A 71,807-nucleotide genomic window follows, 5' to 3' on the forward strand; every position below is an offset into this window, starting at 1 on the left:
CACGTCTTGTGAAAGCAGAGATCGTGTACCCTTTTACGGGATTCTCATCAATACAGACGTGGGTAACCCAACCGTGCCATTTATCACGGCGCTCGGGAGGCAAGCGAGTTTTATTAGGTAGGTGGGGATGCATAACCGCATCCACCTATATAAGGGGATAAGGATCCACGCTTTTTACCTACGCCTTCTTCCTCCCTTGCCTATCCATCTCTCGCGCACCCGAGCTCCAGCGCCCAAGCCCGCACATCCCACCTCAACCTTCTCCAGCAATGTCCGGAGCAGGAGGCAAATGGATGGTCTCCTCCATTACGGAGGGTAAAGTAAAAAAGCTAAGGAAGGCCGGATAACTGTCCAAGGACATCGCACACCGGCTTCCCGAAGAGGGGCAGCTTATCCCCACCCCAAGGCCCCATGAGAGGGTCGTGTTTCTCCACCACTTCCTCCGCGGACTAGGTTTCACACTCCACCCATTTGTCCGGGGGCTCATGTTCTACTACGGCCTGGACTTCCACGATCTGGCTCCAAACTTCATCCTCAACATCTCGGCGTTTATCGTTGTGTGCGAGGCCTTTCTCCGCGTTCGCCCCCATTTCGGCCTCTGGCTCAAGACCTTAAACGTCAAGCCCAAGGTGGTGTGCGGAAGCCAGGCGGAGTGCGGAGGCGCTATGGCGGGCAAGATGGCCAACGTCCTATGGTTCGAGGTCTCTTTCATGGAGACCCTAAAGGGATGGCAAGCCGAGTGGTTTTATATCACCAAGCCACGCGATCCGGAATGGACCACAACCCCTGAGTTCCGATCCGGACCCCCCACGCGGCTTATGTCCTGGAAAGAGACGGGCCTGTCGCGGGGCGATGAAAAAGAGGTGACCGGATTGCAAACATGCATCCAGTCCCCGGTGAACAAGCCAGTCCGTCTTGTTAATATCATCCAGGTTATGCTCGTCCGCCGGATCCTCCCGTGCCAACAACGGGATTTTAATCTGTGGGAGTTCGACCCGGCGCAGCACCAAACCCTCAACAGGCTCTTCGACACGACGTATGAAGACGCCTGGAAGGTGCTATTCAAGGGCGCCGAGGCTCCCGCATCCGCTTCCGAGGACCACGGATACAGCTCGCAGCGTCACGCTAGCAAGGTATGCCATCTACACCCTTCACAGGATGTTAAGACTTTTTTCATAGTTTGACACTATGCGGGATCTGAACTCCCTTTCCTCTGACAGGCTTGGCGGGTGATAGTCGAGCCGGTTAACTGTCCGGCTCCACTGCCCGAAGATCCAGCCCCAGCTTTACTGGTGAAGCTGCTGGCCCCGGCGCCTTATGTGGTGCCGGAGAAGAAGGTCAAGAAGAAGAAGACCACGGGGACTCGAAAGAGTGCCCTTAACGTGGTGGTGTCGGACTCGTCATCTGACGAGTCCGAGGCGCCCTCCTCCCTCGAGAACGAGGAGGAGGAATAAGAAGACTCTCCCTCTCCAGTGGAGGGAGGAGAGAAGAGGAAGGCCGCCTCAACGGGGGAGGCCGAGGGGTCTAGGAAAAGGAAGACCCCTCCGCCGGACTACGCCCCTGACGCCGAAGAGGGCGAAGAGGAGTGGCCGGACAGGGCCAAGCGTCCGGCGAAATCGTAAGTGTTCAGATACCATAGTAACTCATGATATTCCTTTTGTTGCACAGCTTCCCCTAATGTCGAATATAATCATGCAGCCCGCCCCGGGCCGCACTCAACAAGTCGTCGAGCGGCTCCCTGGATTCATCGGAAGTGAACTCTGTTCTGCCTGTTGTCTCCCCCCGCACTGCGGATGACGCCGAAGTGGCGTCGCAACGAGCTCCGGGGCAGGAGGAGGTGGTCCTAGAGGAGCCGCAAGGCGACCTCCCGGACCCCAGGAGTGAAGGGGACAAGACCCCCCAGGGCTCCAAGTCCGGCCTTAAGCCGGACACCGTGCCGGAATCTTCAACAATTCCGGACCGCGGCAGGCGAACTCCTTCCAAGAGGAGCAAGCCTTCTGAGCCGGCAGCCTCCGTCCAACCGGAGGCGCCGGACAATCTGCTGGAGGTGCTTGAAGGTGCCTCCATCGACGAGGAGCACCGTACTATTATGAGTACGGTGATCCGGAAGGTTCAGTCCACCAAGAGCGGGCTGAATGAAGCTTGCGCTGGCCTCCTAACAGGCTTCGAGGTAAGTAAAAATATGTAAAAATATTACCGCATAGACAGTAGCCCCTGATGCTCTGTTTGGTGTTCGGAAAGAAAGCCGAATAGAGGATCTATGAAATTTCGCAGGAGTCTAATAAAGAAGTCAATATGCGTATGCAGGCTTCGCTGCTAGCCACCGCCGCACTGACTGCGGAGGTGGATACCCTAAAACAGGGACTCGAGCGGTCCGAGCAAGAGCTCGGCTGTGCCAAGCAGCAGCTCAAGGAGAAAGAAGGTAAGAAATACCTTAGAAAAAAGGTGCCTATGGAGAGGCGTGATTGCAAAAAATAACAGGATTGTACTGCTTATTGTAGGGGCCACGACTGAGGTGGCGACCCTCAAGCAGGCGCTGTCCGAGGCCGAAAAGAAAACGGCCGCGGAGCGCACCGAGCGAGAGAAACTTGGGTCTCAGGTCGGCGAGGTGCAGCAAGAGCTTCAGGCTCTCATGAAGTCCCAAGCATCCGAGCTCGCGACGGCCCTTGAGACTGCCAAGTCTACCAAGGCCGAAGCCCAAAAGGCTCTCCGAGAGTTGGAGGATATGAAGAAGATAGCGGCGGGTAAGGCATTCTTTATGCAAAGCAGAAACATAAAAGTAAACTACTTGTTACTTACCCGAATCCGGAGTTCTCCAGGGGCCTTCGCAGATCTTCCCCGCAGCGTGTCCGATGCCGCCGCATTCTACCGAGCTGAAGAGGGCAGCTCGACGGAGAAGGTATTCTGGTCTCAGTATGCTGAGGCCGGACACCCTGTGCCCTTGAGTGACCAGCTGAAACAGCTGGTAGAACTCCACAAGGCGGCCGAACAGGCCATGAAGGGCTTGATAGTTCGGCTGTGGCCCGGAGAGGCCTTGCCTGGGAGCTACTTCGGGTTGGTGCGGCGGCTGGTGGAGGCCTGTCAAAGGCTCGAGGTCATCAAGTGCTCCGCCTGCATCGAAGGTGCCCGTAGGGCCCTTGCCCGTGTACAGGTGCACTGGGGTAAGCTGGACGGTGAGAAGCTTGTGACGGACGGGCCGCCACCGGGGAAGGAGCATCGCAAGCCGGAGAACTACTATAAGGATGTTCTTGCAGGTGCCCGCCTTGTGGAAGATGAGTGCACCAAGGATGTAATTTTTGAATGAATTCGCTCGTGTTTATCCTGTGCGCTGAAAACTTGTTCATATGCGCTAAGCAATGCTTATTGAATTTAAAATATTATTTTCTGTGCGGCCGTTTATCAAAAATTGAGAGATGGCCAGTCGTCGGCTTCTGCCCCCATGCCACTAGTGCTGGGGTGTTCAGTGATAAACTTGGGCGCTCTTTTTCCCATGGTTGGGTCCCTCAAGGGAGGCGCTCAGCACGACGAACCAGGCAATCGGACTATAATGCTTGAACACTCTCATTTAGCCATAGAACTTTATAATTTTAAATTTCGGCGAAGCCCCTAGTTCGGAAGACCGAGTTCGGGGCGCTATCCACGCCTTGGCTGGGGTTATCCAGCTCCTCGCTCGAAGCGGCATAAGCCTTTAGGGACTCGAAAAACCTCTCGAACAGCGACCGATCTCTCGCCTCATCATGATAGTCAGTTTTAGCTTTCTCCACAAAGGTGCTTAACCCAGCTCAACCGGGGCACAATCGCAGTGGTTCTCCTAGTGCTACCTTAGCCGATATAGCGGAACGTAAGGCACCAAAACATAGGAGTCGGGCAAACCCAACTATCGACCCAAATCATGATTCGGAGCTGATGCATATAGTGCTATAAGTTCGGGGTGCCGCACTTGTAGAAGTGTACGGACTTCTCACACCATATTAAAGGGTACTGAAGCCCCTGGCGTACTTGCCGTATCACAATGTACGGGTGCAACATGTCATTAATGAACATATATATGAAAAGAGTAATGCAGAAAATAGACAAAAGGCTAAGCATTGTTTATGGAGAGGCTATTTATCAAAGCCGAACGATACAGATGGTGAGGTAAGCAAAAGATATTGGACTATTCAGTATGTCCTGACCGGGGGCAGGCCGCGGAATTATATATAAAGTAGGTATATCGCTCGTAACAGAGACCACCTGGGAGTTCCGTAATGCGGCATGGCTTGTCTGCCTTCCTGGATCTTGCATCGTTTGTGCGGCAATCTAATTGCCGAACAGGTCGTCTGAAGTATGGAGTCCTGAAAGTAAGAAAAAATTAAAAAAGAATCCAGCAGCCCTTGGTACGTTTTAAGCCGTATTTTGGGTGTGCCGTTATTTTGCCCCTTCCCCTGTGCCCATGGTATTTCAAGGGCGTAGTTATGTACGCGAGGTACTAGTTTCGCTAGGTCGCAAGAACTGGGTTGGGGCCGCATTGCTACGCTTGCTCGGAGTGTGCCAGGCGGTCCTGCTGTAGGTTACTCCGGGCGCGCTTGGCAATGTCTGGCTTTTTAATGGCCGGACTGGAGAATTGCCGAAGAAGGCTACTTTGTACCTCCGCTGCGAGAGCCGCCGTATGCTCCTCCGTACGGAGGGAGCGTTCGGTGTTTCCATTGACCGTGATTACTCCTCGAGGGCCTGGCATCTTGAGTTTGAGATATGCGTAGTGCGGCACCACATTGAATTTTGCGAATGCGGTTCGTCCGAGCAGGGCGTGATAGCCACTGCGAAACGGGACTATATCGAAGATTAACTCTTCGCTTCGGAAATTATTCGGGGATCCGAAGACCACGTCAAGTGTTACTGAGCCTGTACAGTTGGCTTCTACACCTGGTATGACGCCTTTAAAGGTCGTTCTTGTGGGTTTGATCCTTGAGGGGTCTATGCCCATTTTCCGCACTGTGTCCTGATAAAGCAGGTTCAGGCTACTGCCGCCGTCCATGAGGACTCTTGTGAGGTGAAATCCGTCGATGATTGGGTCAAGAACCAATGCGGCGAAGCCGCCATGACGGATGCTAGTGGGATGGTCCCTCCGATCAAAAGTGATCGGGCAGGAGGACCATGGGTTGAACTTTGGGGTGACTGGCTCCATCGCGTATACGTCCCGTAGCGCACGCTTCCGCTCCCTCTTGGGAATGTGGGTTGCATATATCATGTTCACCGTCCGCACTTGTGGGGGAAAGCCCTTCTGTCCATTGTTGTTCGGCGGCTTGGGCTCCTCGTCGTCGCTGTGCAGCCCCTTGTCTTTGTTTTCGGCTCTTAGCTTGCCTGCCTGCTTGAACACCCAACAATCCCTGTTAGTGTGATTGGCTGGCTTTTCGGGGGTCCATGTATCTGGCACAAGCGATCGAGTATTCGGTCCAAACTGGACGGGCCCTGAGTATTCTTTTTGAATGACTTTTTCCGCTGACCGGATTTATAGCCTCTGAATCCGGCATTGACTGCCGTGTCTTCATTGCTGTCGCTGTTAACGCGGCGTTTTTGTTTGTTCCGACGTGTCCTGCCACTTTTGTCCTTGGTATCCAAATTACCAGGGTTCTTTGATAAGTTGTTACTGCGAGCTAGCCAGCTGTCTTCACCCGCGCAAAAGTGGGTCATGAGTGTCGTGAGGGCTGCCGTGGATTTCGGCTTTTCCTGTCCCAGGTGCCGGGCAAGCCACTCGTCGTGGATGTTATGCTTGAAGGCTGCTAGGGCCTCTGCATCCGGTGGCTTAAGTCGACTATCTGGCCGATTCCTCTGGCTTAAGAGGAACAGTCGACTATCTGGCCGATTCCTCTGGCTGCTGAATTATGTGGCTTAAGTCGTCGGCATCCGGTGGTCGCACGTAAGTGCCCTGGAAGTTGTCGAGGAATGCGGCTTCCAGGTCCTCCCAAGAACCGATTGAATCTGCTGGCAAGCTGTTAAGCCAATGCCGGTCCGGTCCTTTAAGTTTGAGCAGGAGGTATTTGATGTCGTGTAGATCATCGCTGCGTGCCATGTGGATGTGAAGGAGATAATCCTCGATCCATACCGCCGGATCTGTTGTGCCATCGTATGATTCGATGTTTACGGGTTTGAAACCCTCTGGGATTTTATGCTCCATTACTTCATTCGTGAAGCATAGCGGGTGTGCGGCGCCTCTGTACTGGGCTATATCATGACGTAGCTCGGAAGAGCTATGTCTGTTGTGTTCGGCCCGGCCGAATTTGTTGTATCCGGAGTAAGGATCATCGTCACGTGCCGTAGGGCGCCTGCGCGATCCGTAGAAGCATTTTTGTCCAATCGCAACATAGACACAATACAATGTCTCACTCTCATTTGTGCCCCTTGAGTTCATTTGCTTTTGGTTTAATATAGTATCGATAGCTATTGCAGTTTTTCCAGTTTGTCTGTCCCCGATTATAAGTTCTCGTTGACCACGACTTATAGGAACTAGGCTATCCACTGCTTTTAAGCCTGTTTGCATGGGTTCGTGCACAGATTTACGATCGATCTTGTTTGTCTTGCCTTGTCCTCCAGTACGTCTCGCAGGTCTGGCGCATTTTCCCATGCCTTAGTTGAGTGGCATCGGGGCATGGCTTGGGTGGAGGGTCGAGAGACCTCTCTATCGCGGCCGCGAGGTGGTCGGTCTGCCATGTCATGCGGTGGTGATGTAGGTGCTTCCTCCTCTGATCGGGGTAGCGGCCTGCGCTTTGGGTAACTCTTGGAGGGGCGTTCGAGTTCATACTCTTCGGCCACAAGGACTTCAGTCCATCTGTCAGCTAGCAAATCTTGGGAAGCTCTAAGCTGCCGCTGCTTTTTCTTGAGGCTGCTTGCCGTGGCTAAAAGCCTGCGTCTAAAACGCTCTTATTCGGCGGGGTCTGATGGTATGATGAATTCGTCGTCATCGAGGCTTGCCTCGTCTTCGGAGGGAGGCATATAGTTATCCTCCTCAACCTCTTGGTCTGCCGCTCTCTCATTAGGGCTGGCTTCTCCATCTTCCTGTGTCGAATCTTGTTGAGGTGGGTGTTCTTCGGCGCTGTCCGGGGTAGTATTATCTCCCGTGCCAGAATCACCGTTTTTGCTTTGGCGGGATTTAGAGCGGCGCCGCTGATGTCGGCGCTTTGGCTGTTTCTTGGGGGTGTCCTCCCCCATTGTTCCATCGCCATCTCCATCTTTCGGAGTATCCACCATATATATGTCATATGACGAGGTGGCCTTCCAGCGCCCTATAGGTGCTGGCTCCTGTTCGTCTCCTACATCGTCATCCATACCGTCGATGTCTTCGGAGCCGAAGTCAAGCATGTCGGTTAAATCATCGACAGTGGCTACAAAGTGGATGGTGGGTGGGCTTTGAATTTCTTCGTCGTCCGTATCCCATCCTCGCTGACCGTAATCCAGCCAGGGCTCTCCTGATAAAGAGAGAGACTTAAGAGAATTCAGGATGATGCCAAAAGGCGAGTGCTGAAAGATGTCTACGGCGGTGAACTCCATTATCGGCGCCCAATCGGATTCGATTGGCAGGGGCGCGGGGGGTTCAGAGTCCAGGGAGGACTCCGGATCCTCGGAGTGATGGATCATGCAGAGTGCGGGGCTAGCGTTCGGCTCGATCGCCTTTAAGATCGCAGCCCCCAAGGTGGCGTCCAACCGCCCGTCCTCCATTGGCGCAATAGGCTCCGAGTTAGAGGTCGGAACCGATGCGTGTGCGGCCTCCAGGACACTACCCGGAGGCAGAGCTAGATCATGCCCCTCGAGATAGTGCGGCGCGCTTGGCCGTGGCTCGAACCCATCGAAGATCAAGTCTCCGCGGATGTCAGCCGTGTAGTTTAAGCTTCCAAACCTGACTTGATGGCCAGGGGCGTAGCTCTCGATCTGCTCCAACTGGCCAAGAGAATTGGCCCGTAGAGCGAAGCCGCCGAAGACGAAGATTTGTCCGGGGAGAAAAGTCTCACCCTGGACCACATCGTTGTTGATGATCAAAGGAGCCATCGGACCTAACAGCGACGACACAGAGGAACTCTCAATGAAAGCACCAATGTCGGTGTCAAAACCGGCGGATCTCGGGTAGGGGGTCCCGAACTGTGCGTCTAGGCTAGATGGTAACAGGAGACAGGGAACACGATGTTTTACCCAGGTTTGGGCCCTCTTGATGGAGGTAAAACCCTACGTCCTGCTTGATTAATATTGATGATATGGGTAGTACAAGAGTGGATCTACCACGAGATCAAGGAGGCTAAACCCTAGAAGCTAGCCTATGGTATGATTGTTGTCTATGGAGTTGATGAAGTTGTCCTACGGACTAAAACCCTCCGGTTTATATAGACACCGGATAGGGTTAGGGTTACATAGAGTCGGTTACATTGGTAGGAGATCTTGAATATCCACATCGCCAAGCTTCCCTTCCACGCCAAGGAAAGTCCCATCCGGACACGGGACGAAGTCTTCAATCTTGTATCTTCATAGTCCTGGAGTCCGGATGAAGGTATAGTCCGGCTACCCGAACACCCCCTAATCCAGGACTCCCTCACCCGCACCAGCCCCGAACTCCGGCCTCTGCCTCCATGGTCGTGGCTGTCGTTTCCGACGACCCCGCGGCCTCCCGAGCAGCCAGCTAGATGCGGGCGTGTGCGGGCTATCTTCTGGTGGCCTTCGCGCGTCCACCCGCCGCCTGTAGCGCATTCCGGCGAAGCACCGCCATGCGGTTTGGTCATCGCCGGCCGAACTCCGGCGAGGCTGACGTGGCAGCTTAATTAGCGCTAATTCCACAGCCTAATCCCCCCCTGAGACTGACAGTGGGCCCTAGAGCCAAGTCAAACCCTGGTCAATGCGGGTTTGACCCGGGGTTAACCCCAGTGTCACTGACGTGTGGCCCCCGCACGTCAGGTTTGACCTGGTCAGCCCTGCTGACGCCTCTGTGATGTCACGTTAACGCAGTAATTGTTTTTCTGGATTTTAAATAATTCAGAGAATTTCAGAAAATAGTTAAAACTTCTAAAATTCATAGTAATTCAACCGTAACTCCAAATCAAATAAATTATATATGAAAAATTATCAGAAAAATGCAAGGAATCCATTTATGCCAGTTTCATGCATGAAAAACGAACTTATACTTGTTGTATAAGTGAAAACGTAATAATGGCATGTAAGATACTTAATTTGGGGTTTGCATATGAACCCTTGGTTCATATGGACTTCAACCAAATTGATGCTAGATGCATTAGGGCAAATCATAGCATCTTTGAAATGTCATCTTCATGCATCATATTGTTGCATATGGTTGTTTGTTGATTGCCGGCACCGTCCCCTCTCGATAGGTTCTACTCCGGAAGGTGTCCCGAGTACCTGTCTGAGGAGCAGTGCTTCTTCGTGGATCTATCAGGCAAGCAACCCCCCCTTGAGCATTTCGATAAATCCCTCTCTCTCTCGCCCCTGCTCCTTATACTGCATTAGGACAACAACGATTCAAACTGCTACTTTCTGCTGCGGTAGCTGAACCCATTCCTCTGCATGACCTGTCATTGCCACAGTAAATAGTTGAAACTCGCTAGCATGAGTAGGAGTTGCTTGAGCCTTGATGTGTCTGCTCATCCATGCTTGTTTTCTTTATGCCAGCTATGCTTAGGGTTGTGTTAGGTTTGATTCATCGGGAATGAATCGGAGTGGTGAACATGTCCTACTGATAAAGGCTAAGTGTGTGAACATGTTTTGGTAAAGGTAGCGATGAGAGGCCATGTAGGAGTACATGGTGGGTTGTCTCATTGGAACCGTCCCTAAGCACTGAGTTCTGTGTATGTTTTCCAAGTCCAGTTACTACCACACATTGGGTTCCGGTCATCCGGCCCCTCTCGGCTTATTAATCCACTTGATCTCTGTCCAGGAGTCGCAACTAGTTTCTGGCGTTTGTAGGTAGTGCTAATTGTCTACCAGGTGGTGTCCGACGGGACGGGCTTGGGACAGACTAGGCATCGTGGCATGGTGTACCAAGTGGCACCCGGATGGTGGGCTTGGGAACCCTGCACACATCGTTTGGGGCCGTGAGCGACACCCCGGCCGGATCTCTTTGCGGATGGAACCCGAATAGGCGATAAACCTGGACGAGAGACTTGTGTGGTTAGTCAGGTCGTGGCCGACTCCCTCGCCCGGCTTCCGCTTGAAGGTTTCCGAGGTACATGACGTGTACAGGGCTATAAGTGGCGAGAGCGTGTGTGAAGAAGTACACCCCTGCAGGGTCAATATTATCTATTCGAATGGCCGTTTTCCTCGGATATGGAAACTTGGAGGACTTATGTAGTACATAGACAATTTGAAGTGGATACTCTAAAATCCGCAAGATAAGCGTGAGTGCTATGGATGGCCTTCTCGTAGGGAGACGGGAACGGATCCATAGTGGAGTATTGATATGGTTAATATGTGGACTCGTGTGCGTCTTCTCACCTCAAAGAAGTTTCTGATACTCGTAGTATAGGTTAGCCACTGAGTCAAAGCTGGCTTGCTGCTGTTAAACTCCACCACCCCCTTTGTTGATAATGTTACATATGTAGATAGTTCTGATGTAAGACTTGCTGAGTACCTTTGTACTCATGTTTGCTTATTTATGTTTTGCAGTTGGTTACACTAGTGGCTTCAACGAGTAGCTTGTATCCCAGCTAGGATCTTGTACCCTTGGGAGGGTCGTGTTTAGTCTGGCTTCTTAGTCTTTTCCTTTTGTAGATGTCTGTACTCAGACATGTAATGCTTCTGTTGCTTGTATGCTCTGAATGATGGGTCATGAGACCCCTGTTTGTATTGAATGCTATGTGGCTCTTCTGGGCCTTTATCTATATGAGTTGAGTTATGTTGTGATGCCATGATGTACAGCACATACTAGCATGTTATGCGTACGTGTAACGTGTATTGCTATGTGTGTGATCCGACAACCTAGTTGTTTACCTCTGATAGCCTCTCTTATGGGGAAATGTAGTCTTGTGCTTCCATGTGCCATAGTAGTCCGCTACAGCCCGGTTCATCGGGGAGTCCTGCTAGCCCAGCACTACTGCTCCGGAACACTTGACTGGCCGGCATGTGATTCACTTCGTTCCTGTGTCTGTCCCTTCGGGGAAATGTCACGCGGTGACATCCGGAGTCCTGCCTAGCCTACTACAGCCCGGGTTCCCGGAGTCCTGTTAGCCCAGTGCTACAGCCCGGATTCATACACTATTGACCGACATGCTCAAGGTTGATTCATGTATGCCTCTCCCCGTAAGTTAGTGCTACTTTGGGTTCACGACTAGTCATGTCGGCCCGGGTTCTCTGTCATATAGATGCTAGCGACATTATCATATACGTGAGCCAAAATGCGCAAACGGTCCTGGGCCAGGTAAGGTGGCAACCATGGGAATACCGTGCGTGAGGCCGCAAAGTGATATGAAGTGTTACATGCTAGATCGGTGTGACTTAGGATCGGGGTCCCGACACTCCCGATCTCGGGGTGCGTACATGCCTGGCCGGAAAATGGCCCTTCGTTAAGGCGGAGGAATTCTAACATTCCGATAGGTCATCGAGTGGTTGAACAGTCTCACACTATATCATGACAGTCAGTTTTCGGCTTTCTCTACTGAGGTGCTCATCCGTATGAACCAAGGCACAATCGTAGTAGTTCTCCTGGTGCTGCCTTAGCCGATAAAGCGGAACGTAAGGCACCAAAACACAGGAGCCGGGCAAACCCAACATTTGACCAAAGACAATGATTCGGAGATGATGCATATAAGGCCAAACTCGCAACGCCGAACACTCCCTAAGGTATTCGGTCTTTATGGTATAAATCGGGCCTAAATAGTGCCCTTTGTAAGAAGCCCCTTGTGTCCAGGTACATGCATTATTCTGACGTGGCCACATGCCAACACGTCAGCATCCTTCTCAATTGTGCTGAGAATTCGGTGGATGTATATCAACAAGAGACAGTAAAAAAGGTTTACGCAGGGTCTTAATCTAAAAAGAATCCTTGGAGCGGGTCCCTGCTGCACGTCTGCGCCTGTGTCCCCGTTGTGCCGTATCCCGGACGGGTGTAGCACTATGGTCATCTGTAAAAGAGAGGAACTTAGGTGAAAAGGTTGTCGTGCAAAAAGTTGGTTTTTTAAAGAAACCATGTATAACTAGAAATGAGTAGAAATTTCCACTTGTCTGCGCGCGTTGAGCCCCTTGTATTTGTAATAGGGGTGTGGCCATCAATCCGGTACAAATTACATATAGCAGCGCCGGACTCGTCTAACCGCGTCTGTGGTCTTGACAACCTATCAAATGCTTTAGCTGGTGAGGCCGTTTTTAGTGTGCGGCTGCCAAGGCACTCGCATTCTCTTCGGCGCGCAAAGATCGTTTAATACTTCCGTTCACTGTAATGATGCCACGTGGACCGGGCATCTTGAGCGTGAGGGAATCGTAATGCGGTATTGCATTAAAGCGAGCAAAAGCTTCGCGTCCAAGTAGTGCTTGATAACCGCATTGGAATGGAGCAATGTGGAAGGTTAAGTGTTCGCTACGGGAGTTATCGGGGAAGCCGAATATAACCTTTAGTAGTAGGGAGCCCGCGTAGTGAGCCCCTGGGCCTGGCGTTACTCCTTTAAAGGTAGTGTTGCTATGGCAAATTTTCGTTGGGTCTATCCCCATTTCGCGGATTGTATCCTGGTATATCAGGTTTAAACTGCTACCACCGTCCATCAGGACTCGTGCAAAGTGGTATCCGTCAATTATTGGGTCTAATACTAGGGGAGCCCATCCTGCCCGCCAGATACTTGCTATGTAATCACGATGGTCGAAGTGACCGGTTGAGACAACCAGTGGCAGGGTTTCGCGGTGATAGGCCCTTGGGCATATTTATCTAGGAGGGCTGCTTTGCTTCCCTTGATCACGTGTAATACGTTGACTATTTTGACTTCTGATGGAAACTTCTTTTGTTCCCAAGTGTCTTCCTTGAGAGGCTCATCCTCATCTTCGCTTGGTGTATCCTCCCCCTTGTGTACGGCGTTGAGCTTGTCGGACTGCTTGAAGACCCAACATTCTCTGTGGGTGTGATTAGCGGGTTTACCAGGGGTGCTATGGATCTGACATACTTGGTCCAGAATTTTGTTCAGGCTGGACAGTTCATCTCTAGCGCCTTTAAAGGGCGGCTTTTGCTGACCTGGCCGAGAGCTTCAGAATCTGGCGTGTACCTCCGTGCTCTTCGGGTTGTCTTCTTTATTCCGATGCTTATTATTTTTGCTGCGTCGGGATTTCCCGCTTTCATCTCTAACTTCGGATGTGGTTGGGTCGCTGGTGCTGCATCTGGCTAGCCAGCTGTCCTCACCCACGCAAAAGCGGGTCATGAGGCTTGTTAATGCTGCCATTGTTCTCGGCTTTTCTTGGCCAAGGTGTCTGGCAAGCCATTCGTCACGGACGCTATGCTTAAAAGCTGCCAAGGCTTCGGCGTCCGGGCAGTCAACTATTTGGTTCTTCTTAATAAGAAACCTGTTCCAGAGCTTTCGGGCTGACTCTCCAGGCTGTTGAGTTATATGACTCAGATCGTCCGCATCTGGGGGTCGGACATAAGTCCCTTGAAAATTTGCCCGAAAAGCGTCTTCGAGCTCCTCCCAGCTTCCAATGGAGTTTTCGGGTAGGCTTTTAAGCCAGTGCCGAGCTGGCCCTTTGAGCTTGAGTGGTAAGTACTTGATGGCGTGGAGATCATCTCCTCGAGCCATATGGATATGGAGGATGTAGTCCTCAATCCAGACCCCAGGGTCTGTTGTTCCGTCGTATGCTTCTATGTTTACGGGTTTGAATCCCTCTGGAAATTCATTGTCCAGCACCTCATCGGTGAAACATAGGGGGTGTGCGGCACCCCTGTATCTGGGTGTACCGCATTGTTCTGATGTTTGTTGTGTTACATCATATGCTGGGGCGCGCTTGCATGGTCCATAGATGGATCTGGTTGCGCCGTCCTTTTGGTGCGAGCCCTCGTGTGGATCGCTTATTGGCGCTTGAGTGGAGTTGTTTGCCGCTCCATGTTGGCCATGAGGTCGTCTATCCGGCCAGGTGGCCATTTTGATTTTTGGTTGTGGGGGATCTAGGGCCTCCTTATCGAATTCAGGTAGCAACTTCCGCTTCGGGTAGCTCTTGGTGGGGCGATTACCACCATACTTCGCTGCTGTGTTGAGTACTTTACTCCATCTGATTTGGAGTGTGTCATGCGCAGCCTTGAGCCTTTGCTTCTGCTTTTTCAGACTCCTCGCGATGGCAACAAGCCTTTGACGGGCATTCTGCTGCTCCGAGTGCCTGTCCGGCATTATGTCATCTGGACTATTATCTTTGACAGAATTGGTTTGTTCGATTTGATTCTCCGTATTGCCGTGGTCCGGCAGTGGTTCGCCCTGCTCCAACGCTGGGTCTGTATGATCGTTATTTCTGCCGAGGCGGGATTTGGGGCGGCGCTTACGCCGTCGCTTTGTCTGCTTCTCGAGGGGACAAGCCTTCGTTGCGTCCTTCCGTTCCTCGTCGTCGTCTTCTTTTGGTGTGTCCACCATGTATACGTCATATGATGAGGTGGACGTCCAGCGCCCTGTGGGCGGTGGTTCCTCTTCGCCTCCCGCATCGTCGTCCATACCGTTGATGTTTTCGGAGTCGAAGTCGAGCATGTCGGTTGAGTCATCGACAGTGCCTACCAGGTGGGTGGTGGGTGGGCCTCGAATTTCTTCGTCGTCCGCATCCCAGTCCTGCCGGACATAGTTTGGCCAGGATTCTCCTGACAAGGAGAGAGACCTTAATGAGTTCAGTATGTCGCCAAAGGGCAAGTGCTGAAAAATATCCGCGGAGGTAAACTCCATGATCGGCGCCCAATCGGATTCGATAGGAACGGGCGTAGGCGGTTCGGAGTCCATGGCCGGAGAAGGATTCGGCAGTTTAACAACACGGCTCTCGTGCAAGGCAAGGTCGATGTTCGGCTCGATCGCCGCTGAGGGTAAGGCCTCCATGGCGGGGGTCCATCCACCTATCCGCGGAAGGCGCGACTGGCTCCGAATTGCGGGTCGGAGCGGCTGCCGGTGCGATCTCCTTAACACTGTCCGATGGGAGAGCTAAGTCATGCTCATCGTGACCGCGTGGCACACAAGGCAGAGGCTCTAATCCGTCGAAGATCAAATCTCCACGGATATCGGCCGTGTAGTTTAAGCTTCCAAACCTAACCAGGTGGCCAGGGGCGTAACTTTCCATATGCTCTAGATGGCCAAGCGAATTGGCCCGTGGTGCAAAGCCGCCGAGCACGAAGATCTGTCCGGGGATAAAAGTCTCACCCTGGACCGCATCGCTATCGATGATAGCAAGAGCCATCAAGCCTAACGGCGACGACACAGAGGAATTCTCAATGAAAGCACCAATGTCAGTGTCAAAACCGACGGATCTCGGGTAGGGAGTCCCGAACTGTGCGTCTAGGCTGGATGGTAACAGGAGGTAGGGGACACGATGTTTTACCCAGGTTCGGGCACTCTTGATGGAGGTAAAACCCTACGTCCTGCTTGATTAATATTGATGATATGGGTAGTACAAGAGTAGATCTACCACGAGATCGGAGAGGCTAAACCCTAGAAGCTAGCCTATGGTATGATTGTATGTTATGGTTGTTGTCCTACGGACTAAAACCCTTCGGTTTATATAGACACCGGAGAGGGTTAGGTTTACACAAGGTTGGTTACAAAGGAGGAGATATCCATATCCGTATTGCCTAGCTTGCCTTCCACGCCAAGTAGAGTCCTATCCGGACACGAGACAAAGTCTTCAATCCTGTATCTTCATAGTCTAACAGTCCGGCCAATAGAGATAGTCCGGCTGTCCGGAGACCCCCTAATCCAGGACTCCCTCACCCTATCTTTCTCTGTGTCCGATTAAAACTCCATACCCGTAAGTATTGCGTGAGTGTCAGCAATTGTGAAATATTATATGATAGTTGAGTATGTGGACTTGCTGAAAAGCTCTTATACATTGAATCTTTCCTATGTTATGATAAATTGCGATTGCTTCAATGACTGAGATTATAGTTTGTTAGTTTTCAATGAAGTTTAAGATTTATACTTGATATTGTGATTGAATTATTACTCTAGCATTAGAGATTATATGACAAGAATTATATAAGTTGCTGTTCTAAGAATGATCATGATGCCCTCATGTCCGTATTTTATTTTTATCGACACCTCTATCTCTAAACATGTGGACATATTTTTCGATTTCGGCTTTTCGCTTGAGGACAAGCGAGGTCTAAGCTTGGGGGACTTGATACGTCCATTTTGCATCATGCTTTTATATCAATATTTATTGCATTATGGGCTATTATTACAAATTATGTCACAATACTTATGCCTATTCTGTGCTGGAAAAGGAGCAAATATTAGAGACCTATTCTGCACAGCTCCAAAATTACTGAAACTTCACGGAAGATGTTTTCCAAATATATAAAAAATACTGAGAGCAAGAACTTCACCAGGGGGCCACACCCTGCCCACGAGGGTGGGGGCGCGCCCTACCCCCCAGGGCGCGCCCCCCTACCTCATGGGCCCCCTGGTGGCCCTCCGGTGGCCATCTTCTGCTATATGGAGTCTTTCGATGGAAAAAAATCATAAGCCATCTTCTCGGACGAAACTCCGCCGCCACGAGGCGGAACCTTGGCAGAACCAATCTAGGGCTCTGGCGTAGCTGTTCTGCCGGGGAAACTTCCCTCCCGGAGGGGGAAATCATCGCCATCATCATCACATACGCTCCTCTCATCGGGAGAGGGCAATCTCCATCAACATCTTCATCAACACCATCTCATCTCAAAACCCTAGTTCATCTCTTGTATCCAATTCTTGTCTCCAAGTCCGGGATTGGTGCTAGTAGGTTGCTAGTAGTGTTAATTACTCCTTGTAGTTGATGCTAGTTGGTTCAATTGGTGGAAGATCATATGTTCAGATCCTATATGCATATTAATACCCCTATGATTATGAACATGTTTATGCTTTGTGAGTAGTTACTTTTGTTCCTGAGGACATGGGATAAGCCTTACTATTAGTAGTCATGTGAATTTGGTAACGTTCGATATTTTGATGAGATGTATGTTGTCTCTCCTCTAGTGGTGTTATGTGAACGTCAACTACATGACACTTCACCATTATTTGGGCCTAGAGGAAGGCATTGGGAAGTAATAAGTAGAATATGGGTTGCTAGAGTGATAGAAGCTTAAACCCTAGTTTATGCGTTGCTTTGTAAGGGGCTGATTTGGATCCATATGTTTCATGCTACGGTTAGGTTTACCTTAATACTTTTGTTTTAGTTGCGGATGCTTGCAATAGAGGTTAATCATAAGTGGGATGCTTGTCCAAGTAAGGGCAGTACCCAAGCACCGGTCCACCCACATACCAAATTATCAAAGTACCGAACGCGAATCATATGAACGTGATGAAAACTAGCTTGACGATATTCCCATGTGTCCTCAGGAGCGCTTTACATCATATAAGAGTTTGTCCAGGCTTGTCCTTTGCTACAAAAAGGATTGGGCCACCTTGTTGCACCTTATTTACTTTTGTTACTTGTTGCTCGTTACAAATTATCTTATCACAAAACTATTTGTTACCACGTATTTCAGTACTTGCAGAGAATACCTTGCTGGAAACCGCTTATCATTTCCTTCTGCTCCTCGTTGGGTTCGACACTCTTACTTATCGAAAGGACTATGATAGACCCCCTATACTTGTGGGTCATCATTGGGTGTCAAAAGTTTCGATCCACCTCTCGTGAAAAAGACAAATTTCCGCCGATTTAGTAGGAAGCGGGTCAAATTTGAACTGCAGTTGCCTCATAGTTTGCTCTTTATTTTTCTCAAATTCATTTATAGGTAAAAAGTATCTATTTAATCAGAGAAAGACCAAAAAATTTCCAATATTCAACCACTAGCTAGGAACGGTCAAGCCCGCCGTTTTGACCGCATTTTGAAACGGGCATAAAAAATTAAAAAAAATAAAAATTGGAAAATCTTTGCATTGTATCATTGTATGTGGCCAAGTTAACAGGAAAAATATTAAACTTGTAATACGATAATTATTTTAAAAAAGTATTCTCAGAAACGAGCTATCATGTGTGGAGATCAATGGCTTTCGAGCGAAATGATCAATCTTATGGCCACATTCATGGAATAGTTTGTTCAAATGATCTCATATTGTGCAAAAGGGTGCGTATTGGAATGGCAAACATTGTTGCCTAAGGAAGTTTTCATTTCCTTTGGAAGAAAAAATCATTTTCCATTTTTCGAGTGCCCAAAATGAGTTTTTTTGTAAAGAACCTACCAAATAATTGTTGTAAAATTGGACCAAATCAATTTTCTAAAATACTAGGCCATATTTAAGGCACAACTGACCAAATGGTTTTGTGTCACAAGCTTTTATCCACCTCTCGTGAAAAAGACAATTTTTTACCGATTTAGTTGGAAGCGGGTCAAATTTGGACCGCGGTTGTCTCCTAGTTTGCTCTTTATTTTTTTCCAAAAAATCATTTTTAGGTACACAAGTATCTATTTAATCAGAGAAACATCAATTTTTTTCCAAGATTCAACCACTAGCTAGGAACGGTCAAGCCCGCCGTTTTTACCGCATTTTGAAACGGGCATAAAAAATTCAAAAAAACAGAAAATTGGAAAACCTTCGCATTGCGTCATTATATGTGACCAAGTTTCCAGGAAAAATAATAAACTTGTAATACGGCAATTATTTTTAAAAAGTGTTCTCAGAAATGAACTATCATGCATGAAGATTCATGGCTTTCAAGCCAAATGATCAATCTTATGGCCACATTCATGCCATAGTTTGTTCAAATGATCTCGTATTGTGCACAAGGGTGCATCTTAGAATTCCAAACAATGTTGCCTAAGGAAGTTTTCATTTTCTTTGCACGGAAGATTCATTTTCCATTTTTCGAGTGCCCGAAATGAGTTTTTTTTGTGAAGGACCTACCATATATTTGATGCAAAATTGGACCAAATAAATTTTCTAAAATACTAGGCCATATTTAATGCATAATTGAAAAAATGGTTGGGTTTCAAAAGCTTTGATCCATCTCTGGTGAAAAAGACAAATTTCCGCCGATTTAGTAGGAAGTGGGTCAAATTTGAACTGTAGCTGCCTCATAGTTTGCTATTTATTTTTTACAAAAATCATTTCTAGGTACATAAGTATCTATTCAATCAGAGAAACATCAAAAAATTTCCAAGATTCAACCACTAGCTAGGAACGGTCAAGCCCGCCGTTTTGACCGCATTTTGAAACGGGCATAAAAAATTAAAAAAATTAAAAAATTGGAAAACCTTCGCATTGTGTCATCATATGTGACCAAGTTTCCAGGAAAAATAATTAACTTGTAATACGGCAATTATTTTTAAAAAGTGTTTTTGGAAATGAGCTATCATGCGTGAAGATTCATGGCTTTCAAGCCAAATGATCAATCTTACGGCCACATTCATGGCATAGTTTGTTCAAATGATCTCATATTGTGCACAAGGGTGCATCTTGGAATTACAAACAATGTTGACTAAGGGAGTTTTCATTTTCTTTGCACGGAAAAATCATTTTCCATTTTTCGAGTGGGCGAAATGAGTTTTTTTGTGAAGGAACTACCAAATAATTGTTGCAAAAACGAACCAAATCAATTTCATAAAATACTAGGCCATGTTTAATGCACAATTGAAAATGGTTGGGTGTAAAAAAATTATCCACCTCTGGTGAAAAAGACAAATTTCCGCCGATTCAGTAGGAAGCGGGTCAAATTTGAACTGCAGTTGCCTTATAGTTTGCTCTTTATTTTTTCCAAAAATCATTTCTAGGTACATAAGTATCTATTTAAGCATAAATACATGGTTTGGTGGTGATACGTTGAGGTTTGGACGGTGGCCCAGGGCCCCAACTCCAAAGCGTGTAGACTCACATGCTCGCCGCGTGGTCACCGCGTGACCGTGGTGTTGCCATGCGTTCTGGGAAGCCTAGGCATGTCTAGTAGTTTTGGCACTCCCCAGGTAGATGCTTGGAAGAAAATAACAACAAAAGAATCTCGCGAGGAGACCGAACAATGCTCAAACATGAATTATCACCCCAAGTGTTTGATTAGTGGTACGGGAAATGCACATGGCCAATGGGCCTGAGTTTTGGCCAAGGATGATCATCTACTAAGGACACTATCTTGTAAAATTTGCAGCTCAAATGGAGGAGCCTAGGTGTCACTTGTTTTGCAACATACCACACTGGACAAAAATATGAATGTTGAAGCCACACTCACATGTATTTTTAGATGGGGCTTAAATTTTGTGGAGAGCAATGATTTGGGAATATAGAAAATGTGGCAAAAATTCAGCTCATTAGGATATGCCTAGCTAGTACTTCCTTCACAACAGTCGAGTTGAACAAAAACTTTGGAAATTTGCCGAGGAAGATTTACCAGGAAAATGGAGTTGAATATTGTCATGAGGCAATGATTTGGATAGTAAAGAATGCCCATTTTTTGGGAATTTTGGGAATGACAGAAATATAGGTTGCTTCACAACCTAGGGTAAAAATTGACACATGGACATGACACATGGGCAAAACTGATGAGGTGGCGCCTAGTCATAGCAATCCACCACAACTTACAAGGTTATGACCATCTATATTGGTCGTGATCAGCTAGAAATAAGGCAGCGGATCAGTGTTGTCTGCTTTATGACCATTTCGTATATGGAAATTACGACCTTTATGGCGAAAATGGTCGATATAGTTGAGGGTTTGGAGCCCCCCGAGCAGCTTTTGACCAATTGGTCTCAAATGGTCGTAGATCTATCAACAATTCTTCCAGGGTCACTGACAGAAGGTCACTAGTTGACATATTTCTTGTAGTGGACGGCTCACTTCCCCGCCACTCATCGGAGTGGAACCCCCGGCTGATGCTTCGGCGGGAGGGGAAGGCGGCCGATCCACTTCCGTGAAGCCCATGTGGGATCGACGGAGGTCCTCGAAAGAGAAGAACTGGGCAAGGCACCAGCTGTGTACACCGGGTCGCCTAGGCGATGGACTTCGTGGAACCCAAGTGGTGGCGGACTCCTGTGTTCTACTTCTCTTCGGTTATGGTGGAGGCGACGACCACTGACTCGTCGCTCTCCGCGCACCCGGCTTCTGCCTCTGCCTCCATGGCACAGTCGCGGGCACGGGAGGCGCGTTCGCATGCACGAGAGGCGTGGTCGCAAGAACAGGAGGCACAGCCGCAGACGTGGGAGGCGTGGTCGTCGACGGCAGGGATGACGCCCGTGCCACCGTGCTCCTCGCCATGCTGGTATCGAGCAACTGGCCACTCCTCATCGAGTGGGCCTGGAGCGGCGAGTTGTTGAACCGCGCGGCAGCTTGGGGCGGCAACTTGCTCTGTCGGGTGAGGCACGGGAGGTGAAGCAGCGACCTGCCTCGCTCGTATCCGGTTGGCTCGGCGGGCCACCCAACCGGCTTGTATGCCGGAGAACTGCTCTTCGGAAGCCATCGAAAGAGTGGTGAAGGAGGAGATTGGGGAGCAGCGGAGGGGTGTGCTTTTTGCCCGACGTCTGCTCTCGTTTAAATAGAGGGCGGACGGTAGGATCTCGACCGGCGTTGTGTTTAATGCTGGCCCGCTCATGAACGGACGTGTGGCCAGAGTAGATTTATCGGCTTCCACACGGCGTTAATGGTGGTGTATGAATACGGCGAGGAGACATGTTCAGCCGGGCATGCAATGGGCGGCACCCTCGGCCGGCACACCTCTCCAATGGCAGAGGCAGTGAGAGGTCGCGTCAGCCCTAAGCCGTCTTCAATGCGGAGGGGCAGGGAGGAGTTTTTTTGTGGACCCGGGCGGTCAGAAGCAGGCTTGGAAGCGGTCCGGACTCCCACAAACCTTCACCACTCTTGTCTCCGGTTTGCGGGTGAAATCGCATCTGGACCGCTCCATGGACCGATACAGCTTGGCGTTGGATGGCTTTGGCGGTCTGGACAGCCCGATCTGGATGGTTGCGAGAGGTTTACGGGTCCACCTTGGAGATGCCCTAAGTATCAAACTCCTAGCAACTAAGAAGTAAGTCAATAAGTGAATGAAGTGAAAAAGGGGAACCGTTTTGTTAATATGTGAGGTAATGGTGCTCTGGTCGTGATATTGAATGGGCAGTGTATATATATGGTTCCTGCGTTTAATCTAGTTCTTGCGTGTTTTTACACTTTCCTGGTAAATGGAGCAGACACCAGATTGGGGTGAATTTTGTGTGTAACTTAACGCCCTGACCTCCTGTTCCATGTGTGATTAGTGGTTGAATTGTACCGAGTCTATTGTGTTAGTGTCAGTCATTTCTTACGGACTTATAGGGTGGGTTTTGTTAAAAACGGCCGTGGAGTAACTGTTGTCTCCAACTTCGTATCATTAGTTCTACTGTTATCTTCAACTTCGTATCTAACATACTAGTACATGTCTACATCACAGTCAAATAGTCGCAGTTTGCGAATAAAACGTCACTGGTAGGAGGTACATTACATCACAGTCGTCCAAGGAAGTCCTTTACAAAAATGTACATGGAAAGATCTGTCCTATTTCTTAGGCAAAAGTACATCGCAGAGGAGCTCTTTGAAATTGCGGTGAGACGAACCACGGGGCTTGGCCGCCAAGATTGCCTTCTCCCGCCATTCCTCGGCCCTCTTCCTCATTTTCTTTCCACTCTCACCCTGCATGAGTTCTGTGATAAGGCCTGTGACGGCGTTGCGCTGGACGTTGTTATCGATCTCCATGCCGACGCCCCACTCGTTGCATTGATACCGACAGTTGGTAAGCTGGTCCGAGAAGAAGGGCCAACTGATGACTGGCACACCGCCGCACATGCTATCCATTGTCGAGTTCCAGCCGTTGTGTGTCAAAAACACGCCTACAGCCGGATGGTTCAGCACCTCCTGCTGCGGGCACCAGGACGCCATGAACCCGCGGCCTGCCGTCTCTGCCAGGAACTCAGGAGGAAGCACCGCCGCGTCGCCCCTGACGAGATCACGCTGGATGATCCACATGAACTGCCTGCCGCTATTCGCAAGCCCCCACGCGAACTCCTGGAGCTGCTCCTTGGTCATGACCATGATGCTTCCAAAGTTTACGTAGACGACGGAGGCGGGCTCCTTGTCGTGGAGCCATTGCATGCACTCCTCCTGCTCCTTCCACAGGCTGAGGCTACCGATGGTGCCTGTCGAGCACGGGGCTAGCAGATTGAGCGGGCCGATCGTGTAGACCTTGGGTCCGCCAAGGAGCGCTTCCATGGCCCCCACCGCCTCGCCCTCGAAGTCGTCAAAGCTGTTGACGATTACGGCGGAAGCCCCGGCCGCACTCTCGGTTACTTGGATGGCATACACTACCATGTAGTCATCTGGGTTCATGATGAAGCTCAGGAAGTCCCTGAGCCTCATGTTCCTCATCTGGGTCTGCCAAGGAGCAGGAGACAGTTGTATTGTCTTTAGATAGGATATGGAGTCGTGTCCTAGTAGAACACTTGTATCCTAGGCCTCCCTTATATAGTGGGGGTAAACACACGTTGTAACCTATGCCAACATAATAGTACGGGCACGCGGGGGAGCCGGTGCCCGGGAGGCCGGGGTGCGGTATTGAGACGGTGTCATGGGGAGGAGTGCCCGTAGTCATACCCCGGGGATGTAGCCATGATGATAAACCTCATTAACAAATCTCGGTGTCGTGCTGGTGTGATTGCTTGGTCCTCGATAGATCGACGGTATGCCTCGAATTTATTCTAATAAGTGGTATCATGAGCAAGGTTCGAGGAGACCGCAGATTGATCTGGAGGAGGATGAACGTATCGACAAAGTTGTGTACAGAGTAATCGCAGTCGTGGGAGCGGAAGAAGTCGGCGAGTCAGCGTTGACGAGTTGCAACCAGGAGGAGGCGATCAAAGAGTGCACGACTGTTGTAGTTCTTCGAGAAGCAGTCGGATTGGCAGGCGGCGACATAGCGAAGTGCTCGGCGAGATCGAATTTGGTGATGCACGGGAGCAGCCAACGGAGTACCTAGCGTGCGGCAGCAGCGGCGGATCAATTGATCAGATCGAGTCCGCACGTGATTGGCAGCAGCGTGACAGGCAAGCGTGGAAGCTGTATGCTGGATGGGCAAGGCAACGCGTGGAGGTTGTGTGCTGGATGGGCCAGGCTAGCATGGAAGCTGGAGGTGCATTACGTTCGATTGAATGCCAGGCAGGGTAACGCTTAGCAGGAAAGCGGTGCTACAGATTTGTTAAAAGAAAAGACAATCTGCAGATATGGTATTGACGTGGCATGAGCAGCAATAAGACAAAGGAAAAGAGCATTGGGAGTTGTGGAGGCACACGTACATGGTGCAGCCACGGGAGCTCTCAGGGAAGCAATTTTTTGATGCATTGCTAATTGCACACGGGGTTGTACCAGGAGGTTGACTGGTTGGCGACGTTCATATAAGGCTTGGAGGAGTTTGGAGTGCGTCGTGGTAAGATCATGCATACACAGGGCGTTAAGCAATGCATGGAGATGTGCGGATGGACACGACGCAGGGTGGAGTATGGTTGCAGTCGGATAGTTTCGGCTGGGTCGGACTGGATTGTCTGACGGATCGACATGGATGTTGGTCAAAGCAAAAGACGGCGGTGATTTCGACGATGACAACAAAGGAGCGTGATGTTGATGATGACCGACTTCTGGGACGTGGACACATGTGGTGCAGGCCTGAGGGCTTGTGTGGCTTCGACAGACTATGGCGCAGGGTTGATTCAAGGTTGTGTACACATGAGAGATTGAAGTCAACAGGGCGCGGGGGTGGCACGTATAACCACCATGGAGTCATGTTGAAGGTGGAGCTGGAGTCTGGCGGAAGACTTCACTCTGTGCCGATGGAGGGGCTACGGCGTAAGAATTCGGAGAGTCGAAGCCTATTTCAGCGGGACAACGAGAGACACGTGGATCAGACTAGGTACCAGTGGTCTCATGGAGGCGTGATACTCGGCATCGGTCGGTGATGATCGATGGTTCTCTGTAGTGGGGGTTGAGGCAGTGTGGGCTAGCTACCCGGGAGACTCGACCAGGACAGCAGAGGCTCGACGCGGTGATAGCGGCGAGGCGTGCGGTAAGCACGGGACACAGCGACATGCCAAGGCACTGATGGCCAGACATGTGGTCAGACAAATTGTGCAGGGGGTGCTAAAGCAGTGTTGACGAGTACCAGATTCAAGTTGGTGACTGGGTCTATCGGTGCCGGAAGATGGACATGAGTTGACCATGGAGAATCTGAGAAAGCAGCGGAGAGTCTGAAATTGTCAAAAGCTGAGAGAGTATATGGTCGTATATTTTGTGGTGCTCGGTGCACATGGGAAAGTGCGGATGACAAGACAGAAGGAGGTGGAGTGCTATAGCTGTGGGACATGTCAAAGACTAACCGGGAAAAAAAGGGTGAGACAACTGCGAATTTGACTCAGGGTGACACAAGGCGACGGTGAAATTCCTTCAAGTTTCAGACAGACGGTCAAGAAAGAGCAGTAACTTTGAGTTCAGGTAACTCTTATATGTGGTGTCCAATATGTGGGTTGTTCATTTTCACGCAGACAGTGGTTGGTGTGTGATGGCGTTGAACAGATACTCTGGAAGTTGGGAGCACAAAGTAGAGTAATTAGGAACTTAATTTTGCTTGAGTGTTGACCGTGAAGAAGACGAGAAGGGAGTACAGTTGCAGGTGGAGTCACATGGAGTCTGAAAGTAGCAGCGGTGTTCATGGCGTATCTCAAATCCAATGTACATGGAGGTTCGACGCATGGATGAATTCAAGGTGGTGAAGAATATTCACCAAGGTGGAGTTTGTTAGAGTTGTGTCGAATATTATTGTACAAGAGAGGTTACAATTGGACTTAGTTTTGGACTGTGTGTAGACAGGGTAGGAGTTGTGTCCTAATAGGACAGTTGTATCCTAGACCTCTCATATATACCGGGGGTAGACACACGATGTAACCTATGCCAACATAATAGCACGGGCACGCGGGGGAGCCGGCGGCGTGTGCCGGCACCCTGGCGGCCGGGGTGTGGTATTGGGACGGTGTCATGGGGAGGAGCGCCCGTAGTCATGCCCCGCGGATGTAGCCATGATGGTGAACCTCGTTAACAAACCTCGGTGTCGTGCTGGTGTGATTGCTTGGTACTCGATAGATCGATGGTATGCCTCGGATTTATTTTAACAGGAGCGCTTCCATGGCCTCCACCACCTCGCCCTCGAGGTCGTCAAAGCTGTTGACAATTACAGCGGAAGCCCTGGCAGCACTCTCGGTTACTTTGATGGCATACACCACCATGTAGTCATCTGGGTTCATGATGAAGCTCGGGAAGTCCCTGAGCCTCATGTTCCTCAGCCCCGGTAGATCCTCCAGTGGGGTGTCAAGGAGTAAATTACATAGAAGTACCACAATTGAGGCATTGGAAGTAGATTGGTACCAAGATTAGTAATTTTTACGTGTCAGTATCAAGATTGGGGCGAGCCGTTGCAAAAAAGACTAAAACTGCGTTTTATATGTATTGACAGAAAAGCTGACCGGTTGGGCCCGCCCGTCAGGCGCCATGCTGGCCAGTGCGCGCGTGCCCGCGCGCTGACTCGGACGAGCCCGGGTCAAGCCGTTTAGGGCGCGGCTGGTGCGGTCGAGCCACACCCCGCTCACTCCCCCCGCTCTGCTCTGCGTTCTTCTTCCTTCTCCCAGCCTCGCCGCCGCCTGCGCCCCCCCCCCCGCCGGCCGCCACACGAAGCTGCCGCAGCCATGGTTTTTGAAGACGAGAGCAGCGACGACAGCTCAAGCCTCCCGTACATGCACTCGGAAATCTCCACCGATGGGCTCAACTAGGTCAGTTACTCCATTGGAGCTAGGGTTAGGGCTAGGTTTAGAAAATTTTGGGGATTTTTCTGTGTAGGTGGTCTTTGATGTGAGGATTTCGTTTGATTTGCTTTGTCCTCGTCCTCTACACATGATGCTAACTTGGATTTTGCTTGGGTAGGTGCCTTTCTCTCTTGAGGACCCGGATTACAAGGGTCTTGAGCTAGATCTGATAGTGTTGTGCGAGAAGCATGGGAAGCCATCAGAGAGGCTTGTTGCATTTGAAGGAACAATGACTGGGAGAAGGTTCTTAGCATGTGCAGAGCCGGTATTTTTCTTGCCTTATTGATTATGCACAGGATATGTTCATTGGAAGTGACAGAGTCTTGTTTGCCAATTGTGATTCAGTTATGTGTATGGTAATTTTGTTAGTCATATATGCCATACTGTAGTGCTCATTGTAGGAATGGTGAATATTATGGTCAGTGGAGTGCATTTAGGCTAAATATAGGCTCAAGCATGCTCTGTTGTGTGCACATGAATGCTCTGTTGTGTGCACATGCTATTTATTTATGCTTGTATGCAATGTTGCTTAGTACTCACATTAGCCCCTCCATTAGCTGATGTGTGACTCTTAATAAGTAACTGTTGCTTACTGCTGACAGTAGGTACTGTCATTAGCTAGTTTGTTCCTGTAGGCTAATGTAGTGTATTTAGCTAGGCTAATGTAGTCTGGTTTGATAACTCTTCATTCAGTGATTTCTATGTTCCATTTGTTAGTGATATATGGCAAAGTAGTTCACTGCTAGAGTGGTAGTGCAGATTGTAGGATTCCATTATATTAATGGCCAATTGTAAGTTGGTTATTATGCAAAGTTGAATGGAGTGTTACTCTGCTAATTATATACTGATCACCCTCTTGCTTAGCACATGGCTGTGCAAATTCAGTGTTGGTCAGTACCAACATTAGCTACTGGCATGAACTAACTGTTGCTTACTACTCATAGTAGTTGTATTGTACTAAATTTTGCCTTGTTATTTTTCCAGGAAGGTCAGAATTGTGGGTTTGTTCAGTGGGTTGATGAGCAGTGGCCCCCAACAATGGAGAATGCATTGCTGAAGCTTTGGTCAATGGTTGAAGAGAGCAAGTCTGCTAGGGTGAATGATAATCTTCAAAGTGCTTTAACTATTCACCATTTGACAGAAGAAAAGAAGAAGCTGGATGCAGATTATGACAAGTTAGTGAAAGATGTGCATCAACTTGTGGACTTTCAGCAGGATAGGGTTGTGGATTTTAGTTATCTGCAGTCAGCTGTCACATATCAGCACGAATGCAGAGCTGAATTGGTGGCTCGTAAGAATGCATAAATGGCAAAGAAAGATGCAGCTACAGAGAAGCTTCAACAGAAGTATGAAATCCTGTGCAACCTGACAAGTGCTCAAGCAATTGCCATCCAAAACCTCAAGTTGAAGAATATGAAAGAGAAGGAATTGCTGAGTGAGGCTAGGATGAATTTGGAGTTGAAGAATGCAGAGTTCACAAAGTTTGAGGAGAAGCTCACCCAAGAGAAGCTAGAGTTGAAGTTCCAGGTTGCTGATCTGCTGAAGCTCAAGGAAAACCATAATGAAGAGAAGCAGATGCAAGAGTTTAAGATAACTGAGCTCATGAAGGCAGAGGAGAAGCTGAAGCAGAAGATCAAGGGGATCCAGGCCATCTTGGAGAACTAAACAAGATGAATTGAGATTAGTGGGCATTGTGGACCTTTTGGGAAGGATGGTTGTGCAATGACCTAGTAACTTAGAATTATGGTTGTGTAATGTATGGTTCTAGTACTAATTGTGAACTCTGGCTGTTTATCTACCTAGTAATATGCTATTCATCCTTTTGTGAGAAAAGGATGGATTGTGCATTTGAACTCCACTATGTAATGTGAACTCCAGTGATGCTTATGTTAGACTGAAAATGTTTACATACTGATGCTTATGTTATTCTGATGGTTAAATGCTTCTTAAATGCATATAGTTACATATGTCAGAGTGATTCTTAAATGCTTAAATGCATTTGCAAAAGGAATAGTTTGTTATGGTACAGTGATGCTTTAGGTGGTTTCGTCGACCCCGAGCCACCGTAGACCTTAGTTGATGGCTTTAGGTGGTTTTGTCGACCCCGAACCACCCTAGACCCTAGTTGATGGCTTTAGGTGGTTTCGTCGACCTCGAGCCACCCTAGACCCTAGTTGATGGCTTTAGGTGGTTCCGTCGACCCCGAGCCACAAAAATCCAAATTGATCGCTTTAGGTGGTTTCGTCGACCCCGCGCCACCGTAGACCCTAGTTGATGGCTTTAGGTGGTTTCGTCGACCCCGAGCCACTGTAGATCCTAGTTGATAGCTTTAGGTGGTTTCGTCGACCCCGAGCCACCCTAGACCCTAGTTGATGGCTTTAGGTGGTTCCGTCGACCCCGAGCCACAAAAACCCAAAATGATCGCTTTAGGTGGTTTCATCGACCCCGAGCCACCGTAGACCCTAGTTGATGGCTTTAGGTGGTTTCGTCGATCCCGAGCCACCCTAGACCCTAGTTGATGGCTTTAGGTGGTTCCGTCGACCCCGAGCCACCGTAGACCCTAGTTGATGGCTTTAGGTGGTTCCGTCGACCCCGAGCCACCCTAGACCCTAGTTGATGGCTTTAGGTGGTTCCGTCGACCCCGAGCCACAAAAACCCAAAATGATCGCTTTAGGTGGTTTCGTCGACCCCGAGCCACCGTAGACCCTAGTTGATGGCTTTAGGTGGTTTCGTCGACCCCGAGCCACCGTAGACCCTAGTTGATGGCTTTAGGTGGTTCCGTCGACCCCGAGCCACAAAAACCCAAAATGATCGGTTTAGGTGGTTTCGTCGACCCCGAGCCACCGTAGGCCCTAGTTGACGGCTTTGGGTGGTTTCGTCGACCCCGAGTCACCCTAGACCCTAGTTGATGGCTTTAGGTGGTTCCGTCGACCCCGAGCCACCAAAACCCAAAATGATGGCTTTAGGTGGTTTCGTCGACCCCGAGCCACCCTAGACCCTAGTTGATGGCTTTAGGTGGTTCCGTCCACCCCGAGCCACCAAAACCCAAAATGATGGCTTTAGGTGGTTCTGTCGACCCCGAGCCAGCCTAGACCCTAGTTGATGGCTTTAGGTGGTTTCGTCGACCCCAAGCCACCCTAGACCCTAGTTGAAGGCTTTAGGTGGTTCCGTCGACCCCAAGCCATCAAAACCCAAAATGATGGCTTTAGGTGGTTTCGTCGACCCCGAGCCATCAAAACCCAAAATGATCGCTTTATACAACATATCAATAGGATCAACATATCAATCATATAAAGAACATTTTCAGCATACACAACATATCAATAACTCCATTAATATATCCAGCATATCAATAACTCCATTTTGAGTACTCATCAACAGATGAATCATAAAAAGAACATACACACTATGAAGATATCCAATATAATGAGTACTCATCAATAACTCCAAAATATCAATAACTCCAGCAATATATCCAATAATATATTGAGTACTCATCAACATATCACATGAAGATATTCAATAATATGCATCCACATGAACAAAAGCCATACATGGCATTGATTCTTAAAGTACATCATCAAAGCAAGATCACCATTGTATCATAGGATGCAAGAACACACACATGAAGTATCTAGTTGCCACTTGCATAGAAGTACCTCCTCCATCCACTATGTGTAACACCAGCACCTGTCCCAGCAGTAGATGCGGATGGACCAGATTGCCTTGGGGCAGAGAATGTACCTCTCCCTCTCCCAGCACCTCTCCCAGCACCTGCAGCTGCAGCACCTCTCCCAGCACCTCTACCAGCTCCTATCCCAGCTCATGTCCCAGCACCTCTCCCAGCACGTCCTGTTCCAGCTGTTGGTGTTGTTGTAGGAGCTGGTTGAGAAGTTCTTGCTGCTGATGTAGTAGCAGCAGCACCAACATTGGGATTCCTTGCAAGAGGCTTGCATAAACAAGAAGGAAAATGAGTTAGTACTTAAAAAAATGGAGTGTACAAGAAGGAAAACATGTTACTACTTATAATAGGATTACCACATGTTTGTTCTTCCTCAAAGCCAGCTCAGGCTTCAACTGCTTCATGCAGCTAGTGTACCTATGTCCTTGTAGTCCACAATTGCCACATGTTATAGTCCCCATTCTGGATGTGTTCTTAGGCTTTGGATCTTCAAATTTCCCCTTGATCCTTTTCTCTTTCTTTCTTCCTCTCTTCACTTTAAATGCAGGTGGGTCAATGTCAGGACCAGGGGTCCTTGTCTGGTCATGCTCACCAGGAACTGGATAGATCATTGGTTCATAAGCTGCCACATAAAATTCTTTCTTAAAGAACTTGCTGACATAATCCTCTGGTTTCTTTTGCCCTTGTTTATTGCTAAGATGGCATGGTTACATGGGATGCCACTGAGGTCCCATTTTCTGCACCCACATGTGTGCACTTGCAAGTTAACAGCATGGGTTTGCTGCCCACTTGTAACTTGCCACAAGTCCACACCAGTTTGAATTGGTTTGCAATATTTGGCCCTCTCCTTCTCAACCTCTAGCTTCTCACTATAATGGGGTGTTATGTCCCATCTTACTATCTTTGCACTCTCCCTATTCCTATGCCACCTCATCATCTGCTTATCCTTTATTTCATCACACATTGTCCTAATTGGTTTCTTCCTAACATCTAGGACATACTTGTTGAACACCTCAGACAAATTGTTGACTACAACGTCAGTCTTGGAGTTTGTGTCAAATGCATGCCTTGCCCATGTTTTCTTGGGTATTTGACAAAGCCACTCCCAAGCTTCCTTAAATTCAGCTCTAAGGTCATTCATTGCAATGTTAAATTTGTGTTCACTATATGCATAGGCAGCATTATCCATACACTTCTTCATATCTTCCCCCCTGAACCTAGTAGTTTGGAAGTTTGCATAGATATGCCTAAGGCAGAACCTTTGGTTGCACTTAGGAAAGACAACATTCACTGCATATAGTAGGCCCTGGGACACACAATTAAACTAGCTAAGCTAATATCTAGCACAAAACAACCTTATAGGAACAAGGACATAAGATGCAAGCACATACCCTTTGCCTATCTGACATTATTGTATATGGACCAAACTGTCCCTCTTCTCCTCCTAGGCAGATTTTGAGTTGGTGTAGAAACCAACACCAATTAGCTTTGTCCTCTTGGCCAACAATACCAAATGCTAGTGGGTATATATTGTTGTTGCCATCTCTACCAGTGGCAGCAAGTAGTTGAGCACAAGTAGTTAACTTAATGAAGCACCCATCAACACCTAAATGAGCAAGAAAATTCAATATTTAGAACATTCAAATGCATTTCAAGATGAAACAATATGTAACTAATGCACAAGGTGAACAAACTAACCAATGAATGGTCTGCACCCCTTGAGAAACCCCTCCCTTGCTCCATTGATGCAATGGAACATAGCATGAAATCTTGGACCTGGATGGGGGATTTTTGCATTCGGTGTTGGAGTTACAGTAGTGACAACTACTCTACTCCCAGGGTTTGTATCCATCACTGTCTGAGCATAGTCTTTCAACCTAGGGTATTGCTTCTTGTGGTCTCCTAGCACAGCATCAATAGCTAGGTTCTTTGCCCTATATGCCATTGACTTGGGCACATCCACACCATACTTCTCCATGTAGGCATCAATCAAAGTCTGAATGCCAGTTGTTAGATCAGATCTGAACAGTGACTCATACTTCTGTGCAAGCCACTTGGCACTTACCCTTGTTGTCTCTGTACTAATAGGGCAAGTGTGCTTAATTCTCATCTTCTTAATTACAAAAGTAGTTTCACCTTTTATAACTGCTGCCACCATAAAGAAGTTGCAATGTTTTCGGTTGCATTCTACAATTATTCTTTGATCTGAGTTCCTATGATATCTGAAGTTTCTGCCTTGAGTGATGTGTAAGTTCAACAAAGCCTCTCTGAATTGATGTTGATCCAAGAAACACATCTTTAGACATAATTGCTCATGTGGTGCCTCCATCTTCTCATTGTACCATTTTCTAGGAGGCCTCTGCTTTGCCCTGCTCTTCCTTTTCTTTGGCAGTACAAATGACAATGGCTCATAACCATCATCATCAGCCTCCTTCAACAATCCTTTCTCTTCTTCATCAGATGAAGGTTTGGAATCAGGTTCCTCCTCTTGAACTACACTTGAATGTGTCCTTGTTGTAGGCCCTTTCCTAACTGGAAGCTTTTGTTTCTTCTTCTTCTTCTCTTCCTGTACAATTACAGTTTCTTCATCATGTGAAACAACTTTCTCATCTTCATCCATTTGGAAAGGTTCCTCAACCTCTGTGTCACCCTCATAATGCACCACTTCTTCCACCTCAGATTCTTCATCATCTGTTTCTTCCTCTTCTATTTCATCATACTCTCTCTGTTTCTTTCCCTCCTCCATCTCTATATCACCAGCATCACCCATATAAAAAGGGTTTACATCACTGTCATCTTCACCTTCATAATCAGAACCACCACTGCCATCATATCCCTCTTCTTATTCTATTTCCAACACAGCTTTCAGTTTTCCTTTTACATTCTTGCTCTCTTGTGTGCAAACACCAGTACCATGAGCTACACTGAAGCTGCTACTCTGACTTTCAAAGGCAACTCCTTCTTCATCAACAGCATAGATGGGTGGCTCACTGAGATCATATAACACAGGCTCTTCATACACAATAGTGGATAATTCTTGCCTCTCAAACTGGCTGCAAGGAGATGGAATAGTGGATAATTCTTGCCTCTCAAACTGGCTGCAAGGAGGTGGAACAGTGGATAAATCTTGCCTCTCAAACTGGCTGCAAGGAGGTGGACATGCTCTCACTAACAAATTTAAAACCATACACTCCTCAACCTGCCTCTTTACTAGTTGCAACTCAGCATTACTCTCTACCATCTCCAATCCTTTCTCCTCTAAATCTGGATTCTCAATGTGAAACAACAGATCATATTCACTAAATCCTTGGGTTTCCATCACTGCAATCATATTCATGTATGTCACATATGAACTGCAGAGCTTCAGCTCAAACATTTCTGAAGCATCAAAATGGAACCTAACATCCAAAATGTCATCATACAAACTGCAAAATGAAATAACAGACAAAATTGGTTAATAAACAATTTTGCTTAACAGATAGGCTAACATATAAACAAAGCTTTGTTTAATTTAGCCTTGCAATATGAATAAACTAAACAATTACTACAAAATCGAACAATGTAAACAACTATCTCAATGCAACCATAATTACAGAGTACTTAACTCACAGCAAACTGATGTTTTGTATTTTCATATAAGTAGTTAACAGAATTGTCCACTAATGCTGCTCTGCTCTAGTTAGGACTCATTTAATCCACTATGCTTCTCTGCTCTGCTCTAGTCTAATGGTGCTCTGCTCTAGTTAGGACTAAGAAATAACAATGTAAGCCACTAATGATGCTCTGCTCTGCTCCAGTTAGGTAACACATAATGCTGCTTTGACAATTTGGACTAACAAATAACAATGTAATCCACTATACTTCTCTGCTCTAGTTAGGACTAGCTATTAGAGTGCTAAACATGCATGCAGTAGAAACCTAACCCTAATCCCCAATTTCAGTGAGCAAGAATGCAACAGTTGACCACTTACAGAACACCACCGAAGCCATGAGTCCAGTGATGGGCGGTGCTAGGGTTGGCCACCCAAATTCGCGCCAATTGCAGCCTCTGCTCCATCGACAACGCCGGCTCTGCAAAATCTTCGTCCTCGCTACTATACTCCGAGCTGGAGTAGCCGCCACTGCCATCGAGGCCTAAGCGGGGGAGGTCGCCGCCGCTCACATCGCCCCGGCCATCGCCGCCTGCCGGAGTCGCCGAGGCCATCGTCGCCTAGGGAGGCACAACAGTCGGGGGGGAGAGGAGGGCGCGAGGGAGGAGCGACCGCGGGGGAGGTGACAGTGCCTAAGCACTTCGATCCTAGGCTACGACGGCGTGCTGTGGCGGGCGGCGGGGCGGGCGGGGAGGCAGCCGCCGGCGAGGGGGAGGCAGCCGGCGGCGAGGGTGCGAGGGCAGAGCGGGGTCGGGGTCTGGCTCGGTCGCACCAGCGAGACCTAAACGGTGCGAGCCGGCCTCATCCTAGTCAGCGCGCAGTCAGCGCGCGGGCACGCGCGCACTGGCCAGCGTGGCGCCTGACGGGCGGGCCCAACCGGTCAGCTTTTCTGTCAATACGTATAAAACGCACTTTTAGTCTTTTTTGCAACGGCTCGCCCCAATCTTGATACTGACACGTAAAAATTACCAATCTTGGTACCAATCTGCTTCCAATGCTCCAATTATGGTACTTCTATGTAATTTACTCGGTGTCAAGGTATCCATCCGTAAGCTGTTTCTCATCTGCAGTCCATATATACGCAAAGCCATAATGGGGAGGAGAATACAGCTGGTGTTTTGCACAATGTATGTACTGTGTACATTGTTTTGAATTTCACTTTCAAAAATATTTCATCCCTGGCAGAAATCAGTGAATTTTGTTTATTTTAGCCTGATAAGCACCAAAAGTTTCACATGCATTTAATTGAAATCGAACCAAATATTTAAATAAGTATTTGAGTCTGTGTGTACCACGTACGGTGATGGCTGAAATACTTTGACCAAAACAGTATCTACCAAAATGACAATTTCTTTTTACGAATTTCATAGCAAGTGGTAACCAAAAAGTTGTACAGTGTTCAAACTTCGAAAGACATATGTGTACCTTGAAGTGGGACGATGCCACGGTCAATGAGGAGACGGAAATAACGGAATCCGAGATAGCTAACGGTGTTGGCCGTCCAAAGCTGAACATAGGGGACGTCTAGCTCTTTGGCAGCATCCATGGCGAAACACATGGTGAGGTCCGAGACGATGCAAGTCACGATTGGGTGGTCCCCTATGGAGGCCGCATCATTGAGCTTGGTGAGGAGGCGGCGGAAGGGGCCGAGGCAAGTCTCCGAGGTGAACTTGCAAAGCGACGGGATATCCTGCGTGACATCATCATCAACATCATCGGACGGCTGCTGCAACATCATCCCATGTCAGTGCAGGTTTCGAACAATACCCCATCGGGATTGAAGCACACAAAAGGCACGTTCCACATCTTTTCTAGCACTCTTCTTGCATTTGGGCAAATATCTGTCTCTTCTTACCTTGGGGGTTTGAGATTGTCTTCACAAAAGTTGACCACTGAGGATATATACCATCAGCTAGGTAGTATCCCTTGTTGTACTGGTGGCCGTTGATCTCAAAGTTGACAGGTGGGGAGTGGCTTTCTGCAAGCCTTGCGAAAACTGGAGAACGTTGCAGCACGCTGATATCATTATGAGAACCTGTCATGCCAAAGAAAGAACGCCATATCCAAAGACCTTGCGAAGCCACCGCTTCTAATATGACATTGCACGCTTTAACATGGCCCTTGTACTGGCCCTGCCAAGCAAATGGACAGTTCTTCCACTCTCAGTGCATAAAATCTATGATGTCGTGAAAGAAAAATGATGTGGTGGAAGAAAAATTCATCTCCACTGTCCATACCTTTGTGGGCAAAGTGTCAAACACCTTGCGGTCGTGGTGGCAAAGAGGCCGCGATGATCACCTCGATGCAGAAGGGGTGGTTGGCGGCCGGCTACTGGCCGCTCTAAAGCACCCGACGGATGCTGTCGTGGTCCATATCCGTCACCGGCGGTTATATCCCCTCTGGCACCGGCTACGACGGCGACGGCAAAATCTCCTCCAAGTGACGGTCAAAACTCCTACGAAAGCGCTGGCATGGTAGCGGCCATGTCGACACGTGGTTTTGTATGGGCAGCTGGGGGTGAGCAGTGAGGAGGCAGACGGAGAGTACTGGTGGCGCCGGCGGCGGGCTGGGCAGGGGAGAGCGGGTGGAGGCGTTGGAGGCGAATGGGGTGCTAGTGTCCCCGACATGCGGGCCACGGGGAGGACAAGGGCATCCGTCCAGCTCATCCGCGCGATGTCTGTTTTACCCCAAACGCGACGCAAGTTTGGGCTGGGAATGGGTTGAAAATGGACGAAATCCAGACATTTGTCCGTTTGAGGCCGAGGGTTAGACCACGCTATTCATCCATTCTACCCCAAACAAACGCACCGGACGGGATGGAGTCGCGCACTGGAGTTGGCCTAATTGAGGCCTACTAATCCTAAGACTGTTTTGGATCTACATGGTACTAAAGGCATGGTGTTTGCATGACTTCATCGGCATGGTGTTTGCATGACTTCATATCCTTACCCCTATTGCTACTTTGTATTGCACAACATAAATCTAGATTTATTCTAGTACTCTCTATGGCGAGGTTCAGCTTTAGAGGGAAGCCAGCCTGCCAACTTGTGGGATCCTACATCGCTCTCTCCAGAAGCACGCGCCCACCTCCTAGGAAGAATGCCACCTAGCGTTTCAACTCAACACCGGGACACCGCCGGCTTGCTCTCCATTGCAGCGCCAATGAGCTACATCACAGCTCCGAGACCTCCGGTGAGCGCTCCTTGCAGCATTGGGAACGCCGGCGAGCTCTCCATTGCAGCTCCGGCGAGATGCATCACAGCCCCAAGACTTCCGGCAAACGCTCCATTGCAGCGGTGGTGAGCTCTCCATTGCAGCGCTGGGAGGGAGCGCTGACGAGCACTCCATTGCAGCTCCGGCGATATTCATCGCAGTTCTGAGACTTTGGATGAACACTCCATTGCAGCACCGGTGAGCTCTCCATTGCAGCGCCAGGAGGGAGCGCCGGCGAGCGCTCCATTACAGCTCCGGCGAGATGCATCGCAGCTGCGAGACTTCCGGTGAGCGCTCCATTGCAGCGCCGGGAGCGCCGGCAAGTGCTATATTGCAGCGGCGTTGGGCTCTGCATTGAAGCGCCGGGAGGCAGCACTGGCGAGCTCTCCATTGCAGCCACGCAGCACCACCGAAGTTGCTACGCCCTCGTCACATCAGAACATAGCAGTAATTTGCCATCGCTGCGATCTAATACACATGTTCAAGGTATGCCATCCCACAAGGTGTGCCCTACGAATGTCAATCCTAAAATGATGTGTCGGCTCAGTCTTTCACAGATGCTCTAGGGATAGGATGTGCGTGCATGCGTTACTAGGGGTAAGTGTACGAGCGTCTGTGTCTGCATTGTGTTCACAAAAATAAGTACCTCACGTGTTGTAAAAGTCCATGGTCAGATACTTCAACATGTATGGACCTTCATAAATGAAGTCCATCCCTTCATCCTGTGCATTCAGTCTGACGACAAGTTATTACGGTTCTATGAAAAGAAGCATTTTGGCCTCCATGGTATGGAAGACGATTCGTTGCATCTCGTGCTAAACCGCTTTGACTCCTCAGCCGTCTGAAAATTGTACCGAGTCTATTGTGTTAGTGCCAGTCATTTGTTAGGGACTCGAGGTAAGCTTGGTTAAAGACGGCCGTGGTATAACTGTTGTCTCCAATTTCGTATCATTAGTTCCTTGCTGTAAATACTATTCTCATGTCTCTAATGTACTAGTATACATATCTTGATGTCTACATCACAGTCAAATAGTGGTAGTTTGCAAGTAAAACGTCACTAATAAGAGGTACAGTACATCACAGTCGTCCAAGGAAGTCCTTTAAAAAACTATACATGGAAAGATCTGAACTATTTCTTAGGCAGAACCGCAGAAGTACATCACAGAGGAGCTCTTTGAAATTGCGGTGAGACGAACCGCCTGGCCTGGCCGCCAAGATTGCCTTCTCCCGCCATTCCTCTGCCCTCTTCCTCATCTTCTTTCCACTCTCACCCTGCATGAGTTCTGTGATAAGGCCTGTGGCGGCGTTGCGCTGGACGTTGCGGTCGATCTCCATGCCGACGCCCCACTCATTGCATTGGTACCGACAGTTGGTAAGCTGGTCCGAGAAGAAGGGCCAACTGATGACTGGCACGCCGCCGCACATGCTATCCATTGTCGAGTTCCACCCGCTATGTGTCAAAAACACGCCTATAGCCGGGTGGTTCAGCACCTCCTGCTGCGGGCACCAGGACGCCATGAACCCACGGCCTGCCTTCTCTGCCATGAACTCGGGAGGAAGCACCGCCGCGTCGCCCCTGGCGAGATCATGCCGGATGATCCACATGAACTGCCTGCCGCTATTCGCCAGCCCCCACGTGAACTCCAGGAGCTGCTCCTTGGTCATGACCGTGATGCTTCCAAAGTTTACGTAGACGAAGGAGGCGGGCTCCTTGCCGTGGAGCCATTGCAGGCACTCCTCCTGCTCCTTCCACAGGCTGAGGCTACCGATGGTGCCTGTCGAGCACGGGGCTAGCAGATTGAGCGGGCCGATCGTGTAGACCTTGGGTCCGCCAAGGAGCGCTTCCATGGCCCCCACCGCCTCGCCCTCGAAGTCGTCAAAGCTGTTGACGATTACGGCGGAAGCCCCGGCCGCACTCTCGGTTACTTGGATGGCATACACTACCATGTAGTCATCTGGGTTCATGATGAAGCTCAGGAAGTCCCTGAGCCTCATGTTCCTCAGCCCCGGTAGATCCTCCAGTGGGGTGTCAAGGTATCCATCCGTAAGCTGTTTCTCATCTGCAGTCCATATGTACGCAAAGCCATAAATGGGGAGGAGAATACAGCTGGTGTTTTGCACAATGTATATACTGTGTACATGGTTTTGAATTTCACTTTCAAAAATATTTCATCCCTGGCAGAAATCAGTGAATGTTGTTTATTTCGGCCTAATAAGCACAAAAAGTTTCACATGCATTTAATTGAAATCGACCAAAATATTTAAATAAGTATTTGAGTCTGTGTGTACTACGTACGGTGATGGCTGAAATACTTTGACCGAAACAGTATCTACCAAAATGACAATTTTTGTTTACGAATTTCATAGCAAGTGGTAACCAAAAAGTTGTACAGTGTCCAAACTTCGAAAGACATGTGTGCACCTTGAAGTGGGACGATGCCACGGTCGATGAGGAGACGGAAATAACGGAATCCGAGATAGCTAACGGTGCTGGCCGTCCAAAGCTGAACATAGGGGACGTCTAGCTCTTTGGCGGCATCCATGGCGAAACACATGGTGAGGTCCGAGACGATGCAAGTCACGACTGGGTGGTCCCCTGTTGAGGCCGCATCATTGAGCTCCTTCCATTGGTTTTCTGCCGGTTTGGTTCCTGCTCCGAAATGGCGACCCTTTTGTGCTTGATTTGGTTGGTTGTGCATCAAGTTTCTGGACATGGATATAGGGATAGGATTTGGCTTTGGACGAGCAAGAGCACTAGCAAATTTGTTGCCAGCGATCCGGTACGGCCTGATCGATAGGAATAAGGAATGTGACATCAACAGCTCAGGTATTGAGACGTCTTGGCTGCATGTACTTAGTGGACAATTTTCGTTGTTCATTAAGGGCCCGTATCTGATGTTGATAGCCTAGCATCATGGCAAAAATTTAGCATGCGTGCTCCGCTGCCATATTTTTATCTTCAGTTTTGCCAACTCGGAAACTTTGACAAATCCAAATCGTAGGAAGTTGCACATGCTTCCCGCAAAAAAGTACTCCCTCCGTCCCATAATGTATGACTTTTTTTAACACTAGTGTAGTGTCAAAAAACGTCTTACATTATGGAACGGAGGGAGTAGTAACAACTTAATTAGCTTTAATTTTCCTCTTTAGAAACTACTTATTAGTCTTAAAAAATTGAAGCACTTATCCATAACTTAGTGTTAAAAAGTGCAACTTTCCAAAAATGTGAGCAATGTCTAATTATAGTTCATAAGTTATACAGGACTGGAGGTTAAAATGATAAAAGAAGCTTAGAACTGATATCTAAGATATTTTCACGAAATCTAATTATCAATACACAATGGCGGAGCTTTCCAAAAGCTCGACGAAGATATCATCATGCTCCTCCCCAAGTGAGCTAACGCCTCTATGCAATTTGATTACCACCCGATCAGCCTAATTCACCAGATTGTTAAGCTTTTCGCCAAGGTTCTCTCTCTAGCTCATGCCGCCGCTCAGGACACTAGTAGAAACCGACTTTTAGTACCGGTTCGTAAGGACCTTTAGTATCGGATCTGAAACCGGCACTAAAAAGTGGACCTTTAGTCCCGGTTCAACACGAACCGGGACCAAAGGCCCACCACGTGGCACGAGGCGCGCCGTGGTTTGGGGGGCCTTTAGTCCCGGTTGGTAAGGATTTTTTTTTTATTTTTGAAATAAAGCAAAAACAGCCAGCCTACTGGGCCGACACGGCCTGCATACGACTAGAAACCCAATCTCTAGTTGGGCCAGGATGCAGGCCCGTACGGTCCAGTAGGCCCCACAGGGCAGAAGACTTGCAATAGGCCCACAAAGGCCTGCTTAGAGAGGAGCTCGACACGGTAGCCGCGGCGGGGCTTATAAACCGCTGCGAGCTCCTCTCAACTAGCGAGGTGGGACTAAACATTATGCACTGCAGGTGATAGCGCAGCACCTTTAGTACCGGTTAATGGCTCCAACCGGTACTAAAGGGGGGGTCTTTAGTACCGGTTGGAGCCACCAACCGGTACTAAAGGGGGGGTCTTTAGTACCGGTTGGAGCCACCAGCCGGTACTACTAAAGGTGGTGGCCTTTAGTACCGGTTGGTGGCTCCAACCGGTACTAAAGACCCCCCCCCCCTCTCCTTTAGTATCGGTTGGAGCCACCAACACGTACTAAAGGCCACCACCTCTTTAGTACCGGTTCGTGGCACGAACCGGTACTAAAGGTTTGCCACGAACCGGTACTAATGAGCGCCGCCCGCCGGTACTAAAGACCCCCCCCCCTTAGTACCGGTTGGAGCCACCACCCCGTGCTAAAGGCCACCACCTCTTTAGTACCGGTTCGTGGCACGAACCGGTACTAAAGGTTCCGCCACGAACCGGTACTAATGAGCGCCGCCCGCCTAGCCGTTGGAACCGGTATTAATGATCACATTAGTGCCGGTTCAATTACAAACCGAGACTAATGAGTTTCACATTAGACCCTTTTTCTACTAGTGGGAAAATTATAGGCTGGTGCGTCCATCACAATTTTCTGCTCATCCAACAGAGTGCGAGACAATTGCACAACCTTAAAACCCCTCACCAAGGTTTCGCATTTGCATCCATTTTCCAGCCCATTTCCATCGATCGGATCAACTTTTCGGATCACGGCATAGATCAACGGCTCTATACAGATGTGCAGGTGTGCCCCTACAAATTTTCGATATGATTTGGCTTGGCGGTAAGAAATTAACTAGGGCAGGCAAACATCCGACACGATTGTGACATTGACATACTCCAAGCAGCCTGCGCTTGGCTGCATGTATTTACTTGACAATTTTCATTGTTTATCACTGGTAGAAAAAGGGCCTATAGTCCCGGTTCGTAAGGGCCTTTAGTCCCGGTTCCTGAACCGGGACTAAAGTGTCGGTACTAATGCCCCGACCCTTTAATCCCGGTTCAATCCAGAACCGGGATTGATGGGCCTCCACGTGGGCAGTGCGCAGAGTCCAGGCAGGAGACCCTTTGGTCCCGGTTGGTGGCACCAACCGAGACCAATAGGCATCCACGCGTCAGCATTTCTGTGGCTGGGGTTTTTGTTTTTTTTAAAGGGGGGGGGGGTTGGGGGTTTTGGGGGTTAATTTAGGTGTTTCATATATTGTGTTAGCTAGCTATAATTAATAGAGAGAAGTGTCCTCTCTTACGTCCGTGCTTGGTCGACGCTACGTACTATACATACGTATAGAGAGGACTAGACACGCTAGTTAGTTAGTTAGCAAACGAAGGAAACAGAAGATCTTCATGAACATATATGCATAAAGAGAGAAGTGATATCAACCACCTCTCCTTCTCCGAGAGATTGGTCGAACAACAAGTTCTCGTATATTTATCCGACACTACCGGCTACATATATACAATAATTATCTCTTACAAATATAGTCATCGGACTCATGGTCCACATAGTATTCTCCGTCTTCAGCGATCACTTGGTCAAGAAAGAATGCCGCCAATTCCTCTTGAATTGCTCGCATGCGAGCTGGTGCTAGGAGTTCATCCCGCTTCCGAAACATCTAATTTGAAGAAGGGGGTCAATACATATATATATATATATATATGAATGAATGAAACTCAATACAAATGATGGTAATAAAATAAAATTGTGAATGTTGTTATTTACGTACTTCATATTGTTATTGTTCGTCAGAGTACCCGCCCCGCTCACAGGTCGTGTGGCGGATGGACTCGCAGACGTAGTATCCACAGAAATCATTCCCTTTTTCCTGCCACAACCACTTTACAAGAAATAGAGGTCAATCAAACTGATAAGCAAGAATGCTAAATGGTATTGATGAAACTAGCGCTTGAATCACTAGGAGATGCGCGGAACATGCTACTATAGTACTTACTTTCGGGTGTCTAAATTCCAGCTCCTTCGGCAGTCCCGGAACTTTTCTGGTGAATTTTCTCCAAACCCTGCCGGACAAAGAAAACAATTACTTGATATTAGGAAATGAACAAAGTTGCTGATATGGTGGATAATGATCGATTTAACTTACTTCTTGAGGATTTCAGTCATGTCCGCATACTCCTTGGGATCTTTTCGTTTAGATTCCAAGACTGTTACTACTCCCTGCTCAAGCCTAATCTCTAGGAGAATATAGTGGAAACTGCACACGCATGCATAACTCATCAATTACATTACTATAACCTGGACTAATATATAAGGGAAACCGACTATGCACAAGACAGTAACACTCACTTGAAGTTGTAAGGAAAGAGTATTATATCTTTGTTTTCATTTTTTTTGAATGATCGTAGCAAGTTGGCCTCGGTATCTCCGGGACGATGTTCAACCTCAGTTGCATCTATGAGATATGTGTTAACGAACCCAATATCATCGATTTGTCTTTTCTTCAATTCGGCGATCTTCATTCTGCATAATATAGTGAGGATAATTATAAATACATGCAATGAAAGAGATGAGCTATATAGAGAGACTTAATGACAGAAGTAGTAGTACTTACAGACAGTAGTAGGTGATCGTTGTTTTATCGAGGGCCAATTGATTGAAAAACTGATAGAACTCCTCAAATGGAATAGGCAACAGTTCAATTCCAACGAGGTCATGCTCCGGTTTAACTCTCGCTTACAAAGTACTCCTCCCCCCAGACTCTGTGTGCAGATTTTCAAGTACCAATCATGTAATCTTCGCATCATCGTTGTTAAAGATTTTTCATCTTTGACGAGAGGCTTCCCGTACTCGTATCTGTGTATCTGCACCTCCATGGGATCATAATGTACATCGTCGGGTAGGTAATCGTCAACATTGCCATAACCGGGCACCATCCTCGGATCGACGATGTCGCTAGGCACCTTGAGGGGGGGGCACGATTGCTTCGCTTGTTCGCCGAGCTGGGCAATTTGTTTCCCAGCTGCTCGTCGTTCTTTCAGCCTTTGATCACTGACTGTACTTCCCGACCGCTCCGCTTCGGCCCATGTCTTTGCAATAATGCGCTCATAGTTGCCTTTCGGCGGAGACTTGGGTGGTTTTGCCAGGGCAGCCAGAGTGCGCTTCACTTTCACCGGATCTACCTTCTCCTCCGGAGGTGGATGTCTCTTTGCTCTCAACCCGTGAAACCAGTCATCCACTTCGGTTCACGCGATCTCGGCGTTCTCCTCCGGGGTCCTCTCATATGGTAACTTCTCTGGAGTCTTCAGAGAAGGACCGAATCTGTATGTCCTCCCGCCTCTGGTTGTACTGCTAGACGCCGACCGAGCAGACGGAGCAGTTGTCTTCTTTACTTGCTTACGAGGCGGAGGAGAAGGACTACGACACGCCGAAGCAGCTGGAGCGGCAGCGGGTCTCTTCCGTCCTTGCTGACGAGGCGGAGAAGGAGGAGGCTGACTGCTCGGGCGCGCCGGCGCAGGCGGAGAAGGAGGCGGAGTGCCGCCATGCGCCGGAGAAGGAGTCGGCCGAGGGCCCTGATCGTCACTCGCCGGAGGAGGAAGCGGTGGAGGAGGCGGAGTTCCCTGACTCGCCGGAGGAGGAGGAGGAGGCGGAGGCGTCCAGTTCGGAAGGTTGATGAGCTCCTTCCACCATAGGCATGGAGTCTTCAGAGCAGACCCCAGTCGAGTCTCCCCTTCACCGGTAGGGTGGTCAAGCTGGAGGTCCTCAAATCCCTCCGTTATTTCATCCACCATCACCCTAGCATATCCTTCTGCAATCGGCTGGCAGTGAAAAGTTGCGCCGGGTTCAGTAGGATAAACAGAGCCAACAGCCGCCTTGACCTTCAAATTCATCCATTGCGTCATAAGGTGGCAATTTTGAGACTCCGTGATAGCATCCACGGGATAGCTGGCAGGAGCCGTCAAGGCATGCTCCGGCTGAAGCAGCTCGGTGGAAGCCACGCTGCTTCTGCACTGAGATGGCGGGGTAGCTTCGGGGGAAGCTTCGGCAGTACGTTTGCTGCGATTTGCTTCTCGTTCCTCTATCGCGTCTACCCTTGCTTGCAGCGCCTGCATTTGGGTCTGCTGCACTTTTTTCCTCCTCTCATGGGATTTGTAACCTCTTGCGTCCGAAAACCCAACCTTCCACGGAATGGAGCCTGGCGTGCCTCGTGTCCATCCAGGGTGCTCAGGATTCCCGAGGGCCATTGTGAGCTTGTTGTTCTCTCTGTCTGGAAAGAACTTCCCTTGCTGCGCTGCTTCGATATACTGCTTAAGCTTCCTGACTGGTATGTCCATTTGATCGTTCGTCTAAATGCACTTCCCTGTTACAGGGTCCAAGGTTCCGCCAGCCCCGAAGAACCAAGTCCGGCAACAGTCTGGCCAGCTAATTGTCTCTAGTTCGATCCCTTTAGCAACCAGATCATTCTCAGTCTTGGCCCACTAAGGCCGGGCTACGAGGTAGCCACCTGACACCGTGCGATGGTGAAGCATCTTCTTCGCAGCATTTTGCTTGTTTGTCGCTGACATCTTCTTACTCTTTTCCGATGTCTTGTGGGCCATAAATGCGGGCCAGTGATCTCTGATATTCTCATATCTGCCCTTGAATTCTAGTGTCTCATTATTTTCGACAAACTTATTCAGCTCTTTCTTCCACCTCCTGAATAGTTCTGCCATCCTCTTAAGAGCAAAAGACTTGATTAATTGCTCTTTAACTGGGTTCTCTGGATTATCCTCTGGCGGTAGGGTGAAATTTGACTTCAGCTCAGTCCAAAGATCATTTTTCTGCATATCATTGACATAAGACACCTCAGGGTCTTCTGTAGCCGACTTAAACCATTGCTGGATGCTTATCGGGATCTTGTCCCTAACCAGAACCCCGCACTGAGCAACAAATGCGCTCTTTGTCCGGAGGGGTTCAATCGTTTGGCCGTCGGGCGCGGTTGCTATGATCTCAAACTTTTCATCCGAGCTCAACTTTTTCTTCGGGCCTCGTCTCTTTACCGAAGTTGTGCTCGATCCGGAGGACTAGAAAAAAGAACAAAGACTTAATTATTATGTGTACATACCAAAACAATGAATGCATCAATCATCTAGTCAGCACAGGCTTAACTAATATATATACCTGGCCGGACTCGGTTCGGTCACCGGAGCCGTCATCACGGTCTCCTTCTTGCACCGGCATTGGGTCACCGGAGCCGTCCTCATGTTCTTCTTCTTGCACCGGCATTAGGTCACCGTAGCCAGCTTGTTCACCCTCTCCTTCCAGACCATCGGTGTCGTTGAGAAACAACGAGACGGCATCACTTCCTTATGCGATTATGTCCCTCAACAACGCTTCTTTTGCTTCGTCTCGGGCGGTGTCCATAGTTTCTACAAATATTTACAACATGGCAATTATTATTCAAACATGACAGATGGATATATTAGTGCCAAACGTAGAACTAGCTACCTAATCATAGTAAGCTATCGGGAGGGGGTATATATCGACAACGACGACACTACATCTATGTCCCTCAACGACCCTCGTTCCCGAGAAAAAAAAGAGGAAGAAGAAGAAAAAAAAGATTCAACAAAACCATGTCTTCATCATTAGGCGAAAGTAACATGTGCATGATGGTACGAAGCTCTTCAAAGTTGTTCTGGAACGGAGTCCCGGATAGGATAATTCGCTTTTTGGTACAAAGTTCAGCAAGAGCCTTCCGAATATCGCTATTTGGAAGGCCTTTGCTGAATTCGTACCAAAAGGCGGATTATCCTATCTGGGACTCCATTCCAGAACAACTTTGCAGAACTTCGTACCAACATGCCCTGGTTACTTCCCGCTAATGATGAAGGCATGGATTTCTTCAATACTTTGACACTAGGAAACCTCTCTCGACCCCTCGGCGACCCTCGACCCCTCGAACCCTCGACGACCCTGGAACCCTCGACCCCTATACGACCCTGGAACCCTCGACCCTATAGAACCCTCGAACCCTCGACCCTGAAACCCTTGACCCCTCGAACCCTCGACCCTGAAATCCTAGAGGAGAAGATCGAAGAAAAAAAGAAGAAAAAAAAGAGGAGAAGAAGAAAGGAATAGTGGAGAAGAAGAAAAAATAGAATATATGCTATTTTCTCTTCTTCTCCACTATTCCTTTCTTCTTCTCCTCTTCTTTTTCTTCTTTTTTCTTCTTCTTATTTATTTCTCCTCTTCTTCCTCTCGTCTTCTTCTTCCTATTTAGTTCTCTCGACCCCTCGTCCCTCTCTCGACCCCTCAACGACCCTCGTCCCTGATAACATTTTTTTCTCCCCTCGACACCTCTCGACCTCTCGTCCCACTCTCGACCCCTCATCATCATCTATCACCCCCCTCATTTTCTTTAGCATATATCCATGAAGAAAAAAGAAGTCTTCCTCTTCTTATTTTCCTTTTTCCACTCCTTCCTTTTCTTCTTCTTCTTCTTCCTTCTTCCTTCTTCCTCTTTTCTTCCTTTTCCTTATTTTACTTTTTCCTCTACACTAACCTAAAATCGATATCTACTAATTAACAACCTAAATAAAAAAATGAATACATATATGAAAAAAACATCATATGAAAAAAACATCTAGCATTTCATCAAACACCTTCTATATGGACAAAAAAATTCAGAAATTCCAAAAAATTCAGAAAAGTGGACAGCGCGTTGCTGCTGCTCTACTTCTCCTCTCCTCTACTTCTCCTCTCCTTCTGCTCTTCAATGCATCGGGGCCGGCGGCGACCATGGAGCAGGGGCATAGCAAGGGGCACTCGGGCGCAAGAGTGGCACTCGAGAGGGGGGCTCACTTTGAGGGGGGCGGCGACGGCGGGAGTCTGGCGACAAGGACGGTGGGCTCGGGGCGGCACGCAGTGACGGGGACAGCAGCCTCGGGGCGGCACGCGGTGACGGGGACAAGGAGGCGGGCTCGGGGAGGCACGCGGCGACGGGGACGAGGGCGGCGGGCTCAGGGATGCCGGCGACGAGGATGGCGCAGGCTCAGGGAGGTGACGACGTGGTCAGGAGGGCTCGGCGGCGACGAGGACGAGGAGCAGCCTGGCGGCGTCGTCGGAGGAGAGGACGAGGAGATCAATCGAACTGAATCAAGAATTTCACAAGTGTTGGCTTATATAGCCAGAGCACCAGTCCCGGTTCGTGAAACCAACCGGGACTAATGCCCCTCTTTAGTCCCGGTTGGTGACACCAACCGGGACCAAAGACCAATTTTCAGCAGCCCAAAGGGCGGGAAGCGGCGGCCTTTGCTCCCGGTTGTTGGCTCCAACCGGGACTAAAGGGGGGCATTGGTACCGGTTGGTGCCACGAACCGGTACCAAAGGTGGGCATTGGTCCTGGTTCGGGCCACCAACCAGGACCAATGGCCTTGCACAGCGGCGTGGTGGTGGGAGTTTAGTCCCACCTCGCTAGTTGACAGCGCCCAACACCTGTTTATAAGCTCTGCTGCCTCCTCCCTCTTGAACTCCTCTGAACTGCAGGCCTATGGGCCTAATCTGACACTGCATTGCCTGTGGGCCTATTGGGCCTTCTGCGGGCCTGAATCCTGGCCCATGTTGGGTTTCTAGTCGTATTCAGGCCGTGGTGGCCCAATAGGTGGCAATTTTTTTTATATTTTTCCAGTTTTTTGTTTTGTTTTTTGCATTATTTATTTCCTTTTGTTTTTTGCTTTATTTTTTAATTCTTTTTGCTTTTACGTTAGAAAAATTATAAACTTTCTGTTAGTGCCATTACTTTTCAAATTTGAATAGTTAAAATTTGAATTCTTTGAAATTTGTGCGAATCACAAGTTTGTGATTAACTTTACTATAAAAATATTTTTTTTCCAGTTTTTTGTTTTGTTTTTTGCATTATTTATTTTCTTTTGTTTTTTGCTTTATTTTTTAATTCTTTTTGCTTTTAGTTATAGAAAAAATTATAAACTTTGTGTTATTGCCATTAGTTTTAAAATTTGAAAACACTTTTTGTTTTTTGTTTTCTTTGTTGCTTTATTTATTTTATTTTGTTTCTACTTACAACAAAATACTTATTGTTGTTATTTTTATTTTTTCCAATTTTTTGTTTTGTTTTCTGCATTATTTATTTTCTTTTGTTTTTTTTTTATTTTTTAATTCCTTTTGCTTTTAGTTTTAGAAAAATTATAAACTATCTGTTAGTGCCATTTTTTCAAATTTGAAAACACTTTTTTTTGTTTTTTGTTTTCTTTGTTTCTTTATTTATTTTATTTTGTTTCTACTTACAACAAAATACTTATTGTTGCTATTTTTATTTTTTTCCAGTTTTTTTGTTTTGTTTTCTGCATTATTTATTTCCTTTTGTTTTTGCTTTATTTTTTAATTCTTTTTGATTTTAGGTCAGCAAAATTATAAACTTTCTGTTAGTGCCATTAGTTTTAGAAAAATTATAAACTTCCTGTTAGTGCCATTAGTTTTCAAATTTGAATAGTTAAAATTTGAATTCTTTGAAAATTGTTTGAATCACAAGTTTTTGATTAACTTACTAAAAATGAGAATAGATGAAAGTTGAAAGTTTCTGTTAGTGCCATTAGTTTTAGAAAGTTGAAAGTTGAAAGTTAAAAGTTGGCATGGGCCAGGGACTAATTGTCATGGTATTATGAGGGCCGAACCATAAGACATGAAAGCATTTCAAATGTACTCTGAAAAAGTTGATAGTTGGGATGGTATCATAATTTCACCCACATAGCATGTGCATGTATAAAACGGACAATGGTAGCATGTTCGTGTGTTGCAAAGTTGCGGGAGAAAGTCTTCACTTTTTCTTCGCTTGTGTCATTTGCTTATTGCGCCGTAACCATGGATAATCTTCACTGTTTATCAGGATGCTTGGGTCAGCCTTGACATTGAAAGGAGGAATTTCATGAAACTTTTCATAATCTTCAGACATGTCTGTCTTGCCGTCCACTCCCAGGATGTCCCTTTTTCCTGAAAGAACTATGTGGTGCTTTGGCTCATCGTATGATGTATTCGCTTCCTTATCTTTTTTTCTCGGTTTGGTAGACATGTCCTTCACATAGATAACCTGTGCCACATCATTGGCTAGGACGAACGGTTCGTCAGTGTACCCAAGATTTTTCAGATCCACTATTGTCATTCCGTACTGTGGGTCTACCTGTACCCCGCCGCCTAACAGATTGACCCATTTGCACTTAAACAAAGGGACCTTAAAATTAGGTCCGTAGTCAAGTTCCCATATGTCCACTATGTAACCATAATATGTATCCTTTCCGCTCTCGGTTGCTGCATCAAAGCGGACACCGTTGTTTTGGTTGGTGCTCTTTTGATCTTGGGCGATCGTGTAAAATGTATTCCCATTTATCTCGTATCCTTTGTAAGTCAATACAGTCAAAGATGGTCTCGTGGACAACAAGTACAACTCATCACAAACAGTGTTGTCACCTCTGAGACGTGTTTCCAACCAACTGCTGAAAGTCCTGATGTGTTCACATGTAATCCAGTCGTCGCACTGCTCCGGGTGTTTGGAGCGCAGACTGTTCTTGTGTTCATTGACATACGGGGTCACCAAGGTAGAGTTCTGTAGAACTGTGTAGTGTGCTTGAGACCAAGAATATCCGTCCCTGCATATTATTGAGTCTCTTCCAAGAGTGCCTTTTCCAGTCAGTCTCCCCTCATACCGCGATTTAGGGAGACCTATCTTGTTAAGGCCAGGAATGAAGTCAACACAAAACACGATAACATCCTCTGTTTTATGGCCCATGGAGATGCTTCCTTCTGGCCTAGCGCGATAACGGACATATTTCTTTAGGACTCCCATGAACCTCTCAAAGGGGAACATATTGTGTAGAAATACGGGCCCCAGGACAATCTCGTCGACTAGATGAACTTGGACGTGCGTCAAGATATTGAAGAAGGATGGTGGGAACACCAGCTCGAAACTGACAAGACATTGCGCCACATCACTCCTTAGCCTTGGTACGATTTCTGAATCGATCACCTTCTGAGAGATTGCATTGAGGAATGCACATAGCTTCACAATGGCTAATCGGACGTTTTCCGGTAGAAGCCCCCTCAATGCGACCGGAAGCAGTTGCGTCATAATCACGTGGCAGTCATGAGACTTTAGGTTCTGAAACTTTTTCTCTGGCATATTTATTATTCCCTTTATATTCGACGAGAAACCAGTCGTGACCTTCATACTGAGCAGGCATTCAAAGAAGATTTCTTTCTCTTCTTTCGTAAGACCGTAGCTGGCAGGACCTTTATACTGCTTCGGAGGCATGCCGTCTTTTTCGTGCAAACATTGCAGGTCCTCCCGTGCCTCAGGTGTATCTTTTTTCTTCCCATACACGCCCAAGAAGCCTAGCAGGTTCACGCAAAGGTTCTTCGTCACATGCATCACGTCGATTGAGGAGCGGACCTCTAGGTCTTTCCAGTAGGGTAGGTCCCAAAATATAGATTTTTTCTTCCACATGGGTGCATGTCCCTCAGTGTCATTCGGAACAACTAGTCCACCGGGACCCTTTCCAAAGATTACGTAGTGTAAATCATTGACCATAGCAAGCACGTGATCACCGGTGCGCATGGCGGGCTTCTTCCGGTGATCTACCTCGCCTTTGAAATGCTTGCCTTTCTTTCGACATTGATGGTTGGTCGGAAGAAATCGACGATGGCCCAGGTACACATTCTTCCTGCATTTGTCCAGGTATACACTTTTAGTGTCATCTAAACAGTGCGTGCATGCGTGGTATCCTTTGTTTGTCTGTTATGAAAGGTTACTGAGAGCGGGCCAATCGTCGATGGTCACGAACAGCAACGCCTTAAGGTTAAATTCCTCCTGTCTGTGCTCATCCCACGTGCGTACAGCGTTTTCATTCCACAGCTGTAAAAGTTCTTCAACTAATGGCCTTAGGTACACATCAATTTTGTTGCCGGGTTGCTTAGGGCCTTGGATGAGAACTGGCATCATAATGAACTTCCGCTTCATGCACATCCAAGGAGGAAGGTTATACATACATAGATTCACGGGCCAGGTGCTGTGATTGCTGCTCTGCTCCCCGAAAGGATTAATGCCATCCGCGCTTAAAGCAAACCATACATTCCTTGGGTCCTTTGCAAACTCATCCCAGTACTTTCTCTCGATTTTTCTCCACTGCGACCCGTCAGCGGGTGCTCTCAACTTCCCATCTTTCTTTCGGTTCTCACTGTGCCATCGCATCAACTTGGCATGCTCTTCGTTTTTGAACAGACGTTTCAACCGTGGTATTATAGGAGCATACCACATCACCTTCGCAGGAACCCTCTTCCTGGGGGGCTCGCCGTCAACATCACCAGGGTCATCTCGTCTGATCTTATACCGCAATGCACCGCATACTGGGCATGCGTTCAGATCCTTGTATGCACCACGGTAGAGGATGCAGTCATTAGGGCATGCATGTATCTTCTCCACCTCCAATCCTAGAGGGCATACGACCTTCTTTGCTGCGTATGTACTGTCGGGAAATTCGTTATCCTTTGGAAGCTTCTTCTTCAATATTTTCAGTAACTTCTCAAATCCTTTGTCAGCCACAGCATTCTCTGCCTTCCACTACAGCAGTTCCAGTACGGTACCGAGCTTTGTGTTGCCATCTTCGCAATTGGGGTATAACCCTTTTTTGTGATCCTCTAACATGCGATCGAACTTCAGCTTCTCCTTTTGACTAATGCATTGCGTCCTTGCATCGACAATGACCCGGCGGAGATCATCATCATCGGGCACATCGTCTGGTTCCTCTTGATCTTCAGCAGCTTCACCCGTTGCAGCATCATTGGGCACATCGTCTGGTTCCTCTTGATCTTCACCAGCTCCCCCCGTTGGAGCATCACCGTATTCAGGGGGCACATAGTTGTCATTGTAGTCTTCTTCTTCGCCGTCTTCCATCATAACCCCTATTTTTCCGTGCCTCGTCCAAACATTATAGTGTGGCATGAAACCCTTGTAAAGCAGGTGGGAGTGAAGGATTTTCCGGTTAGAGTAAGACCTCGTATTCCCACATTCAGTGCATGGACAACACATAAAACCATTCTGCTTGTTTGCCTCAGCCGCATCGAGAAACTCATGCACGCCCTTAATGTACTCGCGGGTGTGTCTGTCACCGTACATCCATTGCCGGTTCATCTGCGTGCACTATATATAATTAAGTGTCCAAATTAATAGAAGTTCATCATCACATTAAAACCAAAGTGCATACATAGTTCTCATCTAACAACATATAGCTCTCCAAAGCATCTAATTAATTAAACCATACATTGAAACTATGTAAAACATTTCAATGCGAAAACAAATGCGATCATAATCGCAACCAAGGTAACAATTGATCCAACGGCATAATGATACCAAGCCTCGGTATGAATGTCATATTTTCTAATCTTTCTAATCTTCAAGCGCATTGCATCCATCTTGATCTTGTGATCATCGACGACATCCGCAACATGCAACTCCAATATCATCTTCTCCTCCTCAATTTTTTTTATTTTTTCCTTCAACAAATTGTTTTCTTCTTCAACTAAATTTAATCTCTCGACAATAGGGTAGGTTGGCATTTTCGATTCACATACATCCTAGATAAATAAAATCTATGTCACGTTGGTCGGCATAATTTTCATAAACAATAAATGAACCAATAGTTATAAAGATAATATACATACCACATCCGAATCATAGATAGGACGAGGGCCGACGGGGGCGGATACCAAAACCATCGCACTATATAAGATGCAATAATAAATGTAAGAAAATGATATAGGTATCTATCTAAACATACAAGTAAGAATATTTTTCCTTTCAGAAAGAAGATAAGAACAAGAGGCTCACCACGATGGTGTCGGTGATGAGATCGGCGCGGGTGATCGACGGCGGTGAAGACGGGGACGGGGCGTGACGGACCGCTAAATCTAGACAAATCTCAAGGAAAATGGAGCTTGGAGGTCGAGCTTCGAGAGGTGAAAGCTTAAGTAGTGTGGCTCGGGCATTCCATCGAACACCTCATGTGCATAGGAGGTGAGCTAGAGCACCACAAAGCCCTCTCCCCCTCGGCCAGAAAAAACAGAGCACTGTGCTCTGCTCTTGCGCGAGGGGGTATATATAGGCACCTCATTGGTCCCGGTTGGTGACATGAGCCGGGACTAAAGGGGAGCCTTTGGTCCCGGTTCAAGCCACCAACCGGGACCAATGGTTGTGGGCCAGGAGCGAGGCCCATTGGTCCCGATTCATCCCACCAACCGGGACCAAAAGGTCAAGATGAACTGGAACCAATGGCCCACGTGGCCCGGCCGGCCCCCTGGGCTCACGAACCGGGACCAATGCCCACATTGGTCCCGGTTCTAGACTGAACCGGGACTAATGAGCTTACCCGGCCTGAACCAAAGCCTTGTTTTCTACTAGTGTATTGTGGTGCAATCCTACATATAGCAGTCAAGCCGGGAATTTTAATGGTACAACACACACCTGACCTTGATTGCCAAGCATCGCCAGTGTTGGCTTGGTACCAAGACATGTGGAGTTGACTGGAAATTGACCGGCGAGTGGCCCCCAATCACTAGAAGGCCACGGTGAGGAATCCTGGCAACAAAACGAATGGAGGCGAGATTTCCCGGTTTTTCCTCTGGTCGGGGCCCCCAATCACTAGAAGGCCATGTCGTATACCCTCATCGATGGGCCTGAGTGTAGCGTACGTCTACTTTCTTGTGTACTACCATCCTGCCCAGAATCAATGCTACCAGATTCCAAAATGTCTAAGTAGCATGGCCACTAGTCGAGCGAAAAACCAGGCTGCTCATGCCCTAGATGAACGTCAGCCACTTGGTGTGTGTCTAGTTTTGAATGTATCACCGAGGCCTACTAATGCTAGAGTGTTTTCCATTTACAAGGCCCTAAAGGCATGGTGTTTGCGTGACTTCATCTCCTTACCCCTATTGCTACTCTGTATTGCGCAACGTAAAGCTACCTTTTATTTTAGTACTCTCTATGGTGAGGTTGAGCTTCATAGGGAGGCCAACTTGCCAACTTTTGTAGCATTATTGCTACGATCCATGAATCCATGTGCGCCTAGCTAGCTGCGCCATGCAGAACTTATTAAGAATGTGAAAGAGGTGTGCGTATGTGCCCATCTACTGCTAGCCTCTTGAATGACTGCATCTGAATCCATGTGTGAAGTGTACATCGTTTTGAATTTCAGTTTCAAAAATATTTCAGCCCTAGCCGAAATCAGTGAATTTTGGTTATTTCGGCCTACTATTAAGCACCGAAGTTTCCACATGTGTTTAATTGAAATCAAACCAAATATTTAAATAGGTATTTGAGTCTGTGTGTACTAAAGTGATGGCTGAAATACTTTGACCAAAACTGCAGTATCTACCAAAGTGACTACTTTTTATGATGAATTTCACAAGAAGTGATAACCACAATATTGTGCAGTGTTCAAACTTCGAACAACATGTGTACCTTAAAGTGGGGTGATGCCACGGTGGGTGAGGAGATGGAAATAACAGAACCTGAGATAGCTAACTGGAGTATCGGCTGTGCTGGATGGGAAATGTTGGGGATATTACTACTGGGTGTAAACCGGCCTATCTGGGTCGGGTTAACTTCATCAGTAGTTAATTATGTTAAAGCCCAAGAAGGCAGATGAGAGCTCAAGACCCATAGTCGGTTCAAGGCCTATAGCCGTAAACCGGCATTAGTATTTAACTTGTATTGTAAGTTAGGAATAAGTAGAGACCAAACCGGACACATCTATGAGCCGGTATTGGGACTCTGTGAACCGACGGGTGTCACCCGTGTATATAAGGGGATGACCCGGCGGTGGTTCAAGGACAACAGACAACAACTCGAGACTTAGGCGAAGCTTGTCTGCTCCCTAGTCATCGAAACCCCATCAATTCCATCACAACTAGACGTAGGCTTTTACCTTCATCTAAGGGGCCGAACTAGTATAAACTCTCTTGCGTCCCCGTGTCCGCTTTAACACCTTGAAGCTAACCCGTCGCGATGGCTCCACAACTAAGTCCTTTCTCTAGGACATCTGCCACGACAAAACCACGACAGTTGGCGCCCACCGTGGGGCTATCGCACGATGGTTTCAGGTTCTTGGAGGCCGCTTTGAAGGACTCGAGGGCTACGCTGTAGGCCGGATGACTAAGAGTCGTCGTGGCAAGCTCTACATCGACGATGCAGGCTGGGGCCCCGAGGCCGGCTCAGTCGAGTACGGGTACCGGGTCCCCTTTGGTGGCATTCACGTTTTCATCGGCCCTGAGCCGGACATCTGCACCGACCTCGTCGAGACGGCTCAGCGTGCGCGATCCGCCCGGGTTAAACCGGCCATGAAACGTGCCTTCGTGGGAGTCATCCATGGAGGAGGTTATGAAGATGGATCGGAATCTCGCGGCGAGACCGTTGTTTGTTCCGACGACGAGTCATCAACCGGAGAAACCGAATCTCTATATCAGCTACAAGATGGCCGGATTGGGGGCTGTTCCGATGGCGACAGTATTCCGGACCCCTCTGATCTGCCCAACCGAGTTGGAATATTCATGGCCGGCACACATGCAGTGCTTCATTCTTCGACCGCTGCGCCGATGACCTCCGGTTTAGTAGCAGCGACGGCTGCCGGGGCAGGAGGCTCTATACGCCCGCCGGCTCAAGTTCTGTCAGATCTATTTGATGCATTGGCTGTGCTCATGGCAGAAGCTAACCCGGCGGATCAGGACGCCCACAGTGCGGAAATAGCAAAGGTGAAGGAACAGATCACCCAGGCCAAGGCGGACCTGGCAGCTGAGGATGCCAGGATGACCGCAGAGCGGGCCGCTCTAGACGCGCAAGCCTATAGGCTCATGTTGGACCAGAACGCGTCGCATGAAGTCATGAAGAGGAAGCACCGATCCCGTTTGACTTCGGTTTTCGAGGCCAGGGACCTTTTCAACACCCCAGGAGCAGGAACCAGTAATCCGTTGCAGGTAAACCGGGCGGAGGCTCCCGCGACCGCTGCGCCGGTTCAGCCCCGTCGGATGGATCTGCCTCGTCAAAACACCGTTATACCTCAGGCTGTTTCGACACCTCCGGGTCACTACTCCAACCCGATGGACAATCTCGTTGCCGCTGCTGCACAGCTGGAGGCCATTCCAATTGAAGGTGACTCGCTGCAGGCAGTGGAGACGCGACGGGTCAAGGAGCTTCTGAGGACAGCTTTGGTCCAACAAGAAGCATACTCGTACAACCACGACCGGATTCACTCGACCCCTCATCCAAGCCGGAGCTATAGCAGGCATATGGATGAACCGGCAGTATCAAGTAATGAACGACATGGAGCACCCCACGGCAACAACCCGGCGGGTGGTGCTGATAACGCTCAGGAAGTGGTGGACCGGGCCCGAGCGCGCAGGGAGGCTGAGTTAGCCGCACAGTATCAGGCTCGGCAGCTTACACCGGTTCGTCCAACTATCTCGACCGAACCTGGTGTTACTTCTAGTTCTTTGGGGGTGCCTTGCCTAGCCCAAGGATTTCAAGGGCCCGCGCAAGGTACCAAATTACACGGCGGATCAACCCCCAAAGACATGGGTGGAGAGCTATGAGATGGCCATGGAGATGCTTGATGTGGATGATGCGGCATGTGCGAAGTACTTCACCATGATGCTTGAAGGAACGGCCCGCACTTGGTTAAAAAGCTTGCCGGCTAATTCTATCAGTTCATGGGCCCAATTGCGAGCCCGGTTTATCAGTAATTTTAAGGATACATGTAAACAGCCCATGTCGATAGTAGACTTAGCTGCCTGTGTCCAGGAGGAAGGAGAATCGACGACTCATTGGGTGCGCCGGGTCTCACAAGTGTTGCATTCATCAGACCACATCAACGCTGACACCGCAGTCTTAACCCTAGAAGGCAACTGCCGGTTTGGGCCCCTGAAGCTGAAGTTGGGACAGATGAAGCGCCATTGCACGGACATGGGAACCCTCATGGCTGCTCTGGTAAAGTATGCTGATTCTGATAGTACCAAGGATCCCGAATCTGATGATGACAAGGCAGGGAAGGGAAAGAGGAACATCAACTCCAAAGGTCAGCAGCATCACTTAGCAGGCAATGGTGGTGGAGGCAAGCGTAAAGAGGATGGTAACATGGACTTTGTGGCTAATACCAACACGCAGGACAACGGCCAGCGACGCAGGGGTAAACCGCCAAATCGCAATGAGGCACCCAACCCTAACCCGGACCGCCTAAATTATCTACTGAACCAGCCCTGTCCGAGACATGGGACGAAGTAGGTGCCAGCAAACCACCTTTGGAAGGATTGCTTCATTATGGAGGAGTTTAAGAATTCTAATGCTTTCCGGTATGATCACGGTTCCGGCGGTGGCTCAGGATCCGGGCGGGGTTACGGTGGAGGAAATTCCGGTTCAGGATTTAATGGTAATCCGGGCGGACATAATAATCAAAATAATCAGAACAACCAGGGTGGTTACAACCAACAGCAGCAACAGTCAGGTTACCAGAGCAACCCAAAGCAGTTGAATAGTGGGCAGTACCATGTCTTCACCACTAGCTTGGACAAGCGAGACCGGAAGGTTCAGAGGCGGGCAGTCAACTCTGTTGAACCGGCCGTGCCCTGTTATCTACGCTGGTCTGAACAGCCAATCATATGGAGCAGAGAGGATCACCCTCCCCAGGTTGATAATCCGGGTCAGTTGGCTCTGGTGGTGGCGCCTAAGGTGGGAGGCTACAAGTTCACCAAGGTGCTCATGGATGGAGGGAGCAGCATTAATATCTTGTACTATGAGACCTTCCGTCGTATGGGACTAATAGATAAAAATCTCAAACCGTCCAATACTGTGTTCCGTGGTGTGGTGCCTGGCAAGTCAGCATATCCTGTTGGTAAGATAGCTCTGGAAGTGGACTTTGGAGATGATCATGATTCCAGGTCGGAGATATTGACGTTTGAAGTGGTGAAAATCCAAAGTCCATATCACGCCCTGTTTGGGCGACCGGCCTATGCCAAGTTTATGGCACGGCCCTGTTATGTGTATTTGCAGCTCAAGATGCCGGGTCACAAGGGGACAATAACGGTTCACGGAAGCCGTAAAATCGCTTTGGAGTGCGAGGAAGGAGATGCGGCCTACGCAGAGTCGGTTTGTGCCACCGAGGAGCTGAAGTATTATAAGGACAATGTTGATCCGGCGGACATGACTCCATTAAAGAGGCCAACTACGGAGCATGATCCGGCCCTGAAGTTCAAATCGGCAGTTGAAACTAAGCTTGTTGACTTCGTGCCTGGTGATTCGTCCAAGCAGTTCAGCATCAGTGCCAACTTGGATCCGAAATAGGAAATCGCGCTCATCGAGTTCATCCGTGAGAATCGGGACATTTTTGCATGGAGGCCCTTTGACATGCCAGGTGTACCGAGGCAACTCGCTGAGCACACCCTTAATGTGGATCCTAAATACAAACCGGTGAAATAGTTCCTCCGTCGGTTTAATGAAGAAAGATGCAAGGCGATTGGAGAAGAGGTAGCCAGGCTCTTAGCGGCTGGCTTTATTGTTGAAGTTTTTCACCCTGAGTGGCTTGCCAATCCGGTGCTGGTCCTTAAGAAAAACGGCACCTGGCGCATGTGTGTGGATTACACAGATCTTAATAAGGCTTGTCCAGCAGATCCCTTTGCCCTTCCCCGTATTGATCAAATCATTGATGCTACAGCGGGTTGTGAGCGTTTGAGTTTTTTGGATGCATATTCCGGCTATCATCAGATCAAAATGGAAGTTAAGGACCAGGAGAGGACGGCATTCATAACTCCCTTTGGAGCCTTCTGCTATGTGTCTATGCCCTTTGGGCTCAAGAGTGCCTAGGCAACTTATCAACGGTGTGTACAAAATTGTCTTCACAAGCAGATTGGCCGTAATGTACATGCTTACGTGGATGATATTGTGGTTAAGTCCAGGGAGAAGGAGACTCTGGTTGACGATTTGAAGGAAACCTTTGACAACCTGAGGACGTACAAGATGATGCTTAATCCGTCCAAGTGTGTCTTTGGTGTACCGGCAGGCAAATTATTGGGTTTTCTAGTGTCCAACAGGGGAATTGAGGCTAAACCGGAGAAGATCACAGCCATCACCTCCCTGGCTAAACCGAAGTGTATCAATGATGTTCAACGCCTGGCAGGCCGGATTGCGGCGTTGAGCCGGTTTATCGGCCGCCTTGGTGAGAAGGCAATCCCTTTGTATCAGATGTTGAAGAAGACGGATCAGTTCATCTGGAGTTCCGCTGCTGATGAAGCATTTGAGGACTTAAAGCGGCAATTGTCCAATCCGTTTGTGCTCGCCACTCCCATTGACAAGGAGCCGTTACTGCTATATGTTGCTGCTAATGCTCGTGTGGTCAGCGTGAGTGGAGCGAAAGGAGGCAGGTAAGGAGCATCCGGTTCAACGTCCGGTCTATTATATCAGCGAGGTACTCATTGAGTCCAAGCAAAGGTATCCGCATTGGCAGAAGCTGGTGTACGAAGTTTTTATGGCAAGCCGAAAGCTTAAGCAATACTTCCAAGGGCACCCAATTACGGTGGTCAGTTCTGCTCCTTTGGGGGATATCATCCAGAACCGGGAAGCGACTGGCCGGATTGCCAAGTGGGCTATAGAGCTTGGGTCGCACGGATTGAAATATGTGCCTCGGACGGCAGTTAAGTCTCAAGCACTTGTTGATTTCATCAATGATTGGACGGAACAACAAGCACCTGAAGAAAAGCCAGATCACACATATTGGACCATCCATTTTGACGGATCCAGGCAATTGGAAGGCTCGGGGGATGGAGTCATATTAACTTCCCCACGAGGTGATAAGTTTTGTTATGTTCTCCACTTAATGTTCCCTTGTACTAACAATGCAGCTGAGTATGAAGCCTTGCTCCATGGTCTCCGGATGGCTAAGGAGATGAACCTAAGTCGAGTTAAGTGCTTCGGTGACTCGGACCTCGTGGCTCAACAAGTATCTGACACTTGGGACTCCAAGGACCCACTCATGGCAGCATATCCTCGTGAGGTGGATATTGTTGCAGGTCACTTCAAAGGCTATCAGGTGGACCACGTGGACCGACGGAAGAATGAAGCGGCGGACGCTTTAAGCCGGCTGGGCTCTCAGCGCAAACCGGTCCCGCCCAATGTTTTTCTGGATGTGCTGCACAACACGTCGGTCAAGCTCCCTGGTGAAGCGGATTTGGCTATTCCTGATCCGGAGGCTCAATTGGTGGCAGCTCTTCATGTTATTCCGGATTGGACGCTTTCTTACCTGGCGTACAAGAACCGGGGCGAGTTACCAGAGGATGAGACTCTGGCCCGACAGATAACCCGGCGATCCAAGTCCATGACTATTATCAACGGCGAGTTGCATCATTGCAGTGTGTCAGGGGCGTTTCAACGTTGTGTGTCTCCTGAAGAAGGCCGTGAAATTTTGCGTGAGATCCACGAAGGAGATTGTGGTCACCACGCCCGTTCAAAACCTTTGGTGGCTAAAGCGTTTCGCCATGGCTTCTATTGGTTAACTGCTCATGCTGATGCCGAGGATCTGGTCAGACGATGTGATGGTTGCCAAAAGTTTTCAAGACATGCTCATGTGCCGGCTCAAGAATTGAGAATGATTCCAATTACTTGGCCGTTTGCGACTTGGGGGATGGATATGGTTGGGCCCTTCAAAAGATCCAAAGATAAGAAGACCCACCTCCTGGTGGCGGTTGACAAGTTTACAAAGTGGGTGGAGGCAGAACCTGTTAGCAAGTGTGATGCGGCCACGGCGGTCCAGTTCATAAAAAAATTGATTTTCCGGTTTGGCTTTCCACACAGTATCATCACAGATAATGGTACCAATTTGTCCAAGGGTGCCATGAAGGAGTTCTGCGAACGGGAGCACATCCGGCTTGATGTTTCATCAGTGGCACACCCACAGTCCAATGGTCAAGAAGAAAGGGCTAATCAAGAGATCTTGAAAGGCATCAAGCCCCGGCTTATGGTTCCTTTGCAGAGAACACCGGGTTGTTGGGTAGAAGATTTACCATCTGTATTATGGAGCATCAATACCACACCCAACAGATCAACAGGATACACACCATTTTTCATGGTTTACGGAGCGGAGGCGGTTCTCCCCAGTGATATCCGTCATGACTCACCTCGTGTGGCGGCTTATATTGAAGCGGACAATGAGACAGCACGGCAAGACGCTTTGGACATGTTGGATGAAGAACGTGATATAGCAGCCGCCCACTCGGCGATTTACCAACAGGATCTTCGTCGTTATCACAGTCGCCGAGTCAGAACCAGAACCTTTCAGGAAGGAGATTTGGTGCTTCGGCTCATCCAAGATCACACTGATATGCATAAGCTATCCCCACCTTGGGAGGGACCTTTCGTGGTCAGCAAGAATCTGCACAACGGGTTATACTATCTGATCGATGTTCGAGAACATAAAGACTCACGTACATCAGAGGAGGAGACCAACAGGCCGTGGAATATTGCTCATCTTCGGCCTTACTATACCTGAGCCATTGGCTCTACTTATGTACATATTACGACAATGTATATATTATGATTAAATATAATAAACCATAAACTCAGCTAAAGCGATGTATCTGTTCTTGTACATCATGTGTGGTTACACGGAGTTGTTCTAAAGCGGCCTCCGGTTTACCCCTTGAGTTAGCTTTTCAAAAGCATCATGTTATATCACTTGGGGGCTTGGTCGTGTCCGAACCAATGCAACACCTCTTGATAGGCGAGAGCCACCAGATCACTTGGGGACTTGGTCACGTCTGAACCAGTCACGCCTCTTGATCGGCCTAAGGCCACAGAATCACTTGGGGGCTTGGTCGAACCCGAACCATTGCCACGCCTCTTGATCGGCATAAATGCCACGGTTTCATTTGGGGACCTAGCTGACTTGAACCATAGCTACACCTATCGGGAGCTTGGTCATGTCCGACCATGGTAACGCCATCTGATCAGGCTCAAATAAGCCTCTTTTTGCAAATGGTTTTATCATTGCCTTTGCTTCACAATTTTCTTTGATAGATATTTCTTTCTTTTTGTTGCGTTTTTTAAACCGACAAAATTTTAAACCGGTTCACACTGTCAATCGACGGAACACGGTCCATTTTTAATCCGGAGACTATTTGGTCGGTTTGATTATTTGTTAACATCCTATTACGGAGTAGCACGGTGTTTTATAACCCGGCACGGTTTACATGGTAAACCGGCATTATATATATATATATAGGAACTGCTATCTCCTCCAACAGTGTGGGTTTATAAACCTCCGCTTCAAGATTGGCTAAGCCAACTTCATGCCCAACGATGGCAGGTATTATGTATCTCAAAGATTTTATCATATGCTTAAATTTCAGATATTTTGATTTTACATATGCAGACATCATACTCCGCCTGACGGTACAACCGCAGTGGCACTTTAAGATTTTTTATGTTGCAGAAAATATTTTGGAAAGTTCATCACCTAAAGGAAGCACAAGTTGCAGTGGTTATGCACGAAGGCATATTAAGATCAAGAGTATCAGCTAGCCTATTACAAGGCAACACGGTGCCCAAAATAAGATCATTGTTTTTCAAAGGAGAAGCAGTTTAAACCGGCTTCCGGTTCAAGCTTGGTCACCAGCCTGGCCTGATGGTTGTGGGTCATCCTGGACCGCTTCAGCTCGAGTTTCTCTACCCAGCGGCTGGAAATCAACAGTTGTCCAATCGATTCCCATTAATGCTTGAAAGACAGCTTCATCATGGATCAGCAATGACGGTTCAATATCGGGAGCATAAGTATGCTTACGGATTGGAGGGATAAGATTTTCCGCTTCATGAATTGGTGCAGCTACTCGCTTGTTTTGATTGTCATAATGGGCTTGATAGTGAGACAAGTCTGCTTCTTCAGCCAATTGACAAGCTAGCGGACGCACCTCCCGGTTTATTGCTCGCAGATCCGCTTCACTAAACTCTGACCCGTCTTCCTTCAAGCTGGGATAGCCCTGAGCCGCTTCAATAGGATCAAAATCCGGCACCCAAGCTTTTGCCCGGATTAAGGCATTGATCGCACCGGTTCGAGCAGCAGATTTCTTCAGCTCTTCAACCCGGGCAGGAAGCACCGACAGTTTCTGCAGAGTATCCTGAATCAAAGTGGGCGCCGGCTTGTTGTGGGATGCAGTACAGATGATCCGCTGTGCACCAGTGTATAGTTGCTCGATCAACGTATAGGCGGCTTTCAATTTCTTCCGCACATCTGACCCCAAATGACCAATGCGTGTCCCTGAAATATCACAAAGGGTTATCAAACCGGTAGCTCTATAAGATGGTTGAAGCAATCCAGAAATCAAACCAGCTTACCAAAGATAGCAGTGGTCATGGCATGCACATGCCGCTTTATGCTGGCCAGTTCGTCCACCACCGGTTTAAGTGCAGCCTCGGCATCTTCTGCTCGTTTGGTTAAAGCGGATTTTTTAGTGGCCCAATCCGCCCGCTCTTTCTTGAAGCCCTCCTTAAGCTGTTCCATGGCGCTTAAAGCGCTGGTTAATTCCTCTTTTGCTTTCGAGGTTTCAGCTTGTTGGGACTTCAGATTTTCTTGGAGATTGGCGATTTGGGTCTCTTTAGTCTTCAGTTCAGTCTGCATACAGACAGTTATATGATTCAGCAAGCAATGCAAGAATTGAAGCACCAACCACATAACAAGTTATGCACTTGGCGCTTGGGGGCTAATGCCTATTTGATCTTCATATTTCACTTGATTATAAAGTCCCAAGCTCAATACAAGTATTCAACTTGGCACTTGGGAGCTAATGGCTATTTGTTCAAATAAGTTCTGATGCGGCGATATTAATTACTTAAGTCCCGGTTTAACTACACTAAGTTGAACCGGCCCTTGGGGGCTACATCAGCGAATTTCGAGGCTTTAAGATTTATATTAGTAAGTCCCGGTTTGAAAGAAGATTACAAACCGGTCCTTGGGGGCTAGGCGAGTCAGCAAGCATTGAAGCATACAAACAGAAAAGAGCATATGGAAGTTACCTCATATTTATCTTTCATCATGTTAACTAGACCGGCTTCATAGTCACGACTGATATACAGCCGGTTCAGATAGCCGGAATGGATGTCTTGGGCGTTCAGAGCAGCGTAAGTCGCCAGATCAACATTCCACTTACCCTTGCCAAAGGCAGCAAATTCTTCCTTGGCAGTATGTTTAGACAAAGCGACAGGATTGCTTGGCTCTGTATGGCCAATGCCAGTAATAACAACTTCATCATCCTTGGCGTCGCCGGTTTGCACTGGGGCCGTTGGCTTATCAGTAGGCTTTGATGGATTGGTGGATTTCTCAATCCGGATGGGGCTTGTGGGCTGGTTGACAGGACTTGAGGTATCAATAGGCCTCTCTTCAACAATAGGATCGTCATCCCGCTGCGGTGGATCATTGGGTATATCTTCAGGAATAGCCGCTTCAAGATCTGGTATTGTGCCCGGTTCAGGGACGGCATCTTCTTCAGTCGCTTTATCTAGGCGAGCCTTCTTGCATGGCTTAGGCTTGGCCCTGAAAGGAGTAACAAAGGTCAGTACAGTATATGCTACAAAGTAATACACCAAAAGCATTATGATAAGTATGGCTTACCCAAGCACCGTTTTGTGCGGCGGCAGCTGGGTAGCTGATGACTCGCTAGATGATGAATGGGAAGTGACCGGATAATCAGAGTCAGACGGATTAAGAGGTTGACGAAAACAGCCCATTTTAGGACAAGCGCTGACAGGCAAATTAAAGATCTTTGAATGGCGTTTCCGAACCGGACTATTCGGTAAACCGGCGGAGGTAACTACCTGGCCACTATGCCGGGTTGTGCGGCGAGCTTCGTGCTGTTGGGTCTTCATAAGAAATTTGGGATCCAAGTAAGCAAGAGGATGAGAAAATTTAACCTTCCGGTTTGCCTGACGGATTTTTAGTGAAGGCAAAGGATCTGAATCGGAGGAAAGAATAATTACCTCTGCAACATCAGCATGACTAGCTTCGGCATCATACTGACAAATATCATCATCAATAAGGCGCATGAAAAATAAGCCAAGTGAATCAAGCTCTACCTCAAGGTCCGGGTTACCCACATCGTCATCAGCGGCCAGATCAGAGGATGCAGTGGTTCTTTTCCTGTGGGTAGTCTTCTTCACAGCTCTAGTCTTTTGCCGGGTTGGTCGTTCCGGTTTATCTGCTTTTTCTGGCTTCTCATGTGGAAGTTTCTTGCTCCAAAACGGATCATTACCCTATTTAAACAGACATTGGTGTTAAACAATGACCAGATATACCAATAGCAGGTTCAATAAAAAGAAAGATCAAACTCTTACAGCTGGCAGTTTGTTGGTGGCACAGAAGGGAAGCAGGCCGGTTTGAGCACAGACGTATTCCGGTTCATTCAGCATTTTATTCACAGCCTCTGTGATTTCTTCATCGGTAAGCTGGATGTTAGCATGCCGCAGTGGGTCATCAACACTGCCAGTATACTCGCACATCAAACCGGAGCGCTGACTAAGGGGCAGTATGCTCCACGATATCCAGCAGCGAGCGAGGTCAACTCCTGTTAAACCATTGGCCATGAAGGCTCTGAGCTTGGACAGTTGAGGAGCGTATTTTCTTCTCTCCTTGGCAATCAACCTTTGCGGAAAGGGGTGTGTATTGCTAAGCCGCTCCGGACGAAAGCCAGGCAAAGAATTTTCGCCAGCAGGGAAGGTGTCTTTGCAATAGAACCATGTTTGATTCCACTCTTTGGGGTGGTTGTGCAGTTTGGCGTGAGGGTATGTGACCTCTTTTCTTTTCTGAATCGCCACACCACCCAATTCTGTGTTGGAACCGTCAGTAAACTCAGTGCGGCGGTTTAGATGGAAGCAGTCTCTGAACAGTTCAATGGTGGGCTCCTCTTGAAAGAACGCCTCACAAAGTACTTGGTAATGACACATGTTTGTGACAGAGTTGGGGCCAATGTCTTATGGGTGGAGTTGAAAATAGGCTAAAACGTCCCGGTAAAATTTAGAACCGGGCGGCTTAAAGCCCCAGGCTAAGTGATCTACGAAAACGACGACCTCTCCTTCTTGAGGTGTGGGAGGGCATTCTTCGCCAGGGACCCTCCAATGGATGGTATTTTTGCTGCCTAAAGCGCCGATCAGGACTAAGTTGTTCAGTTCAGTCTCTGTGACGCGAGAAGGGACCCAGTTGCACTCATATACTTGCTTGGCCATGATGAAATCTACAAAATAGGTGATTCCGGTTCAAGAATGCATTGATTAAAGTACACTGGCATGTCCAATATTAAAACCGGAGACAGTTCTATCTAAACCGGAGTTTTATGAAGCAACAGCATCTGGCGGTTCAACAAGGGGACTAATGGTATATACCGGTTTGGCAATTTTTCTACAAAGTTAAACCACCGGATCTAAGCATTGAAACAGTTGAGATTGCAGATAGATAAGTGTACAGAAACAAATTTCACAAGATTTCTCTACAGCAACGGATCTGAAGCAAGTTCAGAAAAGAAGGAAAATATTCAAGGTTCAAAAAAGAGCAGTACCGAATCAATGGGCAGAGATACAGGTAGATCTACGGTCTGGAGGCATATAAGTAAAGGCGGATGCTAAGAGCTACGCTACACAGAGCAAAGGTTCACGGGTTCATCTAGGATCTATCATATGGGTACGAAGCAGACGATGAACTCTGAAGAACTTGGAAACCCTAGAACGGATCTACAGAGGAAAAGGTAAAGAACTCACCGGAGCCAAGGAAGAAACAGAAGGTCGCCGCGATGCTCTGGTATAGTCAGGGTGATGCAGCGGCCAAGGTTGGAGCAGAGATCGTCGACGGCGGCGGAGCTCCGAAGCTGGACGACGCGGGGAAGACGAAGCAGAAGGGCACGAAGGGGAAAAAGAAATGACCCTTCAGTCTTATTTATAAGGCAAGGGGCATGTGTCAGGCGCGAAAATCAAGGAACTGTGGGTCTGGAAACGGAGCTGTCGCCTCGATTGTCGCAGACCTATTAAACAAAAAAGGTATCATGGATAAAAAAATTTATAACAGGTGACGTCACGTCGGTTTACAACGACCAGAGAAGATGACATCACGGCGGTTTAACAAAATACAAGAAGATGTTGGAGGTGAAGATTTTGCTAAGGGTTGACATGAACCTATTCAAATCAATCTGGGGCCTAATGTTGGGGATATTACTACTGGGCGTAAACCGGCCTATCTGGGCCGGGTTAACTTCATCAGTAGTTAATTATGTTAAAGCCTAAGAAGGCAGATGAGAGCTCAAGACCCATAGTCGGTTCAAGGCCTGTAGCCGTAAACCGGCGTTAGTATTTAACTTGTATTGTAAGTTAGGAATAAGTAGAGACCAAACCGAACACATCTATGAGCCGGTATTGGGACTCTGTGAATCGACGGGTGTCACCCGTGTATATAAGGGGACGACCCGGCGGCGGTTCAAAGACAACAGACAACAACTCGAGACTTAGGCGAAACTTGTTTGCTCCCTAGTCATCGAAACCCCATCAATTCCATCACAACTAAACGTAGGCTTTTACCTTCATCGAAGGGGCCGAACTAGTATAAACTCTCTTGCGTCCCCGTATCCGCTTTAACCCCTTCAAACTAACCCGTCACGATGGCTCCACGACTAAGTCCTTTCTCTAGGACATCTGTCGTGACAAAACCATGACAGGAATCAAACATGTACAATCAAGCTCTGAAAATTGACCGGAGCCTAGGTTGCCACTGATTGTAACGTGCATCTGTTTTGCACCGAGGACAGCGTTCTCTCGATCGGGCGACGTAGGGATAGTTTCCTGGGTTTTCCTTCTGCCAAGTCCTCTACGATTTTGGTGTTTTGGTCCCCGTGCGATCGCCCATGTCATAGGTCCTCATTGACAGGCCTTAGTGTACGGAAAGGTAGTGTGGCCTTTAGAACATCCAACCAGGCAGCTTGTGTTCTAGATAAACGTCACCCACTTGATGTGGGTGTAGTTCCAAAGGTTTTACTGAGCCCTCCTAATCCCAGAAAAAGGCATGGTGTTTGTATGCCGTTAATCTCCTTAACGCTAAGGAAGCTACATTTGGTTTTACTGGCACCTTGCCAGCTTTTATACACTCGCTCCGATCCATGAATCCATGTGTGCCTAGCTGCACGACGCGGTACTAATTAAGAATGTACTAGAGGTGTGCGAACGTGCCCATATATTGCTAGCCTCTTGAATGGTTGCATCTGAACCAGGGTTTTCAGGTGGACACGCGGCACACGCCTATTATGATGAGACGAGAACCATGGGCCAATATCTGTTAAACTCTATTGATGCACACATACACTTCCGAAGAAGGGAACCAAGTTGCTACTTGCCTCTAGAGTCATGTACACTTGTTGTATATGCAAGTTCACGGGGAATACCATCAAAAGACGAAATATTCTCCATCACTACCCATCTCAAATTAAGGACTTTGGAGAAACATACCAACTTAGCCAGAACAGAAGCCTGTTGGAAGAATTTGAAATCAGGTTTGCTTTATTTATAAAGCGGGGCGAAAGCCTTTTTCGATAGAATATGAAATCAGGCCCTACCATTGATCCCGATACTTCCTAATCCTACTAGTATGTGTTTAATCATTGTCGGGATCCATCAATTATTTGTGTTGCTCAAAGAAATTTTATCCTCTAAATGTATCAGCCAGTCTCTAGGAAATCTTTGCGGCACACACTCGTATATGTACCCTAGTAGGCTAACAACTGAACATGCTTGATCTGACGCCCTCTACAATGATCCGCACGGGTCAGAGTCACAATGGTAATATGGTATGTTTGCCTCGGAACCATTGATTGAAACCAATGTATGTATTCAGTGTCAGGTAGTATAAAACAGCATTGCTTCTTTGCCGTACCATGCATTCAAGCAATGTGACTAGCAGACTTCATTAATCACGAAGCATGTGCCCAGTGCCTATCTAGCTAGCCATTAGAGGGTACCAACATGAAACATTCACCATATTTTATCCGCTGCCATGTAATATAAATACAAAATAAAACATCACCTTCCTAGTACACTAAAGCAGGGGAGGACACAAAACATAAACCTCCATTCTATTATAGATGCGTATACTTCATACTTTCAAGAGAAAATTATGGTCCTTGAAGAACTAGAATTTGCAAGATGAAGTGACACCATGAGAAATGCTCCACCATATTAAGGATCCAATAGTTTCTTTTAAGAGTGAATTCTAGTTTTTACCACTTACTTTGACATTTTTTACACCAATTATCCTATTCAACAGTTTTTCATCCGTATTACCCTATATTTGTCTAGGAATGATCTACAACTGAAAAACAAAATCAACTTTGCAACTAAAAAGATAAATCAAGACACACCACAAAATTTCTTCTTCAATTACTATTCTCACAGAATACAATATCGTGGTGAAATTGTTTCCCTAAACTATTCCTACACCTACCACTGTTGGGCCGAAGTCCTGGGATCCCTGTCCCCTCCCTTCATGGAGGTGCAGAGGGAGATGGGGGGATGTGGCTGTGGTTAACGCCAGGGATGTGAGCAGATCGATTGCCGCCTTGTTCGCCTCGGTTGTAGTGCGAGCATGGAGGAAACTATTTCTGTTCGATATGCAGTATTTGCATGTACACTTTTCAAGCAAGAGTTTACCACCGAACAAAATATCCTCCACTAAAATGCCAAAAAAATTCACTTGCTTGTGTTTCATTTGTTTTTATATAAGGCATGTATTTTTCAAACAATAGGTTACCACAACAGAATATCCTCCACTAAAATGGCAAATATTTCACTCACATGTGTTTCATCCATTTTCACATTATTGTGCACTTGAAACTTTCAAAATATTTGAAATTTCAGAAAATTTTGAAGAATTTAATTTCAAACTTCCAGAAAATTCCAACTTAAAAAGTCACAAGGGAGAGGGGCCTAAGGGAGTAGTCATATGGCGGGCCCATGAGCTTTTGTGCCCTATGCATGTGCCCTAGGCCAAATTGACCAAAGCTGGTGTCCCCGTGATTGACAACGAGCCATAGGGGAGTACCTACCACTTTTGCAATACCCTAACTCGCCATGATCACTTTATTTAGGTGGATCCAAAAGTCGTTGAGAATCTATACTAGTGCACAGATTGTGAGTACGCAGTTAAACAGAGTTGTAATATTTGTAGGAAATGCCACAGAGAAGGACAACTAGACCATTGTGCCATGTACACTTCTAACCGCAATATTTATCGGTTTGCATGAACGGAATCGGTGTAGCTGCTAGCGAGACGACGGGCGAGGTCGGGTGTAGCACTGGATAATGTGAGCACAACTGTGGGAG

The 71,807-nt window shown here is 48.0% G+C and overlaps 2 protein-coding genes across 2 annotated transcripts; both read right to left on the reverse strand.

The window, feature by feature from the left end:
* Positions 1 to 22,613: 22,613 nt before the first annotated feature.
* Positions 22,614 to 37,889, reverse strand: LOC125516937 (7-deoxyloganetin glucosyltransferase-like). The gene is made up of 6 exons (XM_048682193.1): positions 37,568 to 37,889; positions 36,166 to 36,320; positions 35,711 to 36,011; positions 35,325 to 35,349; positions 26,373 to 26,468; positions 22,614 to 23,448 (listed from the first exon to the last, which is right to left on the reverse strand). Exons 1-6 carry the CDS (start codon positions 37,887 to 37,889, stop codon positions 22,614 to 22,616), a joined length of 1,734 nt encoding a protein of 577 aa, XP_048538150.1.
* Positions 37,890 to 38,497: 608 nt separating this feature from the next.
* LOC125516938 (7-deoxyloganetin glucosyltransferase-like) lies at positions 38,498 to 40,212 on the reverse strand. Its single transcript, XM_048682194.1, has 4 exons — positions 39,921 to 40,212; positions 39,795 to 39,828; positions 39,320 to 39,605; positions 38,498 to 39,238 (listed from the first exon to the last, which is right to left on the reverse strand). The coding sequence occupies exons 1-4, from the start codon at positions 40,210 to 40,212 to the stop codon at positions 38,576 to 38,578; spliced, it is 1,275 nt and encodes a 424-aa protein (XP_048538151.1). The 3' UTR covers positions 38,498 to 38,575.
* Between the last annotated feature and the right edge of the window lie 31,595 nt (positions 40,213 to 71,807).

This window comes from Triticum urartu, chromosome 6 (genome assembly GCF_003073215.2).
Source record: "Triticum urartu cultivar G1812 chromosome 6, Tu2.1, whole genome shotgun sequence".
NCBI classification, from domain to species: domain Eukaryota; kingdom Viridiplantae; phylum Streptophyta; class Magnoliopsida; order Poales; family Poaceae; genus Triticum; species Triticum urartu.

What these genes read in the sequence shown, in the direction of transcription:
- LOC125516937 (XM_048682193.1), bottom strand. Translation starts at nt 37,889, where the DNA reads ATGGAGAGCTCGCCAGTGCTGCCTCCCGGCGCTTCAATGCAGAGCCCA. An exon ending in TGGCATCGTCCCACTTCAAG is followed by an intron (nt 35,350 to 35,710) that starts GTACACATATGT and finishes TATGGACTGCAG; the next exon opens with ATGAGAAACAGCTTACGGAT. An exon ending in CCAGATGACTACATGGTGGT is followed by an intron (nt 23,449 to 26,372) that starts GTATGCCATCAA and finishes GGACTTCCTGAG; the next exon opens with CTTCATCATGAACCCAGATG.
- LOC125516938 (XM_048682194.1), bottom strand. Translation starts at nt 40,212, where the DNA reads ATGTCCAGAAACTTGATGCACAACCAACCAAATCAAGCACAAAAGGGT. An exon ending in TGGCATCGTCCCACTTCAAG is followed by an intron (nt 39,829 to 39,920) that starts GTGCACACATGT and finishes TCATTTTGGTAG; the next exon opens with ATACTGTTTCGGTCAAAGTA. An exon ending in AAAGTATTTCAGCCATCACC is followed by an intron (nt 39,606 to 39,794) that starts GTACGTAGTACA and finishes GCAAAACACCAG; the next exon opens with CTGTATTCTCCTCCCCATTT.